This window comes from Gastrolobium bilobum, unplaced genomic scaffold (assembly GCF_033153095.1).
Source record: "Gastrolobium bilobum isolate Gb01-03AN ecotype WA unplaced genomic scaffold, APGP_CSIRO_Gbil_v1 utg8451, whole genome shotgun sequence".
NCBI lineage: Eukaryota > Viridiplantae > Streptophyta > Magnoliopsida > Fabales > Fabaceae > Gastrolobium > Gastrolobium bilobum.
In genome coordinates, this window is record NW_026898154.1 from 291,754 (window position 1) to 363,842 (window position 72,089).

Here is a 72,089-nt window from a genome sequence, read left to right on the forward strand (position 1 = left end):
TGCGTTTTGAAGAGATTTTTTGTATCATTTTCTATCGTGATATAGTTGTTGTTTTTAATGATAAAATATTAATTGTTGGGATAAACATGATATTGTATTATATATGTAATTAATTTATTTCCTCATTGCAGATTAAAAAAAAAAAGTTCCTCATTGATCAAAATTTGTATTAGGTAAACTTAACATAAAACTAAATTAAAAGAATTTTTGATAAGTCGGAGAATATATAGTCGAACATATTGCAAAAATTAATCTATGAACAATTACTAAATTGAAAATAAGCATATTAGCAAGTAAACAATATAATATGTCGCCATGTCGGCTTATGGAGAGATGCTGCAGCATCTGATGCAACCTAAGGCATATTTTGCACATATTACTGGATTCATATTCTAGATATTATTGGATTCCTATTCTACAATATAGTTAGATACTGTCGAGGCATGCATGCTCCATATATGTGCCCTTTATCTGAAGTCTAATGAGTAATTATGTCACCTAAAAATTTAAGTTATTATTAAGGCTGAATTTGAAAAGTGGATAGTGTATGAGAATGGATCCTGTCATATGTTATTTAATATGATAATGTCATTTGAGAGAATTTCAACTATGCAAAGATGAATTGATGACAAGGAAAGAAAGAGAAAATATATTAGAATATAAAAAATCATCGCCGTTGATTCATCTTTATATTGTTAGAATTCTCCTACATGATATAATCATGTTAAATAGCACGAGAGGATCCTCTCTTATAGTGTATAGTGTCATCTACTTATGCTAAGAAATTTTAAAATTAAATACTTACTAAAAAAGTGGGAGCATTAAATATTATTAAAATAATGAGGACGACGAGGATAGAACTCCTAGTCACTTGATCACATATTTTGACATCATAATAATCAATTATCTCAGCTAAAAATTTAAGAGGATAAGGATCATGTTAATGGTTTTAAACTTCTTTAACAAAGGGCTATTGAAGACTGGTATTTTCTTATCCTAACAGCAAGACCTTTATTTTTTCTTTGGTTAATAACAGCTATAGACCTTCAACTTATGGGTTATAGATAATGGGTTCTTTCCCTCGTTACAAAAAGTAAAGGCACATGAAACAGAAAAAAAATTGGTACATGTCATTGTCTGAGAACAAATAAATTAACTGTAGTCCATAACCTTATGTGCATATAGCCTTTATTGTCTGTCTATAGGTGCTCTTTGAACTAACTCCGGGGTCAAAACCAGATAAATCTCACAATATGTATGTGTTATGGACTGGATCAATATCTCAACCATATATCGCATAGGAGATCAGAATCTATCTCAATCATATCACAATAACATAATTCAAGGAGTATTAAGAAATAAGATCTTTATCCCCAACAAATAAGACAGTTATCATATCAGTAAAGGAGATCTAAATCCCAAATCCACAAAGATAATCATTATAAATAAGAGGCTAAAGACCATATGTATACACTTTTAACCTATTTACTATTACTGTCAATACTGTGCACACACCTACGTCTTGGCTATACGCTTATTGCTTATACAGTAATTGGTACATTGGCTCTCCGCCAATAAGATATTTCTCTAACAGATATCTATGAGCGCTACCTTCGTGATATAGATCTACAGTTCATTAGACCGAATAGTATGTATTATTTATGTGCTTATTTATGTTTAGGGAGAAAGCATTTTTTTCTGATCTATGTCTAAGCTAAGTCTGTATCCATTTTGGAAGATGAGATGACCAGATGACTTGTGATTAGGGAGGCCTGAAATTGGATGAATCATTAACTGGTCAAAGATATAAATGAAAACTTTTTTTTGTTTCGCCTATAAATGAGAACTTTATCCGAGCATTTACATAACAGATCAAACTTTGTAAGATGAAGGGTTCCTTGATGTAGTGTCAGAGGCATAACAGAACATATTTCTTTTCTTTTTTTGGAAATAGAAAATATTTCTTTATAAAAATATTCCGTGTTTAAAAACAATAAGAAGTTAAGTCAGTCACAAAGTGATTGCTCTTGAACTACATTTTGAATATGATTAATCAAGTGAGTATTAACTTATTTTTATTTTTCCTATACAAACTTAATTACCTTGACTTTAGTTCAACGTGTACTACCATTTGGTTTCATCAAACCAATCCCACAGAATCGTGATAACTGCTCCAAATTAAACTCAATAAAAACAGGATATGACGTACAGGAATTTTCAATTAATTAGACTAATTTTGCAATTTCACTTCAAAAAAGATAATCACTGAACAAGAGCGCGCTGGTCTGATAGATAAGACAAAATACAAATGCTGAAAGGATATGCATTTACTGGTTAATAATATGTTCTAAGTTCCAACAATAATTATATGTCCAAGAAGATCCAAAAGCACATTTTGATGCCTGAAATAAATCACTGTACTCTTAAGAACTAGAACACTAGATAAAGTGTAACTGGTACAGCTGGTTTTTCTCCGTAAAAAATTTGGACTATATTTCTACAAATTTTGTTTGTTTCATTCATTGCCAATTAATCACCAGGATTTAAGATACTCTCCTTACAATTTGAATCTAATAATCACTTAACCTTAGTCAATGAGGATGCCCCATCCTCAAAGCTAGATATGCAACAATTCTGTATCCAATAAACATTACAGTCAATGCAGCCACATCTCCCCACATATTATCAAGCCTCCCCAGACACTTTATGGCAGGAAAATCCCTTATCCTACAATGCAACCCTGGTCCACACTCGTAGACATCGTTTGCTGAATACTGGACTCCTACCAGAAGCTTATAACAGTAGTGACTGAAAGAAATGTACTTCAACCAAGCTATAAAAGAAGGCATTTGCTGAATGTAGTAACCACCAGCTAACAGAAACACCAGCATGGTCACTGAAGCTAGAGTTGTGGCCTGCTTCACATCCATGAGTATGGCCCCAAGTGCTAGGCCTATTCCTTGAGAGACTAGCACATTGAAAAGCATGATCAAGAGGGTTAACACAAATGTAACTGGTGAAGGCTTGAGACCACCCATCCAATAGGTGATAGTTACAAAGATAGTAGGAAGCACAAGCTCCATTGGTAGGTCCCCAACCATCCTGGCAACATAGTAGGAGGAGAGATGGTACATGCCTGATGATCTTTCTTTTATCAGCATTGGTCTCTCCAGAGGAAATGCAAAGATGGCATTAAAGAGAGGGAAGAACCCCCAGAAGATGGAGAAGAAGAAAAGTAGTCCTACCTGTTACAAGGATTATATTCTTATAAGTACTACAACTATAGGATAAATGTACCACTTTCTACTCAGAGTTTTCGATCCAAATTAACTTTGAGTTGAGTATATAACCCAGCAAAATGGCTAGTACTAGATATTTTGAACTACTCAACCAATCTCCATGCTTTATATGTAGCCATTTATTTATGAATTTTGATACAAAAAAACAGAACATGTGTTCATAATACCTGATCTTGTATGTGTGAAGGATCAGAGTGCCACCAAAGAAGTCCTGACAGAATGGATACAGACAAGACTTGGAAAATCCTTAACGCAGAAAAGGATTCATGCCTCCTCTCTTGTAAACCCCTCTTAAGCAGCACCTTGAATTGCTCCCACCAGCTAGTGTTCCATTGGTTATCTGAACCTACCAAGCATGAATAATGATCATTAAGCCATGGTGTTTTACATAACTCTATTCTTTACTGCTATAAAGGAAAAGTAACATCAAGAGAGCAAGAAAATTTCACTCACGTCTTGGTGTTCCTGATGTTAAAACCCCTGGGTCACTGTTGTGTTGCTGAATCACTTCTTTAAGAGCAGGATATAAGTTCTTCTTATAGGATGAAATTAGGGACTGTTTGACTGAAGCTTGATCCTCATGGTGGTCTATCTGATCATCATGTTTGACATCAGCAACTATGCCTGTAAACCCACAGAACCTAAAGTATTAGAAGGCTCACCAGCATGTTTCTCAAGAAACTCAATGCAAATCTACCAATTTTTTTTGACCAAATATAACAGAAATCCAAGGACAATAATTAACCATCCTTGAAGATGCTTCCACCATCATAATTTCTGTGCTTCAAATATCTGGTGCAATTCTAGGGAATTGAGTTTAATTTCTCATCTGATTTTAAAATTAAAGTCAAATTATCTTCTTCTTTTTTTTTGGAAATACAAGGAAATAAGTCAAATTATCTTTTAAAGTGCCATAACATGGTTAATGACACACTGGGTAAAAACTGAAATGTTATTAGGTTGCTGACTAAAAAGATAGCTACATTTCTGAGAAGGAAAATTGCTCCGCCTAAAACAAGAAAAAGTGCCCCAGCAGAAGGGGTAAGAGAAAAAGAAATGACACTGAAATCGAAAAAAACAAATAAAACTTAAGAAAAACTAGCACTTTTGATTGGAGAAAAAAGCAAATGTTTTTTTTCTTTTTTCTTTTTGTATTTAAAGCAAATGTATTCTACAAGTGTTTATGATGTCTCGTTAGAACTAATGATAGGAAATATATCCAAATGGAAGGCAAGATTTGAAGGTAAATCCAAGGCAAGAAGCACAAAGCACCTCTAATTAATTCCAAACACACACATCTTTCACAAAACTTTATCTGGTCACCATGAGAATTGGACAATTCCAAACACCTTTTACATCTATTACATATAGTTTCTCTAGTGTTGATCTATGCTGACACAAAAGAAAACTCACATGTTCTGTCAAATCTTTTTCAATTTTAGTGCTTCTAATGACCCATTAGCTGTTGACCCATTGAAAAGAAGGTTCATGGGTTGATAGAGAGCCATAAATCTCAATCCTTTGGCACCTCCATTATTCAAATATTGAAAACGAACCCTCACCAAACAATTATCGACAAGTGTAAAAATTATCCCAAACTTTCCTTTCTCATCATAAAAATATGACAACCAATGAGATTTCATTTCAAGGATATATCATACTTTACGCCACTAGAATTCAATTATGCTTCAAATTTGGTCAAATCAAATTACTAACTTACCATTAGCAAGGTCAAGCAGAAAATCTGCCGGGTTCATGAAGTTGAAAGCTGGCACATACCCAATGGATTCAAGATAATCCATGACCCGACCCGAATGCCCACTGTATATCGGGTACCCATCAGACAACACCACCACCTTATCAAACATCCTGTACAACCGGCTTGATGGCTGATGAATGGTGGTCACCACCGTCCGGCCACCCCGGGCGAGACCCCGGAGCACCGACACGATGAGCTGAGCCGTCGTGGAGTCGAGGCCGGAAGTCGGTTCATCCAACAACAACAAACTCGGGTTAACCAACATCTCCTGCCCGATACTGACCCGTTTTCGTTCCCCACCCGAAATGCCACGGAACAAGGCCATGCAGCCACCAACAGGGGTGTTACGACACCGTGTGAGGCCAAGCTCCGTGATGATCCTCTCAGCATGCTCCACTTTCTCTTCTTTGGTGAGAGTCTTTGGAAGCCTCAACAAAGCAGCATAGGTGAGTGTTTCAAGCACTGTGAGGTGAGGGTATAGAACATCATCTTGTGACACAAACCCTATCTTGCGTTTCATGAAACTGGAGTCAGTGTGGCCATTGTATGTTATGCTTCCGGAGACTTTTCCGGCGAGCCTCCCCGCCAGGGCGGTGAGCAGGGTCGTCTTGCCGCTCCCTGAGGGACCCAGCATTGCCGTTAACTCGCCGGGACCCGCTATGCCACTCACGCCGGTGATTATTTTCCTCCTTAGCTTTGGCTCTTTAGGTAAAACACAACCGTTATTTTTGCTTGGGAAGGTTATGTTGTAAGAAACATCTTCAAACTACACCACACAAGAAAGATTATTATATGTAGTTTAACTTTACTCAGTTAAACATAAAAGTTTCAGCAGGTGAGTGAAAATCACACCTTATATCTCTAATATATTATAATTTAGTTTGAAGTATGAATAATATATATATAAGTCTATTTTTTTTATTAGAAAATGAGATGATAAGGATGAAATTTGTGATCACTTACTCACGAGGCTATGAAATTATATAAAACGTCAATTCAACTTGAAAGGTTAAAATGATAAGTGAAAATATATTAAATATTGGAACTGAACAATCACATATATATACAATCACAAATTAGAGAAAAGCGGACACAGATTTATCTTAGTTCACCCACTTAATTTTTTTTTGCGTCCCTCGACAAGAGTCAATTATCTAAATGCAAAGTAATAGCTATATATCCAACATTAACAACTTTATATCGTATATCTTTAACAGCATGCATGATGATTAAAGTAGAAATTTAAATATAAAAAGTGTGAAAAATTAAGGAGAGAGAAGATTGATAAGTACTTTGAGGGTAACAGGACGCAAGGATTGGTGAATAATGGAAAACTTTGCTGGTGACGATGTTGGTTGAGGTTGAGGTTGTGCAGGAATGCCATTATCATCATCATGATCGGAACTGGGTTTAACTTTGTTGGTTGTAGAACCCTCTGGTTCGACGTGGACCGAACTGTTCTCGGTTCGGTTTGTGCTGGCTGGAATGTTTGGTGCAATAGTGGCTTCTTGCTCGGGGGGCATCATCTCAGAGATTGGTGATTCGGATTTGAGGTTTTTGTTGATAACCAAAAAGGAAGATTGAGAAGAATTATTATAACTATGATGATGAGGAAGAGGCTACGGAGCATAAAAATTGAATAAGGGAGAGAAAGAGGAGGTTGAAGGTGAAGGGAGAAGAAGAGAGTCACATGAAAGAACAGGTATAAAAGTGAAGAAGGCACGAGAAGCACATAAAGATGTGATTGAATGATAGCAATATATAGTCTTAAGAAGAGAGACTAACATCTGCTGCTAACTGTTTTGGTGTTGCTGTCACTACTGTTTGTTTGCTGTTGAATGATGTAATTATTGGCTGTGCTCAAATAAGATCACGAGAATAACACTGAAGAAGCATGTGTTTTGGTTTGGGGGCTATTTTTCTTTGATGGGATCTTTTATTGTAGGAAATAAAATTATCTTATATATAAATATAAATAGGACATATATTATTTTTTTCTCTCTTCTTTCCTAGGACTCCACATAAGATTTATACTGACTTTTATATATGAGAAATTATACTCTTATGCTACATAAGAGTCTTATCTCATTTTACACTCACATAAAAAGACGTGCCTCTTTTTTCTTTCTTTTTTCTTTTTTTAAAAATTGATATATATATAGTAAAACCCTTTATATATATATATATATATATATAAAAAAAATAATTTTATCTTCTACAATGAAAAATATTTTTCCTTTTTACTTTAAAGGAGAAATGTATTGTTGGTGGGTATAACGATATTGCATCGAACGTAGCCACGTGTATGGAGGGCATTTGATTCATTCCTTATCTTTTTGTGAAAAAAGTAATGGAGATTTTTATAGGGGTTTGTAATAATGGTAATAATCAAAACATGTTATTGGGGACCCAATATAGATTTCATGATATCCACTTGTCCTCAAAGTATGAGAATGCATGATGCCTTTTCTTTCAATCTATTATTGTATTAGTTTTTGACTTTATAGTAAACCATTACTGGGAATCATATATAAAACTACCATCTATATATAGTTACCGTAGAATATGTCTTGATTAATTAGTGGAAGAGGCAAGGAGGAGTTAGAGGGATGATCACCCCCTCAAGTTCATTAATTATTTGTCTTAGATTCTTAAAAAAAGGTAATATAACATAAGTAGTACTTCACCCTTTCTGTTTTTATTACTCCCTAACGAAAAAATTTAGAGTGTTCTTCAAATTTAACTATGTATCGATGATTAATTCTCTTTTGAGGAGACTGCTAATGAAAAAATTTCAAATAGGCATCTTAATATTAAACTTCTTCTTATTAGATTACAAAATGTGATGATCTTCCTCATTATGTAACCAATTTTAGTCCGTGGGCAAGTACTTTATTGTGGATATGGCTACCCGAAAATCTAGATTAAAAATCGAAAAGTGAAAACTTTATATATATATATATATATATATATATATATATATATATATATATATATATAGAGGTAGGATCCTTTGACACCGGTGTCAAATTTCAATTTTGACACCTCATCAGAGAGCTGTTAGATCAAAAAAGATCAATGGTGTCACATGCTTGCAAATCAGAGTCGTTGATATTTTTTTATCGAACGGCTCTTAGATGAGATGTCAAAATTGAAATTTGACACCAGTGTCAAAGGATCCTACCTCATATATATATATATATATATATATATATATATATATATATATATATATATATATATATATATATGCAATTGCTTGAGAAGAAAGCAAGCGAACTAAAAATACACAGGACATTAATTATCTGCAATATTGTGAAAAACATGCAATTTGAGATGAACAAAAATAATGTCATGTTTTATTTAAAAAAGAAGAAGGAAGGTATTTATAATTTTTTAAATAAAAAAGAATGTCGTCGAAGATGTAAGAACAAAATATATAAAATAATGAAAGCAAGTGTGATTTCTTAAATAAAAAGAATGTTACAAATGTGATTCTCATTATATACATCTTTGAAGAGAGGCAAAGAGATTTAACTGTAACACTAAGTCTCAACTCGAGATTAATCCTATAAAAAAGCTTGTAGGAATATTCGAGAATGACTCACCTTAAAGAGATAATTAGGATCGATATACCAAAAAGAAAAATACTATAAATTTTATAGGAGGTTAGTGTAATTATTTAAAATAATCTTCAATTCCCGCGCGATCTTTTTTTTTTTTTTTCCATTTCTAACCAAACATTAACCGATGAAACTTGAAATAATCTTATCCCTTATATTTTAGCTCTCTACTTTTTTATTTCTTCCATCAAAACCAAACAACATGCTACCACTAAATAAAATATTTTTCGAAAAGAAAAAAGAATGTAATATACAATCCTATTAGCTAGAAGATCTCACGTAGGAAACCCCTGTTTTTCCCGAAAGACATGAAAATTCTTTCATATAGGTAGGAGAGTCACAAAAAAAAAACAGTACAACTCTAAAAAAGTCATCACACTATGGCTCAATTTCCTTGGACTCTCTTTATAGGGTATCTGTTTTTCCAGGGTGTGCTTGAGAAAAAAGTATAAGAAAGCATGGTTCCCCCAATAACTTTCTAAGTGTCAAGTACCCATTCATCCATAGTAAGTAGTGGCTGAGATTGGTGTCGTCTTTCTATTAAAAGGCATTGTTTGCAGTATGGAGTCATTATCACTGAAAGAGAGCTTCTTTCGTAAACCTTTTTTCTTTGAATTTACGAGTTTTTTTTTTTTTGGTTGCTATAATAATGTAATTATATTAGCCACTCTACACTAGAGAAAAAATAAATCTTATGCACAGTTCTGAATTTTTTTTTCAATAGAATATAGTTTTTGAAATATGAATAGTTTACAAAATTTTAGAATTATTCCATAAAATGTTTACATACACACATATATATATATATATATATATATATATATATTCCGTAAAATATGAAATTAATTAAGGTTGGGATTTCAAATTGTTGTTTAATTGAAGGGTGGGGAGGGGAACCTGAAAGGACGAATAATATATTCAAAAACACATGAAGATATTCTCATTATTCGGTAAATATGTTCCTCCTGATAGTTGGTGACTGATTACTACAAGCAAGCTTAAGACAATTTGAAATGAGATAAAACATTCTAAAACCCTTTCGACCAAATATTCAAATTATATCTTGTCGTTACGTGTTCAATTATAGTAGGTTTGATGTTATAAAGGATTAAAACATTACTTACAAGAATTTATCAAAAAAAAAAAAACTACCTACAAGTAAGAGACAAAGAGAGAAGACAGTGCTTAGAAGCATCTCTTTCCTAATTGAGAAGGTAATTTGTTTATTTATTTTTAATATTATTCATCTGTTTATGAATTATTTGATTAGTTCGATTCGAATAGAGTAGGATTACATGGACAACAAAATTATCTATTAAATTCTTAATACAGTTATGTTCCTAAGAATTCCAATTCGATATCTCTAATTATGCTAAAACAATCCCTTATCAATTGATCTATGTGTTTGATGATGAGAATGAAATTTATAATCTTTCTTTTCTTAGAAGTATTAATTTGTGGAAATGTAAAATTCATTAATTTTTATGGTTAATTGCATGTTGTAATTTTAATTTTAGTTAAGGCAAATTCCAATGTGCTCTTAACTTTCAATTTGGGCTTCTAACCTAGATTTGAGGTAACTTAACGGTGGAAAGTAACATCTCAATGTGGTGTTTTAAGTCAAATCGTTCAGGCTCTAAACACATTATCTAGGATATAATTTTAACAACTGTCTTTTATACATATAAATATGAAAATTAATTTTGAGATTCAATTTAATTTGCTTCTCATTCAATCTTTTCCCCCAAAGAAATTGCGTCCCCCAAAAAAATTCATATGCTATTGCTGCAGAAGAGACGAACCCATAAATAAATCATGTTATCCATTATCAATAAATTAGACACCCACAAAGTTATATATGTCCTTTCATTCTTTTTATAGCTAAAATTGTTGGAAATTTAAAGAGATTAAGAATAATTTAGAAGAACACACTACAATTTTTTAATCTAATCACGTGTTTGGTAGGAGGTGAAAAAAAATTTCCTAAGAAAATGGGGATGGAAAATTATTTGCCTATGTTTGGTAGGAGGTGAAGTAAAAATATGGCTAGGAAATTTTTTTCCATCATTTGTTTTTCTATGTAAAATAGCTGGGGAAGATTACTACTGAAGAGTGTTTCAAGATTGAGTCACACGTCCCCTTCAATGAAAATGCTTGTGCTTCCTCTTCAGTTGTCTTCTCTTGCAATTGCAAGCTGAACAATTTTTAGAAGTTTGATTTGAGCCGTTGAGGTTTTGTGCTTCCTCTTCACGCTCACTCATGTCAGTAATTTATCCACTCACACATATTTTGTAATATTATTAAAATAACATTTATATATATAATTTTTTCCAATCAAATTTTAGGGGGGGGGCCCACCCTAGCCCCCCTTAGGTCCGCCTCTGTGAGGAGGATCGCCTTATTAATGTTAGGAACGCAGCTCACCATGTCACGAGGATGATGAGGCCTTTCCTTTAGGCTACCTAGGCTCCCCTTAGAGTGTAGTTAAACTTGGTCCGATTGATCGTAGTCTCTTGACATTACAGGAGAAACATGTATCCATGTGCGTGTGGAATGATGATGAGGATCGCTTTATTAATGTTAGGCACACAACCATGCACGATCATTTGAATATTCCTGAGCAGATCCAACCTTATTTGAGGTAGGTTGGTTTCCTACATATCGTGCGGCTGAGAAACCACGAGATTAGTGTACACATATTTCTCATTGTGTTTTTTTATATTAATTGTAATTATTTTATAACATGACCAGCTAAATTCCTTCATATTGACCACGCACTCAATACTGCCCTTGTAGAGCATTGGCGGCTAGAGACGCAGACGTTTCACATACCGATGGGTGAGGTCACCATTACCTTAGAGGATGCTTATTTTTCATTTGTTGGGCATTGTGCCATAGAGCCGGTGACAATTAAAGTGAGGCTAGTTGAGCCTGGGATTTTTGAGAGAAGCCTACGACGATTATAAGGCCCATGCTAGGACGGAGCTAGGCCACATCAAGTATAGTCATTCACTGATTATGCGCATCTTGGGTGGGATGTTCGTTGATACACATCCTCTAACTTTGTGCCCGCTAGATTTTTACTCTTACTGGATGACTTCAACTTAACAGGGTAATTCAGTTGGGGATCTAGTGTCCTTGCTTATATGTATAGGGAGATGTCTAGACTGATAGACATCGATCACATAGATATGGGAGGTTGTGTCTTATTACTCTAGCTCTGGCATGGACCAGATTCCCAAGAATCTCTCCTCGACCGCAAGCAATGGTAGAGTTTTATTTATGAGTTTTATTTTTTAAATACTCATACATTTGTTTATATTTCAAGTTTAATGTGTATAAGCAGTGCCAAGCCTGATTTGATTTGACTGTTTATGATGTGTGACAGGCTGTCAGTAACCCTCTGCCACTGACAGTAGGTTTCTCACAGTCTACCACGTGTCACATATGCCCCAATATATTGACTGGTCTGACCACATGAAACTCGCTGCCACTGACAACGAGTCTTGTTACCTCAATATTCGCGCCACATGACATTTGAAATCTACTGCCACTAACAAAGAGTTGCTACCTGGTAAAATTTGGCCCTCATGGCATACTAGTAAATAATATGTCAAAGCGTAGCGCAATAATTAATATCTCGTGAATCACTATTATATAGTGTAGAACAAGATGTAGAATATAAATCCAACATTTTCGGGAGTATTTTGACCTATTAAATAACTTTTTGGTAACATTTTCGAAAAATTCATTTTCCTAGAAATCATGATTCTCATGTAAAAAAAAATCTTCATCTACCAAACACCCCAAAATTATTTGTTTTAGTAATTCCCCCATTGTTTCCTTTTCTTTAGCGCATGCTTAAGTTTTATCTTCTTATACAATAGCAATTATCTGTGACCTGTCTATATGAAAGTTGAATTACCTAAGATTTAGAGTTAATTTATTAATACCCCTACTTAGGACTCTCTAATTAGAATACTTTCTGCTTTAAAATATTTTAAGGTACGTCTATCCATTTTGCTTTTTCATTTATTGTAGGGCTCACTTTTGATGTGCTAGTCTTCTTTATAATAATTAAGCACGAGTGGCTGTGTGCCAAGTGTGCGAGCATTAGTATGTTTTCGGACTCTTTACACAATTTCTATGAAGAAAAAGAATAAAATGACGTCAACTTTGGAACCTTTGCTGAAAATTTGACAGCGTTTCGTTTTAAATCTTCCAGAATCTTTCTAAATGCATCTTATTTTCTGTGAAATATAAAGTAAAGGGAGAGGGGAAAGGCAAAGTTATTCTATTTTAAAATTCTGTGAAGGTACAACTCTTAATGTTAGTTTAGACTTAAGAGAAGTATTTGAAAAGTAGAAGTTGCATTTTAATTAACAGCTTGAGATATTTTGGCGTTTTCTGAGTCTAGCGATGCAACAAAGATAGTCAAAAAATAAAATAAAATCTTTCTGGCCTGTTAGATTCAAAACTGGTAAAACCAATCCACAAAAATCAAATTTTTAAAGAAAAAAAAATTTGATTGACTCTCGGGTAAACGGGTCACAATTAGAGATGGATTAAACCCTATATATAGGGCAATTCGTCACAATTTGAGAGGTTGGATTATACTTCAACCCGTTAACGGATTTATAACTATAATATTGCGGAAAAATAGATACATCATGTCATGGAAATGCCAAGTGTAAGGTTACAGGCACGGGTGTCAAAATGGGTTGACACGACACGAATTCGACACGACACGAATTTGACACGACACGAATATATCAACACTGACACGACACAAATTTTTTGTGGGTTGACATGACACGACACGAATAACACGCAAAATAGAGGTCAAAATGGTAATTGATACAAAATTTTAAAAAAATCTATCAAAAATAAAAATATTTAAAAAATAATAATAAAATAATTAAAAAAATACGGGTCGACATGAACACGAATTCATAAACACGAACACGACACGAATTTTTTGTGTGTCATTTTTTTCCAACACGAACACGACACGAATTTTTTTACAGGTCAACCTGAACACGAATTTTCGTGTCGTGTCAAAACTTATATTGACACCCCCTATTACAGGATTTTTTTTTTTGTTTTAAAAAAAGAATCACAAAATTTGATGGGTCTGCTAGAAATATCTTTTCATTCCTGCAATATGATAGTTATAAATCCTTAAAACAAAACCCGGTGCCATTTATACAATACATTTGACTTTATATTTGAATATGCTGTAATTTTGTTGCAAAATATATGCCCGACTCCGGTGCTTAGTTCACTGCCATTAGAGGTGAAAGTCGAACCAAGCAAAACCAAAAGAATAGATTTTCATGCAAAATATTATCATTAAAATATTTTTTTAATAATAATATTTGTAAAAATCTGTACACTGGCACACATTTCTCGGTTAATCTTACAAGTCATTAGATTACATGATGATTCTGATATAATTTTATTTTTAAATATTAAATGACTCATTAGAAAAAATATATAATTTTATTTTTTATGCTAAGGAGTGATAATTCCGATTGAAACAACATAATGTAAATACACTCAACACAAACATGACATAAATTTGAAATCAAGGAATAAACATTCAACATAACCATGATCCGCTTATTTGATAGATTGACACAATACAATCCGCAACCTCAAAATGTGGTGTTTATTGTGCGAGTTGACATGACATTACATGATCTAAATAACTTGTCAATATCAAAGCATGTTGCTTATTAAACGGGTTGAAATGACATGATAAAATATGAATAATTTGCTTACGACATGAGACAACATGTATAACCTGTAAGAAGATTCAAGCGAGTCAATTTTGGGTTCACAGGTTGATACGTGACACAACACAATTTTTTCTATGTCAGTTTTTGCCAACACGACACAAATTCGAAAACAAGTGACCTGAGCACAGATTTTTTTGTATCGTGTCGAAAATTATCACCCCTGCATGGATTGATATTTGCAACCCACCCATAAATGACAGTCAACTTGTCCTGTGTTTGTCAAGTTTGACCCCTTTTTTCATTTCTAGATAATTTACAAGGTTGAATTAATGTTCTTATTTATTTTTTTTAAATGAACAAAACATTTTAAACCTTTTCATTATAATGATTAGTTGTTTCTTAATTTATAATCACAATTTAACCTTTCTTCTTTTAATTTGTCTAATGTGAAATAAATAGGAGTTTGTGATGATATTAGAGTTTATAAAGTACTTATAATGACCACACCAAAAAAAAGTACTTATATGTACAAAAAAAAAAGTACTTATAATGAGAAATTGTACATCTTCCTCTTTCACTTATTCTATATGAAATTAATAGAAGAAAAAAAATCTCCTCTATCTTTTTACTTATTGAATGTGGAACTAATATAAATTAAAAAATTATATTAGTATTAGTATACTACTTTTTTGTAGTATTTATGTTATAAATTAATTAATTTATTCTACAAGTACATTATATATATATATATATATATATATATATATATATATATATATATATATATATATTCGATCAGACTTTGCAGATGTCTTGTTTGATTAAGTGTCAAAGTAAAGGTTTATAAAAAAAAAAAAAAGTGTCAAAGTAAATAAAAACCAAAAGAGGAATTCAACATGATAAACGCGACGGTTAGGATTAATGTTTAAGGAAATGTGCTTTTTGTATTAATTGTTTTGATTAGAACTTTGAGTTCATGTACAGAATTTCTTTTTTGATTGAACGGTAAGAGCATTTTCGGATCAGCTTTTACAATTAACGATATTTCAATCAAGAATAACGTCATTATATGGTGTAAAAATATCAAGTTCTATATATAAATTGATATTTAATATATGGGATGAGTGTTTGTCTTTTTAAAAGACATAAAATAGTGTTATTTTAAGCAAGAGAAAATATATAATGAAAATCATGGGGAAAGAGAGTGTGAGTTTTTTTTTAATTTAAATTTTAAATAAAAAACACTACTTTTAACTAAAAGGACCATCTTTAAAATGACAAATATTTTTTCCTTGATATATATATATATATATGTGTGTGTGTGTGTGTGTGAAAAAATATTTCTGCTTTTACTGCATAAATATTTTTCCAACACAGTCACATAAAAATGAGAAGATCCTATTAATTTTTTTCTCTTTTTTTATAGTAGGACCCACTAACTTTTATTTGAATGTGATAAAAAAATATTTATGCAGCAAAAGCAGAAATGTTAACCCACCCACACCCCCTACATATAACACCCCGTGTATACCCGATTTGTTATCATGTCATCGTATTAAGCAGCACTTAATAAAAAATGCGGAATAAATTTTTTCTTTTCAATTATGACGTCATCATTAATTACCAAGTGAATTACTTAATCCTTTTTCAAAATAATGTATGTATGTAGATTGCAAATAGATAGCTAGCTACACTGAATAACCTCATAATATAAATAAGTGTGTATCTAAATCACGGAACTACAACTCGTAGTCTGGACCATAATCCTGATACATTATACAACTCGAATATAAAACAACAAAGTCAAAACAATGTGACATGGATAACCCCCTTAATCACCAAATAGGCAACAAAGCTCAACAAAGTCTCAAATCAAATAACAAGATTATAAAAGTAAAGCAGCATCCAATCATAACAGTATAATCATCATCAAGCATCAATCAACTAAGCTCCAGCCTCCTGTTGTCCGAGGTCTCAACTCCCGAGTTACCTGAACCTGAAAATGTGCCCCAAACGTGGGGTGAGATCTCTAAACAAAAATCTCAGTAAAACAAGGGGTCCTCAATGATTTCTCCACCCCAAGCTCACTTACATGTGCAATATAAGTTCTAGAGCAGTAAAATAGTATAAGTTCCAAAATCAGTGCAATGCAGTAGATAATCATGTCATGTGTGTCAAATATTCTACTGGCCAGAGAAATGCAGGAATTACATATGTCTATAACCTACAATCAGTGCAAGACACCACTTGCACCCACCCACAGAATCACCCTATTGTATGTCTCTACATACTCAGGCTTACCGTCTAGGTGGCACAACGCATGCATATCATGAAGCACTTGCACATAACAGCTCAAAAGCATTTCAAATATTAATACATGAAAACACATCATGCATATAAACCATTCCCCCATGGGGTATAGTGGAACCAACAATGGCTAAACCGAGGACACGAAAGCTTACCTCTAAGCAATCAATCCAAGCCAAGGCCCACATTGGCTCAAAGTCCACAAACAGCAAAATCACAATATGTTTTAGGCCATCAATCATATCAACATTCATCAACTAATAGTTCAAGACATAACAACAACGTTTTCTTCTTCGCTTAATGTCTTTAGGCTTCTCACAAAGCCATAAGCCATTAATCACTTTGATTCTGACTTAGTTAATTATTACAGAGGTTCAACTTAACCAATCATGAGTCCACAAACCCAAAAATACCATTATGTCCTAATAGAACAGTGACACTATCGAAATTCTCAAAATATCCGGATATTTGTCGAGGCCATATCCCGATATCTCCAACCTCATATCCAGATATCTCCAACCCCATATCCGGATATTTCGCGACAGAATGCAATTCTGCATTTCGCGAGATATCACTCCCAAGGTTCAACTTTTAACCCATTTCAACGTCCAAGCATGCACTTTTATACACTTTTAGGTTCATGTTCATGATGGTTGCCTATTTAACTCATTTTACATGCCAAGACTTGATCTTTAACAAAGGGAACTCATGATCAAGGTTGGGAAAGTTTACCAAGCTCTTAAAACAGAAGAAAGGCAATGGCTTGGAGCTTCCAATGCCACTCCACAATGCTGCCAACGAAGAGCCACGAAAAAGAGCAATCAAAATGGTTCATTGCTTCACAAAATGGCTTCTAGAAGCATCAACAACTCACGAAATGGTTCCTACACCACCCCACACTCAGAGGCAGTCCTCACACCCCAAGTCAGCAGCTACCACACTCCCAAGAAGGTGCCTTTTTTCCTCCCAATGGACACACTCAAGTGTTTACAAGACTTAGGAAGAAAACCAAAGAGAAAGGTGGATTTTTGGTTGAGTTTCAAGAGGGGAAGAGGGTGGCAATGAGGCTGATGAAGTTTCAGCAAATGGAGGCACGTAGGGTGTATGAAAATGCCCTAAAAATTTGTCCCATTAAGTATATATAGGCGGTTTAAGTTAAAACACATTGTATTAGCACTAATAGCTACGCATATCATTTTAATCCCAAACTTTGGATTTTGAACCTAGCCATTTTTTTTAAGATTTTTAAGATTTTTATTTTATTTTTCGCAGCACTCTGCCGGTACGCGCTTTTACGTAGCCGGTATTTGTTCTGACACCAATTATCGTTATTTTGACTCCAAACTTGTTGTACTAGTCCTATATATTATTCTAGTAATATATACACACTTTTCATAATTTTTTGGCATACTTCATCGGTACGCATTTATACCGTGAGGCCGAACCGGTATCTGCACTTTTCGTCATAAAAGAGACTTTCAACATTATTAATCACTTAACATAATTATTTAAGTCTTCGCATAATTATTAGTGTCAATTATGGATTTATATCATTAATCTCATAATTAATTAATTAATTTCCTAAATTAACAGTGTGGGTTCTTACACTACACACACATATGGAAAAAAGTATTTAATATTACTTTAGATATCTTTGTCTAATATTCACTAAAATGACATCGTTTTGAGGTAAAAAAATTTAAAAATTAGACTGATAAAGATTATTATAACCTTGAAATAAATTAAAATTACAAATATACCATGATTTTCACCCTAAAATGACGTCATTTTGGTGAATATTAGACAAAGTTATCTAAAATAACTTTAGAAAAAATAATACACACACACACATATATATAAAGTGTTTTTCGTGTCAGTCACATGCGATACAGCAATCCAAAATAACGTTGTTTTGGGTTTTAGAAAAAAAAATGCAGGGTACTTTACAAATTTTATTTTTCTCTTGTATTATAAATTTTACTATAATACCCTGCATATTTTTAAACCCTAAAACGATATTATTTTGGGGTTGCAATAGATAACTTTATCTCCCGTTGAAGGAAAAATATTAATCTCATATATATATGAAAAATATATTTGTCCTTTTAAAGGACCGTTATTTTAGTTAAAATTAGTGTTTTTTATTTAAAATTTAAATTAAAAAATATTCATTTTCTCCCTACATGATTTTCATTATATATCTCTTTCTCCTTTTTAATGGATATTATGTATTTCTTTCTCTCACTTAAAAGAACACAATTATATATATATATATCACTCAAACATCACTTAACACTTGGATCAATTGACACAATATTATTTCAGTTTAATCAATGAGGCAGGTTATATTTATAATTTTTTTGTTTACAAACTACACTATGTTCTTCCGGGAGAACACTCATTTTACTATGTTCTACCGGGAGAACATAGTGTAATTTGTAAAAAAAATTCAAAAAAAATTATAAACAGATCCTTCCCCTTAATCAATTGTCTTTAGTTTGAGTCCTCCTAACCATATGGCCCATATAAAGGATCCTGTCCCTACATCCTTAAAGTGAGACAATTATACCTTTATCACATTAAATTTCACTCCCTATACATACTCACCTCATGCATAAAATGAGAATGATTGTGGCTTACAAGGGTAAAATAATTAGGGCTTCCTCTCTCACTCATCATTAGAGAATCTAGTCCACTTACATATACCCATTTTCTGCCCTTGAAGAGACACATTTTGTACACCTTGTTGCTACTCTGCTGAAATATAGCTCGAGAGTCACTGTACCCAATTCAGCCTTTGCCTAAGACCCAACACGATAGACTCTCTTTAAGCTAGGTCTATATACCTCCGACTCACTATTTCCTAGCTTATATTGACATTCTACACTCTTATAGAGAAACAAACCCATTACCGTCACACACACAGTTCATTTATGTTGTCATTTTATCTCATCCCATAATTTTTATAGCCTTTTTTTTTATTCATTAACAACATCAACAAATAGTTCGATTCCTTGTACTTCAAAAAAAAAAAAGTTTTGAAATAGAAAGGGATAAAAGAAAAAAAAAAAAACTGTCTTTGTATATACGTACATACCCAACGAGCTGCCACAATAACTAATGGACTTTGACTCAACCATTTTAAAGGTAAAAGTTAGCCAATAGTACACGGGAAAATAATAACAAAATGCGTTCAGAACAATAGGTCACCATTTTTCCGTCAACGTTGTCAACTACGTAACGAAGAAAGGCAAAGTATTAAGAGGTCTATCTAAGTAGAAATCCCTTTTAATTTTGGTGAAGTTTTTCATATTTAACAATCTTTGACAGACGTGCACGGAATATATAAACTGTTCAGCACGCGTGGGGAGCAGTTACAGAAGGAATCTCAATCGGATGCATTATAAGGGTTTTTAACAAACCTCCATTAGTTTTGGTCCATATATATTTGGAATATCGACCACTTTACCATATGAGATAAATTTTGGTTATTGCTCTTAGCTTTATTTTTCACTTTAATAATTACATTTTTAATAAAATTAAAATATAGTATACGTTTAATTAAGGGGAAATATAAGAATTATGTTGTATGAAAGAAAATCTAATCATGTTACATATTATAACTATGTACTACAGGTAATACATAATTATAATATTAAAATTTTCCTTTTTTTCGTCATGTCAGCCGATAGCCTTCTAAAGAGAGAAAAAAATACCTTTTAATATTATAACTATATATGTACTATATGTAACACATAATTATATTTTTTGGAGGAACAAAATATGAGAGAAATCTTTTAGGTTGTGTTTGGTTGGGGAGAAGAAAAAACTTTCCTGGCTAAGTGATGGTGGGAATGTGAGTTATCAACGTTTGGTTGCGGAGTTTTGTTAAAGTTTGCCATCAATCCCACTTGCCCTGCAATGCAAGAAGAAGTGTAAAAATCAGATTTTAGCACTGTTGGAGATTACGTTTCAACGGGTGGAATTGTGTGAGGAAATCTGATATCTGAAAAAGGTGGATAATGGGGTGACAAATATACCCCTCCTCCATTTTCGGGCAGTTCCTGGGTTTCGATTTTTCTTCCCCAAGTTTCGGGCAGTTCCTGCGTTTAGTGTTGATCTTATGCAGCCTTATAATTGTTTTTGGTTTGGTATGTGCTGACTTTTATTTTATGGTCCCTCCACCGTTTGAAGTGTGTGTAAATTTTTTGTTCTGGTTTCTATTCATGAGTTTAGATGTATCTCTTTATGTACTGACATCATGGGCAAAGTCCATGGAATCTGATTTTGTTTTCATGCTAATACGTGGATAGATGGAGACAACGACGGAAACAATCAAAGACGACAGCCACCAACGGAAGAAAGAGGCACATTATTTATTGTGGTTCGTATTTTGTAATAAAACAACAGGTTTTTTAAATAAGGATAGTTTTGTAATTTCAAACAATTTTCCCATCAAAATTCTATCTTCAACCAAACATACACTCAGAAAATTTAACCCAATTTCCCCGGTAAACTTTTGCCGAACCAAACAGTTTTTTTTTACATTTTCCTACCAAACTCATTTTCCAACCATTTTCCTATCAATTACATTTCCCTAGTATTCAAAAAATTTCTCCCCAACCAAACACTACCAGAGATTATCTCATGAATTCAAACCGAGATCAGGAAAGAACAATTTAATCACTGTTCTAGATTTGTTTTGTTGATTACTGAGTGCTTAAAATTTTATCAACTCTACAACTGAGGTAACTCGTGGCTCCGTATGCCTATATAGCTTAAACTTCTTAGTTTTTACCTTTTAGATGTGTGACTTCTATAAAAAAATTTATAGTGATATAACTTTGACATATAGAAGGTCAAATGTGTTTTTATTAAGGATGTAATATAAAATTATTAATGTTATCTGCACTTTAGTTCTATAGGGCTCTTGGCAAGGGGAATGTATTAAGGACATAATATAAAACCATTAATATTCCTTTAAGTTTAAGCTTTAGCACATATCCCATTTTTCTTTAGCTCCACTCTAGAGCCACAATTTCTGACGGACCTACCCATCACCACGGAACGAAACAAATTTCATTCTTAAATATCATTCTCGTCAAACATAGCCGACAATGTTATGCAAAGTGAATTCACCTGGGAAACCCTTTAATAATAGAAGATAGAATTGGGACCTAGCTAGCTCGATGTAACTTTGCAACTCTAGCATCAATTTGATAAAAAGAAGGACAAATTGCATTGCTCAGTGCCAGGACAAGCTTAGGTGTAAAATAAGTGATTCTCCAAGGTAACTTTTGATTATCTTTTAAATCAAAAGGGTTTCATCAATCGTGGATCAGAATATCCAGAAAAGGGAATCAGATGACTTGAATCTACTTGATTAAACATTTTGAGTTTTTTTCCCCAATATTAAGGCACAAGCAATATGCTTTTTTACAAAAGGAGACGTGAAAGTGCATGTTGTGATAAGGGCATAAAGGACACGGATAGAGTAGTATAAACCAAAACTTTGGGGACACAAAAAAAGACATCAACGTACAAACTTGTCCACCCTCTAGCTTCTTTTCCATCAAAATCCCAGTTCCACTTGAAACCTCTCATCAAATGGTGCGCGCAAACATATATATAAATGCTAAAACTTCGTGACTTATTAGTTGCTGTTACACTAAAGTGAAGCATCCACTAATTGTGTCATGTTCAGTACTACGTTTTAATTGGATTTGTGTTTGCAATATTTTAGCGCAGATTATTGGCCAATGTATGAATTGTTCTATATAGTGAACTTCACCCTAAAATGTCACTCTCACAATTAAGTGGCGCTGCATGCTAGAGGCCAAAATAGCTGGTCTATTCCCCCAACTTGTTTTGAATCCCACTCTTCTTGTGGCCATGATTGTACCATATATATGGCCAATTGAAATCCATAATGACCTTTTAGCCGTATAATTTTGCCAGCATAAGTGTCATTTCTCTTAGTTGAGTATCTGAGTCACCTAATAGACAGTGGAAAATATCAGAATTTCAGTGAACAATTTTCCTGACCAGAAAAGCAATAGCAAATAATTCTCAAACTTTAAGACTCCGAGTATTTGAGTTATCATCCGTATTACGTACCAATTAAGTGTACGCAGTGTACATATAGTTTGCTCCATTAACTGAATTTAGAAAAACTCATGTGAATAATATAAGGACTTAGATAAAATACTAATTTTCCAAAGAGTGGAATCCACAAAAAGCTGAGAAGGTGTCAATCAAAGACAGTGTAAGCAAAGCAAATAGTTATTGATTATATGAGACGAATAGTACTTATGTCATTTGACGAATATATATATATATTTTAAAAGTAAAACCAAAGTATGGTACGTAAGGTTCATCTCCTCTTAATTAAGTATACATAACAATCCAGCAAGAGGAAATCAGAACAAAACATTATGCTTGGTACACTTGATTGGTCATTCCAACAATAGTTTATTCTCTTATTTGGTATAACTTATTTAAGGGAGGAAACCCATCCACTTGGAGAGGCATAGTCCGTTCATCTTATGTGAGGTGGGAATTTGAAAGCTCATTCCTTTTATGAATAAAATGGATATGTAATGATTCTAATTTTGGTAACTAATATTCATTTTTTATATATTTATAATATGAATATATAACTTGCATTTTTTTATTTTTACTTTTACAAAAAAGTTGTAACAAATGAGAAAGGAAGTTAAATAATACATGCTTGATTGAGAATCAACTAACACTAGTACGAATAAAGCACCTGTTTCAAGTTATAATTTAAATTTGTCATTCTAGCAACCTACTCCCTTTATCTAAACTAAACATAGGGCAGGGAGAACGTCCCTTTAATTATTTTATTTTATTTTATTTTTCCATGCTTTTCATTTCATAGTTGATTGCCAAAGATATCACGAGATTATTATATCTTAAAACATGAACATCAGAACTCTAAAGTCTAAGCTCTCGATAGCTGCTGTATTATATCATAATAAGGCATTATTTAATACTTTACTCGAGCTTTGATAATGAAGTAACTATATATCTTAAATTCCCGTGTGTGTGTGTTTTTTTTTTTGTTTAAAGGATGTTCTCACCCGTTTGGATGAGACTAATTCCATTCATGGCATAAAGCGTGAAATTTTTGCCATTAGCCCCAAGTTGCTTCGCCTAAGATACTCCAATAGTCCACTTCTTGAACACAACTATCTTTTCAATTGTGCCACCCCTTGAGATTTATGTGTGTGAGTTTTTGTGTGTCCTTAAAACTATCCGTTGAATTAGTGACCACTGTCTGTGTAGCGTGAGTTTGGTTCTTATAAGAACAATACAGATATATTATCGATATTAATCTTTGCAAGAGTAAATTGTTACATGTAGATCTCAACACCTGCGCTTCATATATTGCACAAGCTAGTCAAAATCAATTTCCTTAGTAAATGTTTTGTAAATATGACATGGGGAGAGGTTACGATACGTCCAATTTAAATTAATTATTTTTTTAAAGATATTCTAATCAGTTTATCACTTCGCAACTAGTTTGATTAAGACTTTAAACCTCTCTTAAAAATAGTACTGGAGATGATCGAACACATACTCACGTACCTACCTGCTCAGTTCTCTCTGACGCCAATTGAAGTACCAATTCAAATTAATTGTAACTTGATGATATTTGGTATCGACCATCCAACTTTGCACCTCCACAGACTGTAGTACGAATTCAAATAATAGAACACTTGTTTTCAACTATAAACAAATTTAATCAATTACACTACATTTTGTGGGTTGACCAATGTTTGTGAGCATTATTATAATGGTAAAATTGAAGGGTCGGCCATAACCCACCAAGCTAGATACCAATTCAAAATGGTAACTATATTGGACCTAAGGAGTGACCAGTTTTACAATACTTTCTTCTAAAATATTTGCCAATGAAACCTTACAGTACACCCAAATTCATATATTTTATTATATGACCCAAAAAACAAATATATGGAAAGCATCATCTGGTTGACTAGGTTTAAAGCTTAATCATTAGCTTTTCAATTGTTGACTTCTTTTTGCTAATCGAGAATTTTGGATGTTAGCTAAACATGATTTTTTTTTTTCCAAAATAAATAAGATGAAGCAAAAAAGCAGCATTATCATTAGCAATAAAAATAATAGTCTTGCAATAAGTAAGTGATTTAGCCAAGTGTATGGACCCTAGCAATTGAATAGCTTATGGAAAAGTCCTGTTTTGATTTTTTTTTCCTGGGCCCCACTTTGAATGGTGCGATCTGGTTAATTCGGTAGCTTACGCTTAAGTTATGGGTCCATGTTAAATAGTTTAACATTGATGAATAGAAAAAAGACATAAATATGTTAAGAAATATAAATCTATAACTCTTCATTGACTGCCAATATACAATTCCCGGAATTCCTTCCACTTCAATGTAATTTTATTTCATGGTAGTTAAATATTGACGACTTTAACGATAAAGGAACTAAGGAGATAGTGGTTTGTGCATATTTATAGGTTTGGTTTATGTGTTCTTTTCTCTCTCTTTTTAATATAGCTTGACCTATGTTTCATGACAATTTGAAATAAACTTTAATAAATTCAACCAGCACAAACAACTTTAATAAATTCACGAAAGAAATATAAAATAAAGTAGAAAATTGTTTATAAGAGTTCGAAAAATTTAGAGTACTCCGTCCTTTTATTAAGAAAGTGACACCTGGACCAAAAAAAGTTTTTCTCATTAAATTTTTTTCTCTTCCTCTCTCCTCCATCCCACCAATTTTTGTTTAGGTGTCGATATTGGTGGAGGTACGTTGGGGCAGGGGGCCTTGGCTCAGCTAAATTTTGAAAATTAGCCACCGTTTCAACGTGACTAAATAATTGTGGTTAGTTTGCATGCTTATTCTCAAAACATTAGCCACATTTAAATGTGGCTAAATAGACCCAAACCAAATTTTTTTGGATGGACTAGATTGTTGTGCTGGCCCCGCCATTGGGCACCGGGAGCACACAAATAAAGCTCCTAAGGGAATTGAGTTGTCAAATATTACTTTAATAGTTTGACTTCTAATTAAGCAATGAAACGTTTAGTTGAAAAAGGAAAACAAATAAAGAAATAAAATAAAAGGAAAAAGATTTGTCAAGAATATAAGTGGTGTTCTTTTAATTTTTAACTTACGTTTAGTATATAATTATAATGTGAAAAGTTATTTTTTCTCTTTTTTCTCGGTCACTTCACCTGATGCGAAAAGTGAAAAGAAAAAAGAAAAATTTTCTTCATATTATAACTATGTACTACCGTAATACATAGTGTTAAAAATTAAAAGGACAGAACTTATATTCTTTCAAAGGACACACACTAAATTCTAAAATAAAACATATAGTTAAAAAATTGTAAAAAAACACGTAAGCAAGTTAAAAGTAAACACGTAATATTCATGACAAGGATCCAATTTCACATTGATATTTGAAATTCCAACATATCTGTGATCTAATCAATGAATTGAAGAAGGGGTTTACATTTGTCATTTAACATGACACAACAAACTTTCTTACACACACAATATTTTGTGGGGTTCACACTTTTTGAAGAAAAAAGAAAAAAAGAAAATTACGGCACACAAAACGAATCTCTATAACATTACACAATCACTTTTCCTACAAAATAACTCTTATAAAACCCATTGAAGAATATGTTTCCTATTTTAATCAATATCCAATTCATTGGTTATTAATTTTCTTTAATTCTTAAGATTTAATTCTTATTTTTCACTTGAAGAATACAGGCCACACAAACACTAACCTCGATTCATAGATAGTTAATGATTGTGGTATTTATCACATGTTCTGATTAAGTCATGCATAATTTTTTTTTTAATATTCCATTCAATTCACGAGATCAATTCATGAGTATTAAATTCAATAAAAAGCATTAAAGATAGTGAAAAACATTCAATTGAATAAAAAGATACTTTGATTAAATAAATAAATTCAAATACATCGTTATTCAAACCAAAGCTATCTCTTTCTTATCTTTCTAACGCTACCAGAACAAGTATGACAGAAAAATAAGTTATGTTAATTTATCAAAATATGTTTGACAGAAAGAAAAAAAATGTTTAATCAAAGAACATTTGATCAAATCTTTTATTTTACTTATTTTTATTGATTTTTCATGAATAGGAAATCAAATCTCTCAAAAAGACGATAATTAATAAGACATTTAAATGGGATTCTTGCAACAAGGACCAAGATTGCTTGGACACAGAGATCCAAATTGATGTTTAAAATTTTAGGATCCGGATTTGACTTGGCTAGATTTCATCATCTACGTTAGCACACGATTTTTCACCTACCTAAAGCATAAAGTAGGCTTCAATGACTTCATTAAAGTTGTAGGAAATTTTCTTAACTTTCCATAAATACCAAAATTAACCCATTATAAGGTTTGTAACAAAAGTTGTCAAAATAGTTATACAAAAAAAAAAATGTCAAAATAGTATTGCAAATTCTGAGAGGCCTCTTCACTAAAATTTTGACAGCGTAGCTTAATTAATTTTCATAAAAACTCATAAATTTCTTCAAAACACAATAAAATTGCGTTTAATTCAGTGGGCATAAACAATGTATTTAAAATAGACAATAAGTGACATAATCTTTCATCAAAGCACTCAAATTTATGTTAAAACAAACATAATGTGTAGACTTTACACACACATAAGAACTTTTAACGAGAATATCCCTTAGGTATCATTTTGAATCCCTAGAAGTTAAAAGTTATGAAATACTCTAATATTACGCCTTAGAAATTAGTTAAGTATCATTTCAGGCAAATATTTAAAGGTGAATTTTACTGACTAAACATAAAATACAAAAAGAAAAAAGAAAAAAAAAACTCACACATATATTATTATGAGTTGGTCAATTAAATGAATATTAAGTTATTAACTTTTTTCTCTTCTGCTTAAGTTGAATATATCATACATATAAATATGGTAGTGTAACTCAAAAACAAATAAATAAATAAATTTATCCTATAAGGGTCTTTATATATATGATTTACTGTTTATCAAATCAGCATAGCGGGCATACAGTTCTTTATTTGGGTATCTTCTAGTTGTGTGACTTTACTTTATTCATATAAATGTTAATATATTTTTTTTCAAGAAAAGAGAAAAAAGTGAGAGACATAGGACGAAGGATTGAGCTTAAAATATCATCATAATGTCTCTGAACTGATAGCTCTCTTTTATGATTTTTTGGACAAACTCAGAACCCATGTCACTAAGAGAAGAAATGTTTGTCCCATTAAAGTTAATGGAAATCTTTCAAACCTTGAAAGTGGACAGAGACAAAATACTCTTGTCCAGATACACATCATTGTCATTTTTCAGCAACTTGCATTGCTGTAAAATTCAAATTCAATATAGTACTATGGCCATCTTGAGTCTTGAACCCGAAGGATATATTTATGACTTAGACTAAAGATTACCATATTGTTCTACACAAAACAATATGTATGAAGCCCCGTAAAACATGCCCTCTTGTAATTAGAAAACTAGGAGAAATAATAGTCAAAGCTTCAGTTGCTAAAATAATTGTAATTTGATAAGCACTTAGTATTGTTCTCTGATATGTTGAGTAGGTGTAAAGAACTTTGGAATACATCACCCCAAAAGCTAGCTCAAAGGGTGAGAGTGCCCAAGACCTTATAAACTCCACATTAGTTGCATATACAACCAATGTGGGACTATATATCTCAACACGCCCCCTCACACGAGAGCCCATTGGGCTTGAAAAGTGGACAATGCAACAGGCTCACTCTACCTGTGCTAAGAAACGCCACAAGAGAAAGTGGGGGAGGCTTTGATACCATGTTAAAAATTGAACACTTGTAGTGGGTTTGGTCATCATGAGATTGTATTTGTTTTGAGTCATTTGCACCAATTTTATGCAATGAGGACACAATTATCCATTCAATTGGACTCTTTTATCCGCACTCTTCCTATGTTCTTGCCCTGGCACTTTAAAGCTGTGATGGAAGGTATACAATTAAGCCTTTACAAAAAAGTTGAACTCTCATACACTCTAAGCAAGTTTGTCCATTTAGGATTCCATTATTAAGAGTGTGAAACAATGGAAACTGGGGTACCAAAACTAAGGCACTGTACTATTGCATCAAAGTGTGGGTTTGCCAAAGTGGACCCATAGCAGTCCTGTCATATGTCTTAAGCTTGTAATTTGAAGTTATGTTAATTTGTTTAACAATATTGAAACATGTATATCTTTTATCTCCACTGACCACTAGCTCCTTAAGAATCAACAAAGTCAGTGGATAATAGCTTGGTTCCATTGTAACTTCTGTTGAATGGTCTAAATAAGTGTAACTTAAGGTATGTGAGGATATTGTGAAAATAAAACAGATATAACTATCATTAGTGCATTACTGTGTGTTTAAAACAAACTGACACCACTAAGTGTCAACTCATTCAGTGTTCAAGGCTTTGACGGCAGAGGCTCAGAATGGCAGGGTTTTCATGATTATGCTATTGAGTGGACTCTGTTGCATTAGATTAAAATGATTTCCAATATAGGAAATTATTCCAAACGGTTAATGAACAGATTCTACTTTTTCAATTTTTGAAAAAGGATATTTAAGAATCTGATAGATTATGCTGTATTCCATCTGAGCAATGTGGCACCTAGCTTTTATGAGTTAGGCCGTTTGGCACCTGGAAATAAGCTACAGTTTTAAACAGTGCATTTCACACAAATTCTTTAAAAGGATAATGGAAGTCAGAATCCCTGAGAGAAAAAAATAATTGAAGAAAAACAAAGTGACTTCACTCATAAAGAGAAATTACATTAAAAAAAAAAAAAAAAGTCCTAGTACAATGCTGGGTATTAGTCACTGTGATATTGGCACTAGAGCTTGTACTGAAGATTCAAAATGGGTTGGACACCACTATAGCATTTCTTGCAGTCACCTTGATTGAACCTCACTGCTTTGAATGCTGGCATGGTATCTCCTTTAAACAACATTTGGCATCTTCTGGTTTTTGTGGAAAGGAGGACAATGAAATGAAAAAGTTGGAGATAGGCATGTAAAATTGGTGATCAGATTCCATTTCTGTGGAGGACACTAAATTTCTTCTTCAATAAGAATCAATGAACTAAACAAAAAAAAAAAAGTGAATGCAGTAAGTTGTAGCCAACAAGGCTACCCCATGCCTTCTCATTACCATATTTAAAGTTAAATTTTGACCATAAAAGTTACATAGCTGACTGAGAAGGCAGTTTTAATTTGAGACTAGTTTCTTAGCCTTCAAAATGCAAGAGTAACCTTTCTTTTATCTCACATCTAAACTATATAGTGGAGACAATGGCTACTACATGTTTCTAGTGTTTATGAGCTAAGAACTGATAGCCTAAGATCATAGTTTGTCATCATTCTGAGATGACAGGATCCCAACACCAATCACCACCAAGTTTGTGATGACAATATTGCACTAACAAATAAAGTAAGGCTATTGTAGCTGGATGAGTATCCTTTGGGCCTAGTTGAGTTTACAAGTTGAACCGAATCCAATGGAGGCACATAGCTATAGGATAGGACTCGAGGAGTCAGAATCAAGTTGGTTTTGTTCCATCCTCCAAATCACTTCCTTAATATGGCCCAGTTATGTTTATGCATGTCACAAGGGATGTAATTTCATGGATCGACTTGGTGCAGTTGAAAAAAAATGAAAACACGAGAAAAATTTTTTAGAGATTTTGACGTACGAGTAAACAACTTTTTTGAGTAATCATCCGAGACTGAACAATTTTTTTATGGGAACTGATCCACTTACTATAAAAAAGTTTACAACTCTTATAATCAATTTAATCACCGTTGATTTTCGTCAATCTAACGATTATAATTTATTGAAAATTAATAACATTTACTGTGTCATATTTATTAATTCTTAATAAATTATAACCGTTAGATTGATGGAAATCAACAGTGATTAAATTGGTTGTAAGAGTTGTAAACTTTTTTGGTGATAAGTGGATCCTTTCCTTTTTTTTATAAACTATTCTACTATAGAAAATATAAATAAACTCAAAATTTTGGAATTAATTTAATTTGGTCTTAGTTTCTTTAGGTAGGGTCTCGGATTTGAGTTTTGTAAATGAAAAAATAAAATAAAAATAAAGGCACTAAGAGAGTTTTCCGATGAGTGAATCCACCTTACCTGACTTGGCTTGGATTAATTACGGTATAAAATGACTTAGCATATGTCACAAACCAAAAATAAAAATAAAAATGATAAACCAAACAAACTCTTAAGTATTTAAAAGTGGCAAAACTAGCTAATCTACCATTTATGGGGGGTTTAGATTAAAATTTCCAACCCTCCAATCCACTTGAACATGCCCCGCTTGAGGGCGGATCAAAACAGATTCAACTCGCGGTGAGACGAGTTGACCCGCTAGGTTAATTTTATTTTATTTTTGAAAAAATTATTAATTAATGATTCTTTTTATATCTCTTTTATCTTCATTTGATATCTTTTATATTTATGGGAAGTATAATTTTTTTAAAAATTTCACTTTTTTAATAGAGGAGAGTTATATTTACAAATATTTTGTTTACAAACTACACTATGTATTTCCGAAAGTACACTCAGTTACACTATTACTTCAGGGAGTACATAGTGTAATTTGCCAAAATTTGTAAAAAAAAATTATAAACGGATCATTCCCTGTTTTAATATGTTGGTGGTGGATTGGGTTGGATTGTTTTAAAACGGGTTGATGACAGAGCCTTCATTTAACAAGCTTAAGTTTTTAGGTTGAATTAGTTTTTTGCATGGTATCAGAGTTTCGGTGTCACAAGTTCGATACTCACCGCTCACTACTTTCTCTTGTGAATTTTCTTAGCACAAATAAGTGAGCTTGTACATTATCTATTCTTCATGCCTAGTGCCCTTTTTAACTTACACACTTCATTTCCTTGTAAGGAAGCTTTCTTGACTCTTGGTGCTATCTCCATATAAACCTCTTCTTTCGATTCTTCGTTCAAGAATGCATTTTTCATATCAAATTGCTTCGAGAGCCAACCTCTATTAGCTGTGTATAGAGAAATTAGGATCCTAATTGTATTGAGTTTAGCTACCGATACGAAGATTTCTTGATAATCAAATGCCAGGACACTCGAGGAATAAATTTTTGGTCTTTGACTTAAGTATCTTCATAGACATTGCTAGACTAATATTGATGATAAAAAAGAAAAAAAGAAAATCAGAGAAAAGGTAGGACCCATTAGTTAACGTAAGTCTTATGCTCTGTTTCCAAAATTTATCTTCAGAGGGGATCCAAATCCATACAATTCTTAGAGTCGCTCTATCTAAATTCAATTGGCCCCACCTGACTTTTCAATGTTAAACTCTCGACTCTAGAGCCACTTGTATTGTATAACTTACATAAACTGTACGGTTAAACCAAAGTATAGAGACGGAAATAGAAAGAAAGCCATAACCCTTCCTACTCCTACTAGTCAATTATCATACCAATGACAACGAATAAATTTGCACACTTACACGCATAGAGACCCCAATTAAAAAAAAGGAAGGAAATGACTAGTTCAGAAGATTTGATCATGTAAAATCACATTAACGTTGCAATGCAAAATAATTGAATCGACATAAGAACCAAACATGTTTTATAAAACGGAACCAAAAGAACTGATTTGAAAAAACGGAAGAACCGAACTGATGTGTTTTAACTCAAACTGTGGGTTCGAAACCTGTTAAGTGGTTTGAACCGAACTGATTTTGAATCAGTTATAAATCATAAATTGGTTTGAACTCTGAACTGATTCTAGATCGGTTTCGGGAAAAATAAAACCAGTCCAGATAAAATAAAATGATTCTGTTCTTTGAACCCAATCGATTTAAAACTATGTGATTCGGTTCAGTGAAAAAACCGGTTCGAGCCGAAATATGCCCACCCTTATTTTCAAGGACTAAAAAAGGATGGCAGCAAATGGATTAGCTCTCTAGAGAATAGCCCAATCATACCAGAGAAGAATTTATTGCATGAAAAATCATCATCTCAAGTAGTTGATTTATCAGTGTGGAAAAGATATGACAATCTGGAAAAATCTGGGATTCAATCATAACAGAAAGTAAATTAGGAATAATCACTTGAGAGTTGAGATCTAGTATCTCAGATTCTAAATGGTGTTGCCACAATTTCCATTTGATTGTCCACCCAAATTAAGAGAAAAGTTCAGAAAAAAGTAGGAACCAAAATGCAGGAAAAACTTAATTTTACATCACATTCTTATAACATGTCTTCTGAGTACACAAAAAAAAAAACCATTCACCATTATGGCTATGTTTATCCTTCCTAAGCCTGCCTAACATAAAACAAGGAAAGGAGAGGGTGAGCACATGTGAATTACTAAAAAGGGTATAAAAATTATACATTACATTCTTTCTTTCTTTCTTTCTTTCTTTTTGTTTTTTGTTTTTTTGACAGTCCTTAAGAAGCAAAGTCAACCAGTATTCCTCATCCCAGCAGCAATCCCATTTATGGTAATAAGTAAAGCATCTCTGATTTTAAGGTTGTCATCATCACGTCTTAACCTCTTGAGTATCTCCACCTGCAACATGTTCATGGGATTGAGAAAGGGAAGTCTATTCTCAATCAACCTCCTCAAGCTCCTATTATTCTGCTGAAGTTTCTCATGACCACTAATCACAAGTACAAACTTTTCAGCTGTCATTAGCTCACTTCTTAGTTCATGACCAAGCTCTTGCCTCTTCTCTGACACAAGGACTTCATCATAGTGTTTGGCTATTGGAATGTCTGCTTTCCCCAAAACCATCTCAATAAGGTCTATTGTACTTTGAAAGAAAGGCCACTCTTTGTACATGGCTTTTAGCTCCTCAGTGTGACCATACTCACAAGCACCTCTTAAACCTGCTCCAACTCCAAGCCAAGCTGGAAGAATTAATCTGGTTTGAGTCCATGCAAATATCCAGGGAATTGCGCGAAGGTGTCCAATTCCTGTTGAGCTCTTCCTTCTCGCGGGGCGGCTACCTATGTTAAGGAAGCCAAGCTCTGCTTCAGGTGTGGCTTCATGGAAGTAAGAAAGGAATTCCGGATTTTCATAGACTACACTGCGGTAACACTGACAACTGATCTTTGAGATCTCTTCCATGACATTACGCCATTTTTCCTCTCGGGGTGGGAGAGGTGGACGAAGGGTTGCAAGTAGCACTGCTGTTGTATATATTTCAAGTTGTCTAACAGCCATTTGGGGCAACCCAAACTTGGCTTCTACCATCTCTCCCTGCTCGGTAGACCGAAGTGTTCCCTGCATTACACCATGAAAAAAATCAATTTGTGCTTTTCAATCAGATAGCAGCATAACATTGGTAAAACTTATTCCTTAAGAATAGTGGTAACATGATCTAAAATCCAATTCATATTTGAGCATATAACTTGACTTTCAAGTAAATATTAAACTTCAAATGCTCTACTAACCCAAAAGTTGTTAAGATTACCAAATGTTTTCCAAAATTCAACCTAGACAAATTCATGGTTAAACAATTTAAACAATGTGAACTAACGAAAACAAGCATGCATGACAAGTTTCTGCATTAACCATTACTACACCAGCAGTCCAATAGTCCATATGTTACATTTCCTCCTTATCATCACGAGGAATTAAGTCCTTCAATCAATTAACACCCCAACCCTTAAGTGTGTAACTATTGGATACTGGGCTTGTACCCAAAAAAAATTACAACCACCATTGCTTCATACTAATATTTTCAAACAGCAAATTTTTTTAAAAATGATAATAAAAAAAACCACTCCCCGTTAAACCCGACTAGCGAGTGTGAGGTGGAGGAAATCCTTGTACGCAGCCTTACTCTTGCATAATTGCAAAGAGGCTGTTTCCTGGATTCGAACCCATGAAAAAAAAATGTAATAAAAATGATAATAATACAGGAAAAAAAATTCTCTACTCATAATTTTAATAGGAAAAAATGGGACTGAAATTAGACTTTTAAAGCAAAAATGCATATAACCTACCATCACAGACCCAGGTGGCTGGGACTGAATAGCCAGATATGTTGGGCCACCACCACGACCAATACTACCTCCACGGCCATGGAACAGTGTAACCTTTATACCATACTCATTGCAAGCAGCTACAACATCCTCTTGAGCTTTATAAAGTTCCCAAGCAGCAGTAAAGCGGCCAGCATCTTTACCAGAATCAGAATATCCAACCATAACCTGCATATACAAATTTATAGTACTATCACATGAAGTTCACATAATAGCCTTAACATAAAATGAAATGTATCTCTGAGTAATAAGCTACCTCTTGATGCCCATTATGGTTCTTAATGATGTGTTTACGGTACCAATCTATTGATAAAAGTTTCCGGATAACTGAACCAGCTTCTCTCAGGTCCTTCACAGTTTCAAACAGAGGGACCACCCGCAATCTATTGTAAACATGTCAGTAAAATTCAAACATTCTAACTAACCTGAAACAGTCATGTGACTCCCAGGGAAATTCTTAAACAAATTATCCAGCAAATTACCACAAAGTCATCATAGAGAATCACAAAGTTTCTTTTATCCAGCACCCTTTAACTTTTGATCCAGTAAAAAAATAGCGCATAACTGTTGGGTTTTAAAATTTATTTGAATAAAAGAAAATAGAAAATGAAAGGTTTTTTGGTGAAGAGGAGTGTCCCTTAGGAATTTGTTAGTGGACAATTAATGTGTTTAGATTTCCTAAGTTAGTCGTTAGTATTTCTAGTTATTTGCTATTGCTTTTAAATAGTACCATGTAAATCATTTGAATGTAAGGCTTGAATGTTAAAAGATATACAAAGAGGTATATTCAGAGAACTCCTTGTGTGTTTTAAGTGTTTGAGAGAAACACCATTAGAGGACCTGCGATTCACAAATTGGTATCAGAGCTTGAGTTATGGAGAGTGTGAGCACTTCCAGTATGTCGTTGCCCCGCCTGACAAAGGCGAATTACGTGAATTGGAGTATCCAGATGAAGGCGTTGCTCGGATCCCAGGATGCTTGGGATGTTGTTCAGGACGGTTTTGCTGAACCTGTAACCACTGCAGGATTTACAGCAGCTCAAACCAAGGCGTTGAAAGAGACGCGTGCGAAGGACAAGTCGGCCTTATACACGCTTTTCCGAGCTGTAGACGAGTCCAGATTTGAGAAGATAGAAGGAGCAACGACGTCTAAGGAAGCATGGGACATCTTGGAAAATGTCTATAAAGGTGCTGACCGAGTAAAGCAGGTCCGACTTCAAACTCTACGTGACGAGTTGGAAGGCATGAAGATGAAAGATTCAGAGGGTGTATCCGAGTTCATCACCCGAGTTCAAGCCGTGGTGAATCAGTTAAAGCAGAATGGTGAGCAGATATCTGAGACTAGAGTTGTTGAGAAGATTCTGAAGTCGCTGACCGACGACTTCGAAAATGTGATATGTGCAATTGAGGAGTCGAAGGACTTGGCTAAGCTTTCTGTTGAAGAGCTAGCAGGTTCCCTTGAGGCGCATGAGCAGCGCAAGAAGAAGAAAAAGGAGGAGTCGCTGGAGCAAGCACTCCAGACAAAAGCAAACATTAAAGATGAGAAGGCGCTCTATTCTCAAAATGTCCGAGGTAGAGGTCGTGGACGAGCTGGACGTGGAAATGGCCGTGGTGGTCGTGGCCGAGGTCATGAGGTGAGAAATGAAGAAAGAGCTGAGTCGAGTCAGAGAGGAAGAGGACGTGGCCGAGGTGGAAGAGGCCAGTGGTCAAATCAAACAAATGTGGAATGTTACAAGTGTGGCAAGTAAGGCCATTACTCAAGAGATTGCAACTCGGACAAGTGTTACAACTGTGGCCGAGTTGGGCATTTCGCTAAGGATTGCCGAGATGAAAGAAGAGTTGAAGGCTTCAAACCTCGCTGTAGAAGGAGATGGAGGAGTTCTTATGCTAGCCCATGGTGAAACCAGTTCAAAGAATGAGACGGAGTGGTATTTGGATACCGGTGCCAGTAATCACATGTGTGGTTACAAACACTTGTTTAAGGAGTTGAAGACGGTGGAAGCCGGACATGTCTCTTTTGGAGACGCGTCCAAAATTGAAGTAAAGGGCCGAGGTACGATCTGTTTCTTGCAAAAGGATGGACGAGTTGGTACAATCCGGGACGTGTATTACGTGCCCGAGCTCAAAAGTAACATATTGAGCATTGGACAACTGATGGAGAAGGGTTACTCGGTTCTAATGACAGACCGAGTTCTACTGTTGAAAGATAAACAAGGGCGTCTGATAGTCCGAGTTCAGATGGAAAAGAACAGAATGTACAAGCTGAGTCTAAGGAGCATGGAGGTCGGCTGTCTGCAAGCTGGGGTAGAAGATAAGATGGACTTGTGGCATAGACGGTTTGGACACCTTCATTATGGTGGTCTGACCGAGATGATGAAGAAGGACATGGTAGTGGGACTACCGAAGATTAATTCTGAAGGAAGATTTTGCGAGGACTGCGTATTGGGAAAACATGCGAGAAGCCCGTTCCAAAGGATGGCAAGATACCGAGCTAGGCAGCCTCTGAAGTTGATATATACCGACCTGTGTGGACCCATTACTCCGGGGTCCTTCAGTGGTAAGAAATATTTTGTAACTTTTATTGATGACTTTAGTCGAAAGACTTGGGTATACTTTTTGAAGGAAAAATCCGAGGTGCTAGAGGCATTCAGGAGTTTTAAAACAATGATAGAGAATGGTACTGGAAGATACATCAAGTCGGTCCGCTCAGACCGAGGTGGGGAGTACGTGTCAACAGCTTTCAAGAAGTATTGTGAAGAACATGGGATAAGGCGGTTCCTGACCGCTCCGTACTCGCCCCAGCAGAATGGAGTAGCTGAGAGAAAGAACCGGACCATCCTGGATATGGTCCGATCTATGCTAAAAACGAAGAACATGCCAAAGGAGTTCTGGGGAGAAGCCGTGGAATGTGCCGTGTACGTGCAAAACCGATGTCCGCACTCAAGTGTGAATGATAAAACTCCACAAGAAGCATGGAGTGGTCTAAAGCCATCAGTGGCTCATTTCAAGATTTTTGGTAGTGTTGCGTATGCACACATACCAGATCAATTGAGGACAAAGCTAGAAGATAAAAGTAAGAAGTGTGTGTTTATTGGCTATGATGAGAAGACGAAGGGGTACAAGTTGCTGGACCCCGTCAATAAAAAGGTGTTGGTGAGCCGAGATGTAAAAGTGAATGAGGAAGATGGATGGGACTGGAGTAGTCCATCCGGGGTCAATGTGGAACCCGGATTAAAATCAATTGAGGTCGAACAACCTTCGACCCGGATTCTTGAGAATCCGAATGACTCAGACAGTGATGAAGAGCAGAGACAACCGAAATTGAGGAGTCTACAAGATTTGTATGATTCCACTAGTGAAGCACACTTGGTATGTCTGTTGGCAGATTATGAAGAAGTAAGCTTTGAAGAAGCAATCCGAGATGAGAAATGGCAATCAGCCATGGAGGAGGAAATAAAGGCGATAGAAAAGAACAAGACGTGGGAGTTAGCCGAGCTGCCCAAAGGAAGTCGGCCCATTGGTGTGAAATGGGTCTACAAGAAGAAAATGAACGCTAAGGGGGAGATCGAAAGATACAAAGCCCGGCTAGTGGCAAAAGGGTATAGGCAGAAGGCCGGCATTGACTATGACGAGGTGTTTGCACCCGTGGCAAGAATGGAGACAATATGGCTGTTGATCTCTCAAGCAGCCCAGTACGGATGGCCGATCTATCAGATGGATGTGAAGTCGGCATTCTTAAATGGAGTACTCGAGGAAGAGGTATATCTCGAACAACCTCCGGGGTTCATGAAAGTCGGAGAAGAAAGAAAAGTGTTGAGACTGAAGAAAACCTTGTATGGGTTGAAGCAGGCCCCGAGAGCCTGGAACACAAGAATTGACAATTTACTAAGCAAGCTGGAGCAAGGGCAAGTCGGCGCAACCGAAATCCGAGTTGACAACAAGTCTGCGATCGAGTTAGCAAAGAACCCGGTCAATCATGAGAGGAGTAAGCATATTGATGTCAGGTTTCATTTCATCCGAGATCAAGTCAAAGAAGGAAAAGTGGAGCTCATTCATGTTGCAAGCCGAGATCAAGTTGGAGATATTTTTACAAAGCCCCTGCCGACGTTGTTGTTTGAAAATTGCAAGAAGAAGATGGGAATGAAGGATGGTAGAGATATTAAAGTTTAAGGAGGAGTTTTGTTGGGTTTTAAACTTTAGTTGAATAAAAGAAAATAGAAAATGAAAGGTTTTTTGGTGAAGAGGTGTGTCCCTTAGGAATTTGTTAGTGGACAATTAATGTGTTTAGATTTCCTAAGTTAGTCATTAGTATTTCTAGTTATTTGCTATTGCTTTTAAATAGTACCATGTAAATCATTTGAATGTAAGACTTGAATGTTAAAAGATATACAAAGAGGTATATTCAGAGAACTCCTTGTGTGTTTTAAGTGTTTGAGAGAAACACCATTAGAGGACCTGCGATTCACAATAACTACAGTACTCTTCACATTCTATTTTATATGATCAGGCTAGTACTGAAATTTAATCCCCACTACTCAATTTCCAGGCGTTTTGACCAGAAAATTAACTTTAAGCTACTTGGACATGGCAAGTGCATGAGTATAAACCAAATTTACATGCATGCGTGTATAGCTAACATGTAATATACTACATGATTAAGACATTTATTTCAAGTTTTTATTTAGGAAATGATATTCACATAAAGATATAATGGACTACTAAAATGTTTCATCTCAGGCACTGGATCAGACCAGCATAAACATAGATAAGTTGCACCTAAGGTGCCATACTTACGTTCCTCCAGGACATGGTCTTCCCAACTCCCCAATAGCAGCAAGCCGGGCATCCTTCTGTAAAAGCTCTACTGCAAGGACATCACTTGCCTGACAAAGTGACAATCAAGTAAAAGTCCATTACTATTAGTGCTAATACCAACTTCAATTTTTTTTTTTAACACAATATTATGTCCTTTACAGCTGTAGAGTTAAAATGCCAATGAGATTTTAAATAACAAAGTTTATCAAAACCAGCTTGACAGAATATAGGGAGAACAGTGTTTTCGTGCAAAACCTGCAAAACCAAATGCCAAGAATAAAAAGAAAAAAAGGATCCCATGATTGTTAAAGCACAAATTTTCAATGCCAAAAATGCTAGGAGAGACTGGAATCTACAATTGATATTGCATAAATTGTATGCATAATTTGTACGAGCATTAGCAATTAATCATACATTTGAGGCCATAGAAATCACATAGGCTCCAAGTGAATCACTTCCTAGTTCAGCAGCAATTCGGAATGTATCCAAAACTTCTTTAACATCCGGAGGAACCTAGAAAGAAGAAATCAAGAAACCAATCAGAAATAATTAGGAACGTTGAACAGAAAAACAATTAATTGATCACAAGTAATTCGACTCTTGATTACTTTAGATCAATAAGCAGTGAAAACTTATAGTTGATTTAGATCAGGCGGTCACTGTGTCACAATATCAGGAATTGAGAATTGAGAAGTGAACGAATGACGTAAGCAAAAATTAAAAAAAATACAATAAAAAGAATAAAAACAAAAGAAATTTCTCTTTGGAATTGATTCATTCACTCAGGCTAAAAAATTAACTCTCATATCTTGGTTGCATTTTCAGAAATAACTTTAGATTTTGGTTTTTGAGCATAATTAGGACATTGAAATTAGAAATTTGTGTCATAATTAGAATATGAAACATATACATTTATTTGATGCATAAATTAAAAAGGGTTTGGAATGAGCATGCAGCAGATCAAGGTTTTCTTTTTGCCTTTTCCTTTTTAGTAAATATCCATTTTGGTCATCCAAAGATACGAGTGTCATCGGGTTGGTTATCTGATAATAAATACATCAAAGTGGTCCTTCTATGTCACGTCAAATCGGTCTTTCAATGTCATTTTTTAGATAAAAAAGGTCCTCCAATTTGATGTCAAAATTTGAGATTGATAGACTATTTTAAAGTACTTGTTATTGAAGTTGTATCTTTGGATGACCAAAATTAGTGTTTACTCTCTCTCTCTCTTTTCTCGACCACAATAGGAAATTTGATACTGAAGTTTCTCAAAGTGTGTTGGTAAATGTGATTTCCACAAGAAACCAAATTCTGAGTCTTGAAGTAAGAATAAAAACAAGCTTCCTATTCCAGTTTTCACCTAAAAAGATCACAATGGTGATTATAGAACTAGTTAACATTCAGTCAATCATATCGAAAGGTGAAAAGAGAATAGCTTCAATTTTTGAAACATCAGTTAAGATATCAACCTCTTTCCTTTTCCAGAATACAAACAGAAGCTTTCACATCCCACAAGATATACAGCTTGTTAAACAGGTTCTCAGTATACTTAAAAACTCTAACCATCTCACCTCTATACTAACAGGAACTAGTGGCCTTTTCCCTTTCAGCTCTCTTGTTAAGAACTCTAGTTTCGTTTCTTCATCCCATTCACTGTAAGTGCCCATATCCAAATACCTAGTAATTGCATCAAGTGTTTCTGCATGTCTCCCAGATTCCTGTCATACTGCTAGTTTCAGGTCACAAATGATTACCCAAATAATAATAAAAATACAATTTAAATCAGACCTGACGCAAGTCAAGCTTCATTAACACCATTCCAAAGGTGGCAACTCTACGAATCAGATCAGCAAGTCGACCATCAGCTAGCACCCCAGATCCACATGATTGCTGAAGAAATGGAGAGTTAAATACCAATTGTGAACAAACCTTCAGGGTAAAGAAGGAAAGAGAAAGAGTACCAGAGATTCATAACAGAGGAGCAGAGGTTCCAAAAGCTGATCAGACGTTTCATAGTATTCCAGAGGATCATAGTCACATGCAACGTCCTCAAGAAGAAGTTCTAAACGTTTACGACTTCTCTCAAGCTGAATACATGGAGCAGATAATGCAAGCATTTATTATATTGATAATTTGAAATCACTAACCAAAAACAGAGAAAATCTGCGAGTTCATAACAATATGCAGAAATCAATTAGTCTTAGTGACAAATCAGAAACAAAACTCCTCTGGACAATTGTACCAATCAAAATTAAGCAAACTTATATTTGTGCATAACATATATGAAGCTACTTTATAAGCATATGCCTTCTAAAAACCTAGGAGCAAAGATCTCAAGACCATTTGAAAGCCATTAACCAAAGCAATAAGCTTTTCATCATATCAAGTAGATCATCTAATAATGCATATAAATTAATTCTTCTAAAACAAAAATCCATGGATCTGAACTCTCTTTAATGTCTACAAAAGTTTTTAACTCCATATCTCTAAATAATACAACCAATCCATAGAGCTGTATTGGCCACAACATCTTCTTCAATAATATCATTCCTTAATGATTTTGCCAATTTGATTTTGCAACCCTCCCTAAAAAAATAAAAATATAAAACAACTTATGAATTGCTAAATTCAAAAGATGAATAGGTGTTAGATCCTCCAGTTATTTGGTGAAAAGTCTGCATTTATCTATTTTACTTATAATTGTCAACAGATTTTACTTATAATTGTCAACATGTCCTCACATCCAGCCCAAAAAGAAAATTATACAATCTGTTATTTCATTTTCAAACTAGTGTCTACTGGGAATCATTTGAAGTCTTTACAGAAAGATGCATAAATTCCAAGAACTCATCAAGCATTTGCCAAGGTATAAAGCCAACGTCAAAGAGACCAGCAACATGTATAATTTCTTTCTCTCACACAAACAGCAGACATTCAATACCAGCATTGATACTCACTTTTTAAGTACATATCACTGGAATAAATCTGAAGCAATACCTTATTCTTTACATTTCCTAAGACAACTCTATAAGGAGCAATTCCAGGAAGTTGAGGGAGTTGAGGCTCCAAAAGCTTCCGAAAACTGGACCTTCCTGTCTGGGATTCTGCAAACAATTTCCTCTGAGCATGTAGTTGACTAGAGTTGAAAGGAGGGGATGAAGTTGCAGCTGAAGAAACACTAGAATTTTCGGAACTTGCTAGACTGCCACTTTTGAAAGTAGGTGAACTTGAAGAAACCTCAACATTCTATCAATGAAAAAATATATATTATCTGGTATGCTACGACAAATTCAGAAGTACCAGAATCACTGAATTGATCTACCTTGTGATTGAGTAGCATGTGATCAGGTCCAGGAATGTCTAATCTGGGATGCTGAGATTCACCATTTTCTACATGAAAGAATATATCCAAACAGGACATGATTTATATCGTCCCTCATTCCTCATGCATGAAAAACTCAAAGTTATGGTTAGGATTGGAAGGATTCCTAATATTTATTTCTCATGAGTCAAATAGGAGCATTCCAAAATTATCATTAGAGGCAGGAAGAACAAAAGAAAATGAAAATATTTGTGAGATGCTAGAAAAAAAAAATATGGACATCAAAGGCATACGATATGCTCAAAGAACTAGGCAGAGAAAGTATGAATATTATCATGTGTACCAGCAAAAGAGGGTAAATGTGCTCCAGCTGGAAGTTTTGTTGGAAGTGCCTGACTTCTACTCACGAATTGATTCGAGTTCTCACGGCGATTCTCATGGTTAGCTTCTGTAGAGGAGGAAGTGGCCATCAACTCTTTGAAGTAGATTATAAAAGAGTATCAAACATATCTTTGAAATATAACAGTTACAAGCCATGCTCTAGAAGAAAAGTTCCCAAAGAAATATCACGCCCCACTGCATCACCAAATACAATAGCTATCTATATTACAGTCTTATTCATACCAAACTTCAAAACATTATCTACACATCATATTGATACTTTAAGAAAACTATCATTTAAAAAGACAGTCTGCTTTCTTATTACATGAAAATGAGATCAGAAAACACTCCCAGGAAACCATACAAAAAAGCTCTCAAGCTTTTACCACACACCCTGGCTATTAGAGTCAATCTTATATAAATTAGACAAGATTTAACAATGAATTGGATGTAAATGTGCCCCTGTCCATTCTTAAGTGCATATTCTTGAGCAAACATTTTAGAAGAAAGACATGAACAAAAATAGTGAGGCTTTAAAGATAACAATTAAGGTTGCTGCTAATATGATATCTTCCAAATCAAAGTAAAAAGATTGAACTGGACTGATCTTAAAGCATTCAAATCTGCATGCGCACATTTTACAGTGTTTGGTGGTCACATTATATAAAACATGGATGACTGCTATGTCCACCGGCATTTGGAAGGATCTCACCAGATATAAAATTCAACAGACAAACCTTCTAAAATTTCATGTGCCAGTCTTGACAACCTATCACTGCATTGGTTCATGGATAGCTCAAATCTGAGGCCATCCACTTCCCGAATATAGAGGTCAATCGCCATCCATCTTGATAGAAGCGAAACATCTTTCGTAACCTGAGGAACAAAAGGCAAAACAATTACAAAGGAATTATTAAATCTGTCAGGATTAAAAGGAGTAAAGCAAAATTGATGAGAGAAATGTTCTCTAACAAGAAAATCCAACCCAAAGTTGGACAAAACTTTCTAGTGATTTGATGATATTTTCAAAATTACAGACAACAGATTTCAATCATTGAAACTGTAAAGAACATCCTCCCACCACCCCAAGAAAACTATTAAGAAAATGATTCAAAGATATAATTAACATATTAATAGGTATCTCATTTTTTCCCTGTATATTTCTGTGTTCAACAAGCATTAAAATTTCCCTCACATGACATGCTCAAACTGTCAATTAATATAAATACATTACAGAAGAAATTAGGGTTGACCTACTGGAGAAGTCCTCTATTAGGACCCATTTGCAAGGTATGGGACTTGGAGTTCCACATTGGTTGTATGAGCGTGCGGTTTATAAGGCCTTGGGCACTCTCACCCTTTGAGCTAGCTTTTGGGGTGGTGCATCCCAAGGTTCTTATCATTCTCACCCTTTTAAAATGATCCTCTTGTTATTTGAAAAGGCAAAATCACATAGTAAAGTACAGGAAGCATGCACTTGAATGGATGTTAAAAAAGCTAACCTTTGCTGTCACGTTCGGGTTTCCATCTCTATCACCTCCCATCCAAGTTCCAAACTTTATGGGAGTGCAAGTCAATGGTAGGGGCTTTCCTGTATGCTGCAAGGGAGGATGGATTGTATTGCAAATCTCAAAAAGTAAGAATCTACAGCTAATTGACCATAAAATTAAAGATACATACCTTCTTTAAAGCATTGCTGACTCGACGTAAATAATGAGGAACAGCTTTCCAGAGTGACTGCTCCACAATGTTCAAGCCTGGGAGAATTAAATAAAACAAGCAGTTCTTATATGCCAAATTTTCATCATTTTCTTTTATTGTGAACCAAAGTGTGCAAGAGCTGACATATATAATACTCGAGCAGCTTACCAGCTCTAGCTTCATCAACTGGGGTGGGTTTTTGACGCCTAAGCTCATCTGTCTGCCATATTGAAGTCATCTCTCTCACCTACCAAATCAATTATGATCTATGAGAATAAAAGAAAGATTTCCAAAAAAAAGGAATTACACAGTAGCTTTATAGAGTGAAAATTACCAGATCTTCAATCACCATTTCTCGATCTTCAAGGCTAAGATCAGGTCGATCATTATAATCCAAAAGATGCTACATGGATGGGGAAGAGAGTAGTCAGAAATAATTAGACAAATGCTTATATGATATTTGAGATTGAAAAGTTCAAGCATTTGGAAATTTTTTGAAGGCCAAACAAGGTCAAAAACTCACAGCAATTCTAATGTGTTTGTATTGTAAGGTACGGCGATTAATTTGTGTGGGATGAGCAGTAAGAACAATTTCAACCTCCTGCGGCAACAGAAATAAAATTGAACTTCAAAATGTAAGAGAAACTGGAACTAGATTACTGATTGAAACACCAGCAACATAAACATTACATACCAAATTAATAAGAAAAGAATTATCTAGAAAGAATATAATTAAGGATTCAAAATTTCCAATCTTAACCGGTTAGCCCGCTGAGCGCATTTCAAAATTTCCAAAATTCTAATGAAGCATTATAGTGATAATGGAAGGTCACTTTCATCTATGCAGATAGACATGTAAAACCAAAAAAAAAAACCTGCTTGCAGACTGTGTTATACAGGTCATCCGGGGAAACTCCACCTTGCACCAGCTGGTTAAATATATCATCACAAGATTTTGCAGTTTGTGCCATATTTCCTCCTTTACGAACCCTGCAAGAACAAAATTTCGGTAAAAGATTGCCCTACCTAGTAGTAAGAATGGATTTTGATCAGTATTCCGAGTATTGCAATAAAATTTAAGTGGACAAGGCCAGTTTCCTACAAGCTGTAATTCGACCTCATGTTCTGATTTTCACAATTCTATGGTATCAATGAATGAGAGTAAAAGACCAACAGTTAGTGACCAAAATACCTATGATGGGTTTCAGCTATACCCATCAAAGTAAGATAATGGCTGAAAGCACGAGCAAGGGTGAGGGCTTCTTCTAGTGTCATCTTTGATAACTCTGAAGCCAACTGCTTCTCAAGCATCTCTGCCATGTTCACAATACCTGCCTGCCTCATATTACAAGCACTCTGCCAAAAAGATAAACCTTAGTGTCACCCAATTTTCACATACAAGATTCTTATCATATGAACTCACATCACATGCATCATCATGATTCATGACAAATAAAAGCTCACACATCAGTTGAGTCATTCCTTGTCATATGAACTCCCCATGCATCATGAAGCACCAAATGCATAATATCCATTTTAAATCTTCTCTTTAGTCCCCAGAAAATAAAATCAACATTGAAAAAAAAAAAAGCAAAACCCCATCAAAGAAAAAACACCAACAATCACATAGAAGCAGTGAATATAGAAAGAACAAGCAAACCCCATTAAAAAATAAAAAGTGGGGTATGAAGGAAAACAGTAAAAGGTTGTTTTTTTGGTTTGACCTGAGCAAGGACTCGAATCCTTTCGAGTTTGTCAACGAAGTTGGTGCCAACCTCACGCTGGAGAATGTCGTTGAGAAGATTACCAAGCAACCTGCAGTCATCATCAAAGCTCTGAAAGGAGATTTCCTCAGTAATATCGTCTGTGGTGTCTGTCATAGTTGGAAGTCTTGACTCAACACAAAAAACACAAAACAAGACCACTCTTTAAAGTGTTAACAATGAATCACAAACAACACATAGATATAGATACACGAAGATACGAAGGAGAGGTGGTAACGGAGAGAGAAAGAATGTGAGTTTTGGGTGCAAAGTAAGAGTTGTGTGGGGCCATGTATTCCAGTGGTGCAATGAAACAACACTCACGTGGCACCTACACAGTGAAGCAGGGGTCGTTGTGAGTTGTGATTGGAACACGTGACCCTGTGGTTGTACCATGTAACTCCCAGTCCCTGATCACATGACTTTTTTTTTTATTCAGTGATCTTTTATATTTGTATGAAAAAATGTTTATCCTTTTAAATAACACAATTTATATTTTTTCACTCTTATAAAGAGATAAGACTCATACTTTTATTTTTTTGTCAACTCTCTTTCTTCTTTTATTTATCTATTTTACATCTTTAAAATGACACACATTTTTTCCTATTTATATATATATAGAGAGAGATAGGATCTTTTGACACTAGTGTCAAATTTCAAATTTGACATCTCATCTGATAGCCGTTAGATTAAAAAAGATCAACGACTCTGATTTACAAACATGTGACACCATTGATCTTTTTTGATCTAACGGCTATTAGATGAGGTGTCAAATTTGAACTTTAACACCGGTGTCAAAGGATCATACCTTTTATATATATATATAGGGATAGGATCCGTTTACAAATTTCTTTTGCAAATTACACTAAGTACGACCGGTCGTACACTGCATGATTAAAGTATGACCGGTCGTACTTAGTTTAGTTCATAAGAATTCGTAAATAAAAAAGTTTGCAAATATAACATGCCCCATATATCTATATATATATATATATATGTGTGTATGTATGAAATTATTATTTTTTGCTGCTATAGATAGGGTGTCTAATGCAATAGACTCAATACATGTGGACTTCATTGATTTTTTTTTTTTTAAAAAGGCAAGCATGGAAACCGAATTTGGTGAGAGAAATTTTCTATCTTCCCGGGACATGAGACTAACTTAACCCATATATATTTAAAAATTTTAAGTCATTTATTTTTTAACCTGAATGTATGAAAAAAAATACTAATTTTATTAAGTTATAAACTTGACTTAAATATTTTATTAATACAAAATTTAATATTAATTAATGAAAATTATTTGACTTGTGAGTTTGACATCAGTCAAGCTTAACAAGAAAATATGTTTGATTTTTTATTGTGCTAAAGCTTAAACTATGCCTAAATCAACTTAACTTTGACTCACTTCTTTTAAAAACTAAATTGGTATTCTAAAATTCTTTCATAAACAAAATGAGAATTTGTTCTTGTTATACATTGAAGGATAAGTGACATGGTATACGATCGTATATCCAACTATATTATCAATTTCAATCTTAAAAGATTGAGATATGTGCCAATCGAATTATGAAAGTAGTTAGATGTGTCTCTTTTTGTTTTTATATTACCCTTAGTTATGTATACATTATTAAAATAAACCTCTAAATAACTTTCAACCTTAACTATAGATGAAAGATTAATAATATAACTTACAGAAAAATATTTCAGCAATTAATGCAGATAAGTTATCTGTATTTATTTTCAAAACAATATCGTTTTGAGATTGAAAAATTAAAAAATTATAATTATAAAGACTATAATAACCTGAAATAAATTAAAATTACAAAAACATCATGATTTCTGTCCCAAAACAATGTCGTATTTGACTTACTGCAGATAATTTATCTGCATGCAGAAAAGACGAACCCTATAACTTAAATCAAATCAAGAAATAGCATATGCCAAGAATATTATTTTTGTCTTCCATTAATACTTTCAATGGTCTAATGAATCAGTTGTTGAATTATTATAGCTAACTATTTCAACTCGCTTCAATCATTTCCTTTATAAAAGTTTCACATGTATGTTATGATGTGCCTTTTTTACTTAGCAACTTCACTGCTCACTCAACTTTATAATAATTTCAGTCACGTATCTACAGATCACATCTAGAGTCCCATTCGATCTTATGTATAATGTAAGTTCTTATGCATAATTACATTGAAAGCATAATTTATTTATGTAAAAAAAATTTAGCTTTATTAATTGCTTATATCTATGAAAATGTTTACTGCGGTTGTCAGTCATATTAGTTGTTGACTGTGTCATTTTTAAACAAAAAAACATATGAAAAGAATTAATTAGACAAAATAGAATTTAGTTCAATTTGGTTTGAGTCTTCAAATAGAAGCAAATTGTTAACTGTTAAGTTCCTTATATAAGATAGTCTATTGGTTTACTTTGAAGAATTTTTCGCTTCAAATAAAATTAAATTAAACTGCGAATACTCCCAATTATAAGCTCTCATAGAAATTTGTGCCCTAACCTTTAGACGAGATCATCATCTTTTCATAATATTTTTTAAATATAAATTGAGAAAGGTTATCTTACTATTTTTTTTTTATTATCTCTTATTATTAAATTTTAACCATTGATTTTTGTCAATCTAACGGTTATAATTTATTAAAAATTAAAAATTAATTAATAAGTGTCACCTAATAAATTATAACCGTTCGATTGACGAAATCAACGATTAAGATTTAGTAGCAAGAGATAGTAAGAAAAAAAGATAGTAAATATAATATCTCTCATATAAATTAACCTACATGACTACAAGCTATATTTTACTGACACTTCAAAAAATATAAAGTGTCATGTCTGACACTCTGATATCTATAATATTTAAAATTTCATTACATGTTATCAAAAAAAAAAAAATTCATTACATATCATGAAAAAATTGATCGATGTTTTACCAAACTGATATAATAAAAATTAAAAATAAATACCAAATAAATCTCACTAGAGTACGTAAGACATTTTTCAATTTGAAAATATTATAGCAAATATTTACATTTCTTTGCAAAATTGATGGGTATTATGAGTTTAATTTTATTTTTTAAATTATTAAATATTAAATATAATATACACTACATAAATTAAAAATATTATTTAATATCAAAACATGTCCTAACTCCTGACGAGTCATGGCATGTCCCGTATCGATGTCGGTACAACATAGACTGCAAGTACACTCATAATTTTTATTGTCATTTTAAATTATTTAAAATTTAGTATTTACTAATCATGAATAATAAAAAAATAAGAGAATAAAATCTTATAAAATCATTATTTGATATCTGTTTACACTTATATTTTATAAAAATTTAAATTGTGCCTCTAAGAATAACCCTGCTCCACATAATATGTAGAACTAGTTATGCATGTTTATATGCTACAAAGGCATGGAAATCAAGCTATTCATGAAGTTAAAAACTTTTCAAAAGAACGATTTCAGTCATAAATATACTGTGTAAAAAAATCATAATTTACACAGCAAAATATTTGGATGTATTTGAGTTAAACATAATTAACAAAACCATATTTAAATTCAAATTGAGCTCATGTTAGTAAAATATTCTTAGATTCTCAAAATTCTACATTTTTCTGATCTTATACAGTCTAATTTTAAATGTAAATATAATTTTCAATGTAAAATAATTTCATCTACTTTTTCCATTTCAAAATATTTATCACTTTAGAGAAATTATTTGTTTCAATTAATTATGTCCGTAAAAAAAAGTCTTTGATTTTATTCATTGTGTTCTTTAATTGATAATTTGTATGTCAACACTATCCTAATATTTGAATATATACGGTAATTTCTCGTCCCTTAAATTCTTTATCTGATAAAATACGTGCACCGGGAAGTTAAGGGTAGTCACACTTCGGTGTGTTACCCACTTCTTAAAAGGCTAAATCTATGTTTAAATGTGTCAGTCAGATCAAGTCTGGCTTATTTACAAAAAAATAAAAGTCTGATTTAGCTTGTTAGTCTGTTTAAAAAAAATTAAGACAATAAAAATTTATCCAAACAGAATATACAATCAATAACACTAGTAATTCTACAAATATTCATAAATTCAATGTATATCCAAATAACATAATATAGAACAAAATCATTCAAAAAGTCTGTTTAACCAATAAAATAGGGTAAAATGGATTGAGGAAAAAGAGATCTATTACAGGTAATACAAAAAATATAAAATAAAAATATATATATACTAGTCCAGCCTGAGAGGCTCTAAAACCGAACTTTTGAATTGGAGCCTAAATTTTTTTTATTAAATAAGTTTTTATACAAATTAAAATTTGATGCCAACAACCAATTTTAGACATCATCAAACTTTGTGCCCATTGGCTAGCTAATTATTCTCCTAGTAATGTTAATGGCAGAATTGCTTGGCAGGTTCCGCCTCCAGGCCCATGGTTATGTCCGTTACTTGATAAGGATTCTAGGGGTGCAGCATTTGACATTATCCCTGATTAGTTTTTCTCTTTTGTTTATGGGCTAGTGCCCCCGTTATGAAAAAAAAAAAAAAAAGCCTCCAGGCCCGTGGTTATGTCCGTTACTTGATAAGGTTTATTTTGAATTTTTTTAGTTAACTCAACTCTAATTATCTCTTTTAAGCGAGTTGACTCTCTTTGGTATCTCAAATTTTTTGATTTTTTGAATCAATTATAGGACTAATCCGGAGTACGAGATGCATTAGAGATAAAAATATTTAAACTCTCTTAAAAGTGGCATATGGGAACCGAATCGAGATCTTTTACTTTCTTTCCACTTACTCAACTCCCTTACTACCAACTGAACTATCACCCTTTGGTTACAATTGACTTTTCATATGCATTCCTCATTCGGAGGCTGAGTTTGCACACAGACAAATTTATGTTACGTTAAAAAAAAAAATTAAATACATTAAAAAATAAAAAATATTATAGCGAATCTATATATTTTGTAAAAAAATTTGGACCATGCAGCCATTCATCCAAGTTCCCATTTTCCTTGTATAATAAACAATAGAAACACATTTAACTATGCAATTCTAGCTACAAAGTTCCAATTAATCTACCGCAACCACTTTTTTATGGATCATCTATATATTGGTAAAAAAAAAAAGTTTACGTGGATTATATCACAAGAAAAATGTTTATCCTTTTAAATGACATAACTTATATCTTTTCACTCTCACAAAGAGGTGAGACCTTCACCTTTATTTTTTTTGTCAACTCTTTCTCCTCTTTTATTTATCTCTTTCTCTCTCATAAAATGACACAACTTTACATACTTTAAAATGATACTCATTTTTCCCTTATATCACTTGCAGTATTCTTTAATTAAAAAACTATTGTCAAAAGCCTTTAAGATGGGATTTGAATCTCTTTTTTTTAGGGTGTATTTGGTTTGAGGATTTTGATGAGATAGATAGGCAAATTAGAAATGGGTTTGTTAGCTGACCACGTTTGGTTGAACGGCTTCCATATTTGCCTACGCTAATCATTATGCCAGCAACTGAATTTTGCATGTCTTTTGGATTGAAATAGCAGGCCAAATTTACTCACTTGAGATTTGGTATTGTGCTTTATCTATCTAAATAGTCACATTGTCTAATAACCATATTACGAGCGTACCCTCTGAGTGTGAGTGTACCCTGTTTGCAGCTGCTGAGATCACTGGTGACACCACAGCAACGACTAAGTTGAAGAGCTTGATCGACAGAGATATTAAAACCTTGAAGCAAACCAGGAGTAAAGAAAATGTTGCAGAGACAGGGAAGCTGGGTTGCAACTGTTTGTTTGAGTGGATTGCAGCAAGAAGCGGGTGGGTTAGGGGTAGTAAGGTAGTTCGCATATGGAATTAGGTCTGAAGCACAAGTGGTGTTGGTGCCACCAGATTGTGCCTCTGTTAAGCTCATCGCACTCATCATGAACACCAAACCCACCATCAACGACATGCTCCACCCACCCATTTTTTTAAAACAAGGTTATTTTCGTAATAGCACCTTTTTTCTATCTATATTTTACCTACACCCAAACATAGACTTTATAAAAGTTACCTAATTTTTCCGTCCAAATTTTTTTCAACCAAACAACTTTTTTTACATTTTCCTATCAAACATAATCCTCCAACCATTTTTCTATGAATAACATTTTCCTATTATTCATAAAATTTCTCCTTAACCAAACGCCCCCTTAGAGTAATTATAGTAGGAATTTCAACTACTAACAACAAATAGAAAAAATGAGTTTTAAAAAATGTACAATTCGTTATTAACATATTTATATTTTTATCACAATGTAAACCGTCAAAACTATAGCACACTATATTTCAATGGGATAATGATAGCTACATTCATGATTTCTTTCACATGTATACATCTCAAATGAGGGGGGAGAGGTGGGGTTTCAAATTTTAAGAATTATGAAATTGGTGCTTTACTGTATATGCTTTCAGATGTTAAACTACATAGTAAATATCTACCAAAAAAACCTACATAGTAAATACAATTCAAAGATCTTATTTGAGAAATAAGCATATATTTATTTTCTGAATATGTTTGAGATCAGAAGGCGCTTCCTACTTCCAATTTCGGTTTGTTTTTATAACAGGTTTGTACAAAATTCACTTCTAAATCATCTAAACCGTACCCTCTTTAAAAAAGTTTCCTTCAAATTGTGGAGGGCGGCCGCCACCCTCAGGCTCCCTTAAATCCACCTCTGACTTTCGAGAAATATGAATGATGTACTTTATTATCCAGTAAATTTTATGTGCATCTCTCATTAAATTTGTTGAGCACCAAGGTAATAGGACCGAACTCAGGGACAACAATCAAAGTGTCACAATTTTCGCAAAAAATTATCTAAATCTTACGCTCTGCAATTTTTTTTTCCAGAATATCACGTCACTGATGTGCCTTCAGCACATGGGTAAATTCAAGCCAAAAAGAGAAAGATTATGGGTTAATTCTCAGTAAAAAGGCAACGTTTAGTGTTGCTTTGCTTAAATTCCAATTTCAGAATTGTACAACTGATTTTATGCTTAACTTGTAGGAAAAGCAAACAAATCTGGAGCAAAATGAGGATTTGCCAAAGTAAAGACCCACGCTCACAGCGTGGATGTCACGCTGGTAGCGTGGGAATCCAGAGGCAACCACGCCCACAGCGTGGATTCCACGCTGATAGCGTGAAAAATTTCCTTCTTCCCACGCCCACAGCGTGGATAACTAGCTGACAGCGTGGGAATCCAGAGGCAACCACGCCCACAGCGTGGATCTGACGCTGAGAGCGTCAACGTGCGATACTGCAATTCTGTTTTGTCCAAAAGGGTAAATTTAGAAGACCTAAAAGAGTATTATAAAAAGGAGGATCAGCACAGAATTAGGATTTAGACCGAAGGAGACCGTTGTGCTGAAGGAGAAGAGCTTCGGAGAAGGATTCTTGATCATCTTCATTCTTTCATCTCTCATTCTTTCATCCCATTGAATATTGAATATTGATTTATTAGCCATGAATATGGTTGGCTAAGTTTTTCTTTATTGTAGTTAGGGTCACAAACCTTATGTGAACCCTTGTTACGAAGGATTGATTTATTTTCTCCCGTTTATATAAATTTCTTTATCATTACTCTGTGCGTAATTCCTATTTTCTTTATTAGAATTGATCACTCTAATAGTTGATAATAGTCTGAGGGTTAGAACCCTAGATAGGAATATTGGGGTTCTCATCTTGAAAGGGGGTAAGATAACGATTAGTATGCATGTTAGGAATAGATGTATGTTAATTGCGGATGTTTTAATTATCGTATTCATTGCTTAATTCTCATGAGGGGTTACTAAGGGATTATGATTCCAACTAAGGTTAAAGGGTTAAATTACCAAGGGATTAGAATTTAACTAATTATTTTAGATGATATTTATATGAGTTTTTATATAAATAAGTGTTTTTAAATCAATCCAAAGTAATAAGCGGGGATCATATGGTGAGTGTTTCCTAGCTACAATACTCTTCTCATATTTACAAATTGCTTCTCATTGTTGTTTACAATCTCATTCTTGATCACAGAAATATCACAAAAACAAGTCTTTATTTTTAGTCCTCATATTCACACCAATTGACAATACTTGTCAAAACCATTTGAACTCATCCATTCTTTAAAGGAATATTAATTAATATAAGATCACAATCTCTGTGGAGACGAACATTATTTACCACTTTATTACTTGTGCGATCGGTATACTTGCCGGGTAGCATCAGTCACTTAACTCGCCACAACACCTAAAGAGTTAGGTGTAAACACGTGACAGAAGGCGTATGACCACGTAAGCCACTGCATAGTGCAGCGAGATTACGTGGCGTCAAACGTGCTATGCAGCATAACATGTTTAGTCAGCTTTTCTGACACGTGACAAACGTGCTATCGAGCATAGCATGTTACATGTGTCATAAAATAATTAAAATTGTTATCAAAAAAAAAAAAAAATTTAAATTAATATAGACAGAATTAAACTAAAATAATTAACAAACATAAATTACATTTAGTTCGTTAACACTCTTAAATTAAATTACATGACTTAACAGTTCAAAAAAAATTAACATAACCTAAACTAAATTAAATGATATTAATTAACACTTCTAAAAATAATTAATTAATAGTTATAAAATAATTTAAATTAATTATTTTAGTTTAATTCAGTCTATATTACTTTAAATTGTTTTATAAATATTAATTAATTATTTTTAGGAGTATTAATTAATTTAATTTAATTTAGTTTAAGTTATGTTAATTTTTTTTGAACTTTTAAGTAATTTAATTAAGGAGCGTTAATGAATTAAATGTAATTTATGTTTGTTTATTATTTTAATTTAATTCAGTCTATATTAATTTAAATTATTTTATAACTATTAATTAATTATTTTTAGGAGTGTTAATTAATTTTATTTAATTTAGTTTAAGTTATGTTAAAAAAAATTTGAACCGTTAAATAATGTAATTTAATTTAGGAGTCTTAATGAACTAAATTTAATTTATGTTTGATAATTATTTTAGTTTAATTCAGTCTATATTAATTTAAATTATTTTATGACACACATGCAACATACTATGCTCCAGCACATTTGTCATATGTCAGAAAAGCTGACTAAACATGCTTTGTTATGTTTGACGCCACGTAATCTCGCTGCACTGTACAGCGGCTTACATGACCATGTGTCTTCTGTCACGTGTCCACACCTAACTCGTCAAATGTTATAGTGAGTTAGGTGACGTGATAATTTAAAAATAATTTTACGCAGCATTTAGGTAATTTTTTTGCAAAAAAATATGACACTTTGATTGTTTTCCCCTGACTCAGTAACTCCTCCTAGGTAACATTGCAAATTATCTTAATTTCTACCTCAAGACCAGTTCACTACAGGTGAATCACTTTCCTAGCCAAGTAAAGAAAATTCAAACAATTGGCAGAAAGATCATCTTCTGCAGTAAAATCTTCTATACTTTTATTTTATTTGCCTGGTACTTAAATGTTGAATCCACTTCAGCAAGCTTTTTTCAACTCGATGATACCTTATTATTATATATAAGATTGACGTTACTACTGAAGTTCAATAATTGAGGTCGCGAAATTAGAATGAACTTATCGCAGCAAACATATGTGACGAAGCTGTTCATGTTTACGTCAACTCTGACCGATTATAAAAATCACAAAATGAACTGTAAAACATACTCCGCTCCAGGGCCAGGCTCAGGAGATGTGACATAACTTCTATGCAAAAATATAGCGTCAATTAAATAAGGATTTTTTATATTACACTATACGTAACTTTGACTTTTTATATACAAAATTTTAAGGATACAAAGCTATAACGACTTGGCAATCTTTTAAAGGTCCAAAAATTGAGATCGCACAATAGAATAATACAACAAGTGCATGAAATTAAAAAAAAAAATTATATATATATTTTTTATTTTTTCTACTATCAATGTAGATAAGTCTGTTAATGTAGATAAATTATCTACATTGAACCCAAAATGATGTCGTTTTGGAGCGGAAATTAAGGTATTTTTATAATTATAATTATTTCAGGGATATAATAGTCTTTTTCATTATAATTTTTTAATTTTTCAACGCAAAACGATATCGTTTTGGAAGTGAATATAGATAACTTATCAGCATTTACTGTAGAAACATTAAAGCTATATATATATATATGTGTATATATATTAGAGATGAATGTTTCTCATATTGTAGGAGATAACTTTATTCCCTACACACATGTTACGTATCATTTATATCATGCCTTTGGGACCAAAAGTATACTAATATTGATGAATATGGTTAAAGACATAGTGTATATTATTAAATGCAAAAGACTTTGGAGTTTCTCATGTTTGAAATGATAGTGACCTAAAATTATTTTGGTTTCAAGTTTAAATTGCTATTATGAAGCATTGGAGCAATGATTAAGTTAGAAGGACTTAAAGCTATAAATGAAGAGCAATCAATTAGTGAAAATCTTATTGAATTTAGTTTTGACCAATTTTTTGTATCGAAGATGAAGGATTTGGATCTTGTGTTCTTCATAGAAGTTGTATATCTCTCTTTTATCTTTCCAACGAGACCAAGATCACATTAATTAATTGAACGAGTATAGCTCAAGTTATGCCCAAAATACCAAATCATATTTTTGTTGTCTACTGCAGGCGAATTTGCTCGTTTCAGCGAGCAAGTTAGCAAGTACATCATATTTGCTCACAAATTTGCTCGCTTCAAAGAGAAAACTTAGCGAGCAGCGTCATCATTTTTGAAGGCCCATGGATCTTCTGTTATAATAGATACCCTTTAAGGTTTTTCTAATCATAAAAGATATATCCACCACTTCGTCATGGATACCAATTACTTCGTTCTTTTATGTTTTTTTTTTAATTTTTTTTATCTGTTTTTATTTATTTATTATTATGTCAGGCTAGATTTCTTTGTAGTTAGGATTAGATTGAACCAATGGATTCCTAGTTTTATTTATTCATTTCCTGTAATTTGATATTCAATTCTATGTTATGCAATTAATCTTTTTTCCATTCTTAGCTTTGTTTATGAACTGATCACTCATAGATGAACACATGAATCTTGCATGACAATAGAGATGTTGGTATACGATTTCGATTGGTTAATTGTTAGGTTTTGCTTGATCTAGGGATAGACTTGTGAAATCTATGACTTTTAATTCTTATTCTTAATGTTTGTTCCAGGAGAGATCACTAAGGAATTAAAATTTTGAATAGGGTAAAAGATTGAACCACCAAGGGATTGAGGTTTAATTAATTAAGAAAGAATTATCAATAACATGAACTAAATATTAGTTATAGGAAAGAGTAGATTCATTAGGAAGACACATTGAGGAAATCAACACCCTAGCTACGCTTTAAATTATTGGTTTTAACCATTCTTTATTCTTGATTCTTGATTTTGATATTCAGTTTGATAGTTTAGTTTGCGTTTTTATATTTGAATCATAATCACAAAAATCCTTACAGTTGATCCAACTTTAGTCGCGCAGATAAATTATTGCTTGATAGATTAATCCCCATGAGAATGATATCTTACTTATCACTTTATTACTTGTATGACCGTTATACTTGCCGAAGTGTCAATAACAAACATAAAGTGTGTGGGACCCATGTGGGGTCATGTGAAGAAAAGAAAAAATAAAATAAAATATGAGTCCCACACACTTTTGTGTGTATATGAAATAAAGTTGTCTCATACAACATGAAAAACACCAATCCCTATATAATAATTGGTAGGTAATTGAGTGTTCATAATAATCTTTAAAAAAAAAAAAAAAAACCCGTTATTGTAGATATGAGATATTAGATGAGTTTAAAACCTTAATCTTGTGATCCGTCCCGAATTAAACTAGTCGCGAAGTGATGAATCGATTGTAATATCTCAAAAAAAAATTTATCTTATTTTAGAGAAAGCTGGATTAGCAACTATTAAAGAAGATATTCGTTGTTTACTTGACAGAAACTCTTCTAAGATTATTTGATTGAAACTCTTATTTAAGATTGTCTCATTTACCCCAACTTTGTCAAAAGGTAGTGAATTTGGTAACAGGAAACTCTTGGTTGGGTCCCTTTAAGTGCTTCGTCAAGAGTTAGATTAGTATCAGAAAGTCTTTTGAAATAATTAAAAGATAGCTACCTAACCCCTCAAAATGTCACAAACTATTATAACCCCATAAATAATGATACATCATTTTTACATCTTAAAGATAAAAATAATTTTTTGACCTTGTGCCTAATAGTTAAAGATTATGATATAGTTGATGTTTAACATTGTACTAGAGCATTTTTTTCCCAAGTGAAGATTTGATATTTGATACGCTTTTGGATTTCAGTATTTCAGTTTAAGATGATCTTGGGCCTAGGCCTAAAATTCACACAAAAATGGCTGGAAAGGGAATCTATTTCTGGAATTATAGCTATCTGGTTAATGGTATTCACTAAGTCCCCAAGATGACCGTACTAATAGGTCTTGAGGGTATCCAGTGTTAAAAACGTGCAACCTCTATTATATTGTCAAGGATTGACTTATGAAACATATTTTACAATGTGCATGCTGCATATGCATTTAAAGTCAGCATAAACTTTGCAAAAATATCTTCACACTGAAGATATGCTATACCATTGTGTTACATCTAATTAAATCAGGACATAGTTGCTAGAAAACAGATATGTGTCCTTTTAATTTTTAATTTCATCTGTCTTTGAAAAAGGAGAATTATCCCAACGTTTTTTTCCATCAGTTCATTTTATGAACCTCCATAAATCTTATTCCCATCATAATTAGGTCAAGAAGAAGCATTTTAATGCACAAATAGTCTTAAAACTTCTGAGTATGGAAGAACATCTTATCTCGAAATTCTTACTATACTGAGAAGTTTCAGAGGCAGAATTCCATTCACTAATTAATTCTTTAATAAATGAGCTAAGGGTCCTAAATTTCCCTTAGCATATGGTGAAGGTGACACATACCTCATTAGCAGACAAACTTGAAAATTTGATTGGTTTTTAGAAGAAACTCTTGCACGCATTAACTTTTAACTAAGGTTTTGTGCAGCTGTTGAGATTACGAACGAACTTTATTTTAATAATTCCCTTGCTTTGAGGGATTTAGAGTCATTGAAATTCATACAAAATTCCAACCATATACTTGGCAAATAATGAATGAATATGCAAGATGCAGCCCCAGAAGAAATTGGATTTTTACCTAATATGGACCCAACATCAAGATATCAAGTCTCAACCATAGCCATAGCTTGTCTCATTGGACTATTTCTATGGGTGCCAATAGGTATGTGCTAAATATCAAAAGCGTAGGCCATTTAAAGCAAGAAACAGAGTTTTGGAAGAAAAGAGTTTTTTATTGAGTGAAAGCTTCACAAGCAAGAGGGCCAAGCCACCCTCCTTAAGTCCAAGTTTCCAAAACGGCAACTTGGGAAGACTTTGTAATTGAGCATTTTATTGCCTTTTCAAGCTGCAGTTCCTTTGATGAGGCAGGATATTCTTACACTGGTGTAAGAGTTAGAAGTCTTACACTTAATTTTGACCATTGATCCACTTGTATCTAATGGCTCACATTACTAAAAAATTTGAGTCCTTAGATATAAGTGAGATTAACGGACAAGATTAAAAGTGTAACTTACACTGGTGTAAAATGATCATGACCATCCTTTGATAGTTCCAAATGCTGGCTTTTTTTATTTGTGACCACTCCCCTCAAGTCAATGTTACACGTAGACAGAGAGAAAAGGAACAAGTGGGGTGTGTGTTCAATTTAATTGAATGAAAATCTGACAAAACTGCTGATGTTTCTGACATGCTAGTTGCAGACACACATGAAAATAAACAAACTGAGCTTCAAGAGAAACCATTTGGTTTGATTGATCATCATCATAAAGCAAAATTCAATTGGACAAAACTGAATAGATAATAAGATAACAAAAGCCTCATGCTGAAAAAATGAGTAAATATTACTATACGCCAACAATCTCTTATATACATTAAAATTTAGAATCAGAGAGCCAAAAAATTTAGTCCCTCTAAGGATCTAATCTCGTTGGGCAAGATATCTGATTGTAAACCTTGCATCTCTTCTATCAATAAAACAAAATAGTTGAAGTAGAAAAGGAAGGAAACAAATGGGAAAAATCATGCAAAAGGGACATCTTATTCAACTCAATTCTGAGGTGTGGCATCCACTACTGCGTTATGCCTTTTTGAAGGGCCTGAAGGTGGTGTTGGCATCCCTTTGGGGAAGAAGTTGAAAACCATGCCTTTGTATGGAAAACCAAGTTGGTGCTTTCGCCAGAGAAGTTGTGTGCCATTGTTCAGCCTCATAGTTGCTCCTGTCCTTATTGCAGTGCATGAACCAACAAGAAGCAAGTAAACAAAGAGAAGAACTAGAGAAAAGGCTTTGCATGAAAGTTGCAAGGATTTAGGATAATGAGAATTGGCCATGGAAGGAATAAGTATGTTTGCTTTAACAAATTTATAGATTAGCTTGCTTGTTTTGCAGGAAGAGGTTTAATAAGGAAGATGTTGAGTTTTTCAGTGGACAAATTTTCACTCTGAGAATGGTTTTATATGTGATTTGCATTATTAACAATGAAAAATGTAGGCTATTGGGTTTGTAATGAAGAGTAGGAAACGCTAACAAGAAAAGTGAGACGCACGCTAAAGAAACTATTGAATTTTGAATGTCAACGTTTGAAAAAACAAAAAAGTGTGAGTATTTGGTGCCGGCTATGCTTGGACTTGGGACCCCAAATTTATTACTTTAGGTGTATGAAAATGTCTTATTTCTGGGTGATTTCCCAAGAAAACACACCAAAGCGTGTGATTGTGAAAAATTGAAAACTATAGCACATGTTTGAATTACCCCACAACAATTCAACAAGGATTGTATGTTATGCAAATAGGTGAAATGAGTGAAAACATAAATAGAATGAGAAAATACTTAAACCAAATATAATTATATTTACCCAAAATAAAGGGTATTTAATAACTTTCTTAATTTTTATACAAAAATGTTAAATAAAACATCTTTTAAAACTGAAGAAGTAATCAAAAGAAATCAAAGTATGAGATTGACGTCGTAGAATCAAATCCTATTTATGACCCACTTTAATTGCATGTTGTCACTTTGAATAAGCCTAAACTAGGTTATATTCATATTCAAGAATGTCTTGTGAATCAGATCTTTGATAAAGACAAACACACACATGTTCAAAAGAAATTTAGATCTTCAAATTGGAGTAGCATCAGATTGGGAAAGGCATAGTGATAGAAACATCAATATAACGATGGAGTTGTGGATTCATGTAGTGTGCGCAACTAGTAGCTAGTGACTAATTATCACTGGCAGAGTAGAGTAGTTGCTAATTTAAGTGTAAGCATAAGTAACGTCGTTGCCATGCATGCTTTGATTGTTTTCACGTTTAAGTCACATCGATCGAATTGAAAAGGAAAGAGATACATAGACATATGAACAAGGAATCAAGACCTATATATCAAGATTTGGACGCATAAATATATATATCATTTAAACCATTCTTTCTACTTATCACTACATCAAATTAAGATCACGATTTGTAAGAGTCCATGCATATCTACATCATCGCATGAAATTAAATGATATATCATCAAAGTCAATACAGAGAATGTAGTTGATGTTAAGTGGCCCTCATCAACATAATTTTGAATGTTATGTCTTAATTGAAATTCACTCTTGATATGGATGGAGCCTTTATTTCTTTCATGTTATATTGATTGAAATTGCAGACAGAGTTTACATTTTTGCTCCTTACAACAGATAGGTGACTTGGTATAAGATGAAATCCCTGACTCTTATACCAGGGGTGTTTGATAGGTTTTTTTTTTTTTTTTTTTTGATACCCAAAAAAATGAGGATGGGATTTTAAGATAACCATGTTTGGTATTATTTTTCAAAAAATTTACCCAGTTAAATGAGATAGTTAATAATCCATTTTATGTGTAAAACTTGGATAAAAATTACTATTTAAATACCACTCAGAGGGTGGTATTGTTGGATTGCTGGGAATGTGGTTGAAGAAAAAAGTGACAAAACATTGCATCTTTGAAAAATATGACAAAAATAACTCTACCAAAGTGGTTGAAGAAAATACCAAAGTGGGGATATATTTATAATATTACACCAAATTTTCAGTAATATTTTATAATCAACCAAACATAGACTCAGTAAATTTTCAGTAAAATTTTGGCCTATCAAATAATTTTTTGGTCAAATCCAGGAAATTTTATTTTTCTATCACATTCCTAGTAATCGTGATTCTGGATAAAAAAAAAAATATATATCCTCTACCAAATGCCCCCTAATATTCAAATATTAGAAAAAGAGAAATGTTAATATATAATGGAAAAAGTTTGTCTACTTTTACTGCAGAAATATTTTTTAGTCACACATATAAAAGTGAATGGAACTCATGATAAAAAAAATTATACAGCAAAAATAGAAATATTAAACTCATATATAATATATCCTTTTAATATTTTTTTCATTATTAGATGAATTTTATGCGAGTCTTGTTAAATAATGAATGGGTTCAAGTTATTTTAAAAATATCACATAAAATTCACTTAATAATAAAAAATATATTTAAAAAATACGGTAAAAGCCTTTATTCGTAAGCCTGTGCCAAAATAACTAAGACATCGCTGATGTACCTATTACCTTCTTTGTTTTTTTTTTTAGATACCTATACCTTTTTATTCGGAGTGACTAGACTTCATGGATAGACAAAAATATTAGAGTTTTAAACTCTTAGAAATTGAAAAAAAAATAGATTAATTACGAATATATTTTTCATGTAACAATTTCTCATATTTATTTTTAAAAATATTCTAGTACTAGAATTCTTGCTAATCTACTACTTTAGTCCACTTTTGAAGTAATAATAACTAGTGTTTTAAAACCTCACCCCGTCTCCTGGATTGACCCGGGTCAACCCTGACCCCTCCCTTCTGAGGGTTGGGGTCACAAGTTAGACTCTATATGCATATCGACCTCTCCGACTCCCAAAATCCGGCCGGGTTTCAGTGACTCCCGGGTCAGAAGGGTTAAATGGGGTCAGTGCATGTTTTCTTTTTTTAATAAAAAATCCATGAAACAACATTGTTTTATTAAAAAAATAAATAAAAATATTTGCAAACCTAAATCTAATCGTTCTCTTATCTCCTAGTGACCTAGACATTTTCAATCTTCACCTCGCTGTCGTGAATCTTCTAGAAAAGGTAAGAATTTTACTCATTCAAATGAAATCCTTACGGTTGTCAATGGAAAACAAAACTCATTCTTACTTCCTTTAAATTTTTCTTTGCAGAGACCTTTTCAAAAGAGACAGAACCGGGTCAGCGTAGTGACTCATTAGAATATGAGTTTGTACTTTGGTATCTTGATACTTTAATTAGGTTGTGTAATATTGACTTGTGGTTGTAATTGTGAATTATATTAAGTATATTTTGAATCTTTGATGATTGGTGGTTTGTTTTTTAATATTTTCATATAGGATATATATATATTTAAATTTTTTTAATATGTAAAACCGGGTCAACGTAGTGACCCAGTGATCCCCCGGTTGAACCCGTGACCCCTGACCTCAGCCGGGTCGATGGCCGGGTCGAGTTTTTAAACACTGCTAATAAGTATTCACATTGATTTCCTCAAATCGAAAGAGAAGGAAAAATTAAGAGGTTGAAAATAATTTTTTGTATCCTAATTGACATTTTTCATTTGAATACATTTATATCAAAATGTTGTTGTTGTATTTTTTTTTCTTCCATATTTGTTCTTCAAATTATGAGGGAAAGGAAAGGGAAGGGAGAGTTTTAGTAAGCCCTTTCCTTGTTTGTGAGTTTAAAAAAGGAGGGGAAGGAATTGAGGATTTTTACTAAACCCTCCAAAATCCTCCTTCTTCTTAAAATTAAAGTTCTCCCAATTTGGAAGGTTTGAGGGAGAGAATATTAAAAATTACTTATCTGCCCTTAGCATTAAAATATTAAAACTACACAAATTGTGATTCATTTTTAAATGCGATATTATTAGAAAAGTCTCAAATACCGACAAAATTTATTGAAGAAAAATATTTCGTCAAAAATAGTGATGAAATTTTTGATGAAAATCATATACGTCAAACAAATTCAGTCAAAACTAAAGACGAAATCAAAAACGGAACCATATTGTGCCATTAATACTAACATAAATTTTGTACGGAAAAAAATTCAGTCAAAATTATTGATAGAATTTAAATTCCGTCGAAACTTTTAATGAAAATATTTCCGTCCAAAATTTTGACGAACACATTTCCATCGAAAAGTTTCGACGTAAAACAATTATGTCAAATTTTTTTACGGAAAACATTTCCATAAAAAAATTTCGCAAAAAAATTTGAACAAAATTTGTGACTAAAAACACTTTTGTAAACAAATTTGACAGAAAAAAAAATTTGACAAATTTTTTACTGATCTAAATTTTGCCAAAATATTTCACAAAAAACTTATTCATCAATATTTTTGACGAAAAATATTTCCATGAAAATTTTCAACGAAACACATTTCTATCGAAAATTGTTGACGAAAAAAAATTTCATCAAAATTCTTAACAAAGTTTAAATTCTGCCGAAAGTTTTCGACGGAAATATATTCGTTTAACTTTTGGGTAAAAAAAATTTCTGTCGAAATTTTTAATGAAACACATTTTCATCAAAAAATTTCGACGGAAAATATTTCCGTCAATTTTTTTGATAAAAAACATTTCCATCAAAATTATCAACGGAACGCTTTTCTGTCAAAAAATTTCGACAGAAAATATTTTCGTAAAAAATTTTGACAGAAAAAATATTCTTTCTAAATTCTTTACAAAATTTATATTTCGTCGAAAGTTTCGAATGAAATATTTCCCTCAAAATTTCTGACAAAGCAATTTCTGTCGAAATTTTTTTCAGAAAGCAATTCAATCATAATTTTGAACAGAAAACGTTCCGTCAAAATTTTTGACGAAATTCTTTTTTCGTTTAAAACATTTTATGGAGGAAATCATTTTCGTAAAAACTTTTAATGGAAACTAAATTTCGTCAAAAATTTCGATAGAAAATGTATTTTTGTGAAAATTTTCATCGGTTGAAAAATTTCGTTGCTTCTCGACGAAAAGTATTCCGACGAAAAAAATAATTTTGTGACGAAATTTTCATCATTTGCAATGTAGAAATTTCATCGAAAATATGATCTTTTTTGGTGTTGTGAAAAGTACATAAATAATTTTGTTAGAAATTTTAAATTTAATTTAATTTGTAAAATACAATAATTATATTAATTTTAAAAAAGGATAAAATTGTAAAAATATCTCATTAACCCTCAATTTTTTTTCTTTACCATTTCTTTAACTCCCAAACAAGGGAAGGGAATACCCTTCAGAGAACACCCTTCAATTTCCTTCCTTCCCATCTTCTCGTTTCCTCTTGGATCCTCTTCCTTTCTTTCCCCTCTAAACTTTCAAACAAAGCCTAACTTAACAAAAATATCCAATGGCGACCCAAATCCATAATATTATGGTCTTGGTAAGTAGTAGGGAAGCCCAACTTCAGCCCATTCATATACGTAACTACTGATTACCTTCATTAAAATTTGATGTTAATAAACATTTTTTATATTATCTTCTAATAGTAATTAGATGTTGTTATTTCACTAGATAGCTGAGTACAACATGATCAAAGGTTTCTGATTTTTTTTTTTTTTTTTTTAATTATATAAAATCTTATTTGCTTTTTATTCCATGTCAGGTGATTATTGATGACTAATCTTTCAAACCCACGAAAGAAAAAGCAAAACAACACCACACCACATGGTCACATTGAAATCCATGTTTCCTTGTGGAAAACAGAATAGGGAGAACTCCAACAAGGAGGGATGAGTAACATTCTCCCCTCCCCTCAGATACTGACATTTGTACATTGTTTAATGCCCAGAGAACAATTTAGAAAACCAACATTTTACAAAGACAGCCCACATCTGCCACACATTCTAAATGGACACAAACCCGTAATAGCTCTCTTTAAACACAAGGTCCATTAAAAGCAGTGTACGTCCATTTAAGCCAACCCTACCCTCTTATCAATTAAGTAGACATGCATATCCCTATAGCTACAAGCCTATAAGGCTACCCTTATGCAATCCTCCACATTTCATTTCAAAGTATTAAAGTCGTAATAACTAGGGGTGTTCATCAACCGATCCAAACCGATTCAAACCGCGAAAATCGAACTGAAAAACCGATAACCGAATAAACCGAAAATCGAAAAATCGAAAACCGAAAAAAAACCGCAAATTTTAATTGGATTGGATCGGTTTTCGGATGGGTTGATGAAAACCGATCCAATATATTAATTATCCTATACCTACTTGTCCTTTCTCCAATCATAGTCCAAAAATTTCTAAACTCAAGACCCATTAACTCATCAACTAAATCCAAGAAAAAACTTAGTCACGTCTCATCAACTATAGTCTTGTTTACTGATATTTTTGTATTTTAATTTTTTTTTACAAAGCCAATATATACAAAAAATGTTATTTGCACAATAATCATGAAACTAATTTTAGGATATTCAAAAAACCGAAAACCGATCCAATCCAAACCGAAAATAATTGGATTGGATCAGATCAGATTTGAAAAAAAATCTAAACCGAATGGATGATTACATTATAAAAATGAAGAGATTGGATCGGATGAGTTTTGATTCCAAAACCGATCCAATCCAGACCGCGAACACCCCTAATAATAACTGCCATGCATTGATAGTCAAAAGTGAAAAAATGTGTATTATTTTAAAGGACATAAAATTATATCATTTTAAGTGAGAAAAAGAGATAAATCATAGGAAAGAAAGAATTGGTAGAAAAAATTTTAAAAGTATGAATTTCACCTCTTTGTGAAAGTAAAAGAATATAAGATATATTGTTTAGAATGACATATCTTTTTCCCTAATAAAAAAGTAGAAATGTCAGCCTCATTCCAAATTCTCTGTTTCCTCATCCTTCTTTTCATTGCAAAATACAAATATTCACAGAAATTTTAAGTGTAAAATTTAACTACTATAAAACTTAATAGGCCTTAAAACCCACTTAGGGTTAAAATTTTTTTGATAACATTGCAGATGATTCTTCTTGTCTTCGTGTAGTTGAAGGCTCAACAAGCCCTCATATGGAAACAGAAGATGATATTACTTTTATTATTAATTTATTATGCAGCTAATTTGTGTACAATGCACCAATTAATTCAAATAAGGAATAATATCAAGGACTAAGCATAGGCAACAAAACATTCCAGTCCAAGTGGTTTCATATTGTGCAGTAGTACTTACATAGCTTACAGTTACAATTTATGTAGTACCGATACTGACACGTGACACGATATGACACGATACTCCGACACGTTAATTCTAAAAAATATTAGATTTCGACACGTTAGGACACGTTTTGATATTAAATAATATTTTTAATTTATGTAGTATATATTATATTTAATATTCAATAATTTAACAAAAAAATGTATCTAAACTTATAATATTCATGAATTTTGCAAAGAAATATAAGATATCCCAAATATTTATATTAAACTCAATAAAATGGTAATCGTAATTCAACGAATCTAATAATTGGAACTAAAAACTCAACGCAACTTAACATTTGAACCTTTTTTTGAATTTCTATAACACGTGTTAGAGTGTCGGGGTGTCTGAAAGTGTCGAGAAGTGTTAGACACGACACGTCAAGATTTTTGAAATGTCAATATTTCATAGGTCCCAACTGTGTACATGATTTTTCACATGTACATATGTACAAAATCATGACTGCTTAAGTTGTAGAGGGACCCTCGTAGTTTCTTGTTGAACATGGCAAAGTCTTTATTTGCTTGTGAAAATATAAGAATGAAAAATTATGTAACCTCAAATATAAAAACCTTTTGCCCGTCCTGCTGCAAGGACAAACAAAAGGAAAAAACATTATACATATATTAAAGCAGGGTTTTATAAGAGTTATGTTGTAGGAAAAATAATTGTGTAATGTTATAGAGATTCGTTTTGCGTGCCTTAATTTTTTATTTATTTTTTTGTTTTAAAAAGTGTGGGCCCCACAAAATGTTGTGAGAGTAGAAAAGTTTGTTGTGTTATGTTAAAGGATAAAAGTAAAACCCATTAAAGCAACGAATTAAATAAGTTGCATTGTTCATGTTAAGATAACTAACTTGTTGGCCAATTAACAAATTGACAAGTTTAAGTCCAACAGAGAAAATGCGTAGTGCCTTCACACTAGGAACTCATGAAATCTCAAAGACTAATGGCATATCCACGTTATACCAGGTCGGGTTCCAGCTACATTTTAACAAATTTTATTTATTATATATAATTATATAAATAATTATAATTGGACCCTAGTTAAAATTATAAGTTGGCCATAGTTAAAATTGTAACAGTGGTATTACAAAAAAAAAATTGTAACAGTTACAACAAAGGAAGATTTGGAGCTACTTTGCGTATATGACTAAATAACATATTGCTTTCTTCTTAATTTCTTCTTCTTCTTCTTTCATCTTTTTTTCAATTATGGTTTTCTTCTAACCTTTTTTTTCTTATTCACACTCACCACCCGAAACTCAGCCATTTTGTGACAAGGTACGATATTTTGTTCCTTTCTAAAGATTTTATGGATACATATTCTTGGAATATGCATTGTTAATTATATTGTCAGCTGAAGGAAAAATTGATTTACATTTTTGAACCTTGTAAAAGAGAAATTCTTTGTCTTTGCTGACCATAATTGTTTATTGGGTGTTTCTAACATTAGTGAAATTCTTGCCCCTTTTTTTATTTACATATTTTTTAATGTGTTGTATTTATTGATTTTATTTCTTTTGAAAAATGGAATGTGTTTTATCTTTACCTTTTTTTTTAAAAAAAAATTATTTTAATGTTAAGCTACCGTTGCTATTGGTAATGGAATTGAATTGTTTCTTGGTGTTATTTGTATTTGATTTCACAACAGGAATAAGAATTTTAGCGATCAATCAGTTAAAACTGTTAAAGAGAAAAATCAATGAAGATATAAATATTTATTAACAACTTCTTCTTTTTTTAATTGTATTTTTCAAAAATTTAAAATATCTAAACATTGATTAAATGATTTATGTGGATCCAATGTCACTTAAATTATTTTAGACATTTGTCGCTGATTGTTTCATGTTTCTTTTTAATTGTGAAGATTTTAGTTCTTTTACGTTGATGTTCTTCACAGGTCACAGCTAGAGCTATAAATGGGCTAAGTTAGGCCATACTTTGTTTTTGATAGCCTAAGCCTATGTAAACTATTTAGAGCATATACTTAGGGATGTGCATGGGTCGAACTGAACCGGATTTTTTGAAAAACCAAACCGAATTGATTTTTAGTACAAAACTAAACTAATTATTGTTATTGTCATTTCAAGTGAAAAGTATTTTTATAGGAGTGGATCATCTCATGTGCTAATTAACATGACCATGTCATGTGGGGAAATCCTAACCATACATGGGTGAGTTAATGGTGATAAGGGAGGAGAGATAAAAAATATAAAGATAGGAAGTTACACAATCATCACCATTGATTTAATTATTAATGGTTAAGATCATTCCATATGACATGATCATGTCAAATTACATATGAGAGGATTCATTTCCGTTTTTTATTTACAAAATTTGCACAAAGAAAATTTCAACAATATTGTCCTTGCATGAATTTTTGTTTTTTTTTTTATGGTCAACATATAAAGTTTATCGAAGGATTGGGCTTGGACCTTGCCCACTATTGCAGTCCACGACCCTTGACCATTGACCAAAGTTAAACTAGGTTTCCTATAGGACCTAGATTCAAACACCTAAAACCTATCGGGCTTTACTCTCAAAAACATTTATGGCCATGAACGCTGATATGTTTCACAAATTAAAGAATAATATTGAATTACGAAACAAAGACCCACGAGCATTTGGATCTACTTATCCTTCCTCGTCACAGTATTATAAAGGGAAAAACACTTCTTCTGCTGTCCGAGAAGTGTTTTCTTCTATTAATAATCTTTCAATTAATTTTTTTATCTTTAAAAATCACCATTTCTTCTCTTTGTAGAAAATTGAAAAACCCTCATGTCACAGTAGAGCCGTAAACCTTTTTTATCCTAAAAAAATTGTAAAAAAGAAAAAAAGAAAAAAGAAGGGAAATTGCTAACTAAAAGCATTTAGGCCTTCTCATCCCAGCTTGTCACGCCTTAATTTGATTACTTCAAGCTCACAAGTTAGAGAAAGAACAACATAAGGAACAATTGGGAAAATGCTCATATAAAATAATAAATAAGAAAAATAAATTATTATTAAATTATTTAATAAGTTAAAATTATTATACATTTTAGATTAAATTAAAGATAAATACATGCATACTTACTCATTTTATAAACCACAGTCAGTTGTTCATTGTATTCAAAAAATGGAAAAATTTATTATGCTCCTATCCCACCATTTATTCAGTGATCCTTTTTTATAAATAAAAATTTTTCTTCTATTTTTATTTCTCTCTTTTTGATTTTTCTTTCTGAATCTCTACTTTTTTTTTCTATTTTGAGAGGGACCACTGTAGTCCCCTCCCACCAAAAATTCTCTCTCAAAGAATACATTGAGGACAAATAAGGATCAGATGCTTAACACACTGCAAATTGCAAAGAAATACTTCATTTGTCTTTTTCTTAAGAATTATGTTCTACAAAGATAGGACATATTTGTGCCAGGGAAAACATTAGCGGGAAAAAAAAAAATACTATATCAAATCAAACAGAGTCTAAAACTGAAAAGTAGTTCTCTCCACAGTGAATTTAAAGTGTTTATATCTAAATCATCTCCAAGCATTATTCCTTAAAGATGAAGTATGTTACATTTAAACAAAAAGTACCCTGTTCCCTTAAAGCTACATAGTGTGGTTTACTTCCATCAGTATATGCATGTTACAATATTGAAGAACTTGTAACAAGACAACACACTATCAGAAAAAGAAAAAGAAAAAAGAAGCAAAAGCAAAAATGAAAACAAT

General features: G+C 32.9%; 4 protein-coding genes across 5 annotated transcripts in view; all 4 read right to left on the reverse strand.

Annotated features, from left to right (window-relative positions):
- Positions 1-2,439: 2,439 nt before the first annotated feature.
- LOC133313283 (ABC transporter G family member 21-like) lies at positions 2,440-6,584 on the reverse strand. Its single transcript, XM_061514629.1, has 5 exons — positions 6,351-6,584; positions 5,020-5,824; positions 3,753-3,923; positions 3,467-3,645; positions 2,440-3,245 (listed from the first exon to the last, which is right to left on the reverse strand). Exons 1-5 carry the CDS (start codon positions 6,582-6,584, stop codon positions 2,592-2,594), a joined length of 2,043 nt encoding a protein of 680 aa, XP_061370613.1. The 3' UTR covers positions 2,440-2,591.
- A 26,384-nt stretch (positions 6,585-32,968) lies between these two features.
- On the reverse strand, positions 32,969-47,064 carry LOC133313281 (phosphoenolpyruvate carboxylase 4-like). 2 transcript variants are annotated; one of them, XM_061514625.1, is made up of 20 exons: positions 46,811-47,064; positions 46,279-46,442; positions 45,962-46,076; positions 45,610-45,687; positions 45,421-45,489; positions 45,255-45,333; positions 45,066-45,142; positions 44,888-44,983; positions 44,123-44,261; positions 43,348-43,449; positions 43,005-43,072; positions 42,680-42,928; positions 41,644-41,769; positions 41,471-41,572; positions 41,254-41,400; positions 40,097-40,195; positions 39,662-39,750; positions 35,125-35,251; positions 34,830-35,036; positions 32,969-34,104 (listed from the first exon to the last, which is right to left on the reverse strand). In XM_061514625.1, the coding sequence occupies exons 1-20, from the start codon at positions 46,964-46,966 to the stop codon at positions 33,280-33,282; spliced, it is 3,114 nt and encodes a 1,037-aa protein (XP_061370609.1). In that variant the 5' UTR covers positions 46,967-47,064; the 3' UTR covers positions 32,969-33,279. The 2 variants fall into 2 exon arrangements, with proteins under 2 accessions (XP_061370609.1, XP_061370608.1); XM_061514624.1 differs by having other exon boundaries at positions 43,348-43,452; positions 46,811-47,063.
- Positions 47,065-52,473: 5,409 nt separating this feature from the next.
- Positions 52,474-52,860, reverse strand: LOC133313303 (non-specific lipid transfer protein GPI-anchored 7-like). Its single transcript, XM_061514655.1, has one exon. The coding sequence runs from the start codon at positions 52,858-52,860 to the stop codon at positions 52,474-52,476; it is 387 nt and encodes a 128-aa protein (XP_061370639.1).
- A 19,075-nt stretch (positions 52,861-71,935) lies between these two features.
- The window catches only part of LOC133313292 (piriformospora indica-insensitive protein 2-like), a 2,636-nt gene continuing 2,482 nt past the window's right edge, over positions 71,936-72,089 (reverse strand). Inside the window, exon 2 of the mRNA XM_061514641.1 lies at positions 71,936-72,089. This exon is cut by the window's right edge and continues 1,323 nt beyond it. The gene's annotated coding sequence lies outside the window, so the exon portion shown is untranslated.

Bases quoted from the DNA above. Each gene is read 5' to 3' on its own strand.
- LOC133313283 (XM_061514629.1), bottom strand. From the start codon at position 6,584: ATGATGCCCCCCGAGCAAGAAGCCACTATTGCACCAAACATTCCAGCC. The intron at 5,825-6,350 runs GTACTTATCAAT...TGTGTGGTGTAG, and splicing joins TGCGTCCTGTTACCCTCAAA to TTTGAAGATGTTTCTTACAA. The intron at 3,246-3,466 runs GTATTATGAACA...TCCTTGTAACAG, and splicing joins CTTCACACATACAAGATCAG to GTAGGACTACTTTTCTTCTT.
- LOC133313281 (XM_061514624.1), bottom strand. From the start codon at position 46,966: ATGACAGACACCACAGACGATATTACTGAGGAAATCTCCTTTCAGAGC. The intron at 45,143-45,254 runs GTAAGCTGCTCG...TAATTCTCCCAG, and splicing joins AGTTGATGAAGCTAGAGCTG to GCTTGAACATTGTGGAGCAG. The intron at 41,770-42,679 runs GTATTGCTTCAG...CCATGTATTCAG, and splicing joins TAGGAAATGTAAAGAATAAG to CTTGAGAGAAGTCGTAAACG.
- LOC133313303 (XM_061514655.1), bottom strand. From the start codon at position 52,860: ATGGGTGGGTGGAGCATGTCGTTGATGGTGGGTTTGGTGTTCATGATG.